The 52,947-nt window shown below is 38.4% G+C and overlaps 2 protein-coding genes across 3 annotated transcripts; one reads left to right on the top strand and one right to left on the bottom strand.

Moving 5' to 3' along the window:
• Positions 1-8,429: 8,429 nt before the first annotated feature.
• Positions 8,430-18,237, top strand: lnpk (lunapark, ER junction formation factor). 2 transcript variants are annotated; one of them, XM_067512780.1, is made up of 16 exons: positions 8,430-8,543; positions 9,607-9,678; positions 10,131-10,172; positions 10,583-10,633; positions 10,718-10,854; positions 10,972-11,030; positions 11,450-11,490; positions 11,686-11,769; positions 11,861-11,909; positions 12,053-12,169; positions 12,361-12,453; positions 12,685-12,790; positions 13,037-13,107; positions 13,270-13,440; positions 14,360-14,449; positions 15,721-18,237. In XM_067512780.1, the coding sequence occupies exons 2-16, from the start codon at positions 9,652-9,654 to the stop codon at positions 15,909-15,911; spliced, it is 1,329 nt and encodes a 442-aa protein (XP_067368881.1). In that variant the 5' UTR covers positions 8,430-8,543; positions 9,607-9,651; the 3' UTR covers positions 15,912-18,237. The 2 variants fall into 2 exon arrangements, with proteins under 2 accessions (XP_067368881.1, XP_067368890.1); XM_067512789.1 differs by lacking the exon at positions 14,360-14,449.
• Positions 18,238-18,508: 271 nt separating this feature from the next.
• LOC137131458 (acetylcholine receptor subunit alpha-like) lies at positions 18,509-31,978 on the bottom strand. The gene is made up of 10 exons (XM_067512767.1): positions 31,778-31,978; positions 26,889-27,031; positions 23,641-23,685; positions 23,180-23,289; positions 22,879-23,074; positions 22,530-22,767; positions 22,195-22,418; positions 21,963-22,077; positions 21,475-21,599; positions 18,509-20,768 (listed from the first exon to the last, which is right to left on the bottom strand). Exons 1-10 carry the CDS (start codon positions 31,827-31,829, stop codon positions 20,640-20,642), a joined length of 1,377 nt encoding a protein of 458 aa, XP_067368868.1. The 5' UTR covers positions 31,830-31,978; the 3' UTR covers positions 18,509-20,639.
• Positions 31,979-52,947: the final 20,969 nt, after the last annotated feature.

Genomic DNA, 52,947 nt, shown 5'->3' with positions numbered 1-52,947 from the left:
TTTCAAAAAGAAAGCAATGTCACTCATTCACAAAACAAAAAAAAACAAAAAACAAAACGTTGTGTATCACCTCAGATGCATTTTAAGGAACTTATATTTAAGCAAAAAAATTTTTGTGTATGGATCTCTGCTTATTCTATCAAATTTGAAAAATGTTTAATTTCAGAAAAAATTATTTAATTAATTTTTAATTTAATTGTTAGACTGAACAATACATTAAACACCACAATAGTTTGTCTGTGTTATGTAGAGTCAAGCTTTTCTATATTTATACACATTCAAAACAACTTAAATGACACATATATTAATAACATATAAATGATTATTAACTTGTTTTTAACAAACTCTAATCAGGTTGTCCAAATGTTTCAATGCATTATCCTAATTTTTAGGTAGACTTGTTTTGAGTAATGGTAAATAATATTATCCCAATTGAGTATCGTTTCAAATAAGGTTAATGTAAAAATACATACGGCAAATAAGCACAAATTATTAGCTTGTCGATAATGGTTCAGTATATTACTTTTATTCAATCAGGTGGCATTACAGTTTGATAAGACAAATGTGAAACACACCATACATTCATAAAAATGTTTAAACATTTAGTTAAAAGGAGAACTAGTCACACAATAATTGTCCAAAGACAAGCCAGAGATTAATGTACATGAACTGATTAATGAATTATTATGCAAAAGGGTTGCAATCCCAACATTACATCTTATAAATATCCTGATGGATTATGTCTGTTTGCTCAAAGTCATTATTGTTTTTTTTTCATTATGTTAAATGGAGTAAAACAAATGCTCTTGATGTTGACTGATAATGAACCTTAACAAGGCATGTCGAAAACAACAAATGAACAACAAAACCAGGCATAGCTCATTTTATCAATAAAATGATAGTTTTTAAAGAAATATACTTGTTACCAATTTCCAAAAGAAGGCCTAGGGGTTCATTTGTTCCCAGTAAGCTACATAACCTCAAAGGGAAGCAGCATTTAAATAAGGCAAAGAGAGCTTTCTCACAGTTTTCATGTTCATTGTCTCTTTTACTTCCTCTCTCTTCTTTCGCGCCATTTCTTCTTCATTCATTCCTCATTTCTGGAGCCAGATCTTCTGCTGTCTGGATTTCTTTGGGCAGTTCAAGCCAAGGCAAAGTTCTTTTAAAATTAAAATAAAAAAAGACAACTAAGTTATGATTCTGCTCCCGCGCAACACAGAACACTGCTATTTTCACAGAACAACAATGTTCATCAATGGTATTATGTTTAAAAACTTGGAAAAATCTGGATTCATGAACATCGTATGTGTGTAAAGGAGACTTGACCACATGAACTTATTTCACCAGTTATTTTCTTAATAAATCAACTGCTTAGTGTACAAAAAGTCAGAAAATAGTCAGAAATCCACTTGTACGTCTTCACATTTTAGAAGCCGGAACCAGAGGATGTTGGATGTTTTTGCAGAAAATATGACAATAATAAGGGGAAAACAGTTTTCCATTATATACATTTATAAAACAACAACAACTGAACATTATACATTTTTGCTCCTGTTTTTTATCAACACATGGATTTTGCACCAATTTCCATCAGTCAGTCAGACAGAGTACTGTTCATTTGGAAGCTAATAGATGGTTTTACATTAAATAATTCTTAATTAAGAGACTTTTACAACATGCACACATGGGTCTGTCAGTGTGGCTCCAGCTCTGCCTTACATCTTCTTCACACAGAAACCTGCTGCTGAAATGTTAAGAAGATAAAACATGAATTCATAGAAATAAAAAAAAAGAAGAAAACTGTACGTTGGCTCGTTAATTTTTAACTTTAAATTTAAAGGGAAATGTCAAGGTCTAAATCAAAACTGGGAGTTTTAGAAGTTGACCTGCTGTGGAGCTGATTAAAAGTCTTTAAAACTACTATTGATTTAGGATTAATTTAAATATTGGAGCATTAAATTTTCTAATGAACAATAAAAGCCACTATTAAAAAAAGTTCATAACCGTGATGTTGTAGTCCAAACTCCAACAGGCAAAATATAGCCGATTGTGGCGATAAATAAAAAAGTTAACTCTTTTTGAGTTTTGTAGGCAAAGCTCTGTAATTTCTTGTCCGTCGTGGTCGGTACTCCTTTGCCTCCCGATGCCACTGGATAAAATAGGGTCGGAGCTCTAAGATGATGTGTAAAATAGAGAAAAAAAAAACATACAGAGCCTATAATTTCGACTCTTAGATTAGCTTCTCTTGTGACCCTGTCTGCCCACCGTGAGACCCTCATACCGACCCCATAACCTGCCTAGGGTCCGATGGTCCTATTTAAAATTAATTCCTTTTTATGGTTTGGTTGGATTGATTTTAGAAGCCTGTAGTGTGACTCACACTGGCAGTGACTGCAGTCTGCTCTGACGGGGGCTCATCCTTCCCAGCCTGGGGCGACTCTCACCCCGCCCTCTCCTCTCTCCTCTCCCCGTTGTCACAGCTCAGCCTCTCGGTCCGATTCGTCTCTTTCTCGTATTGATTCCCAGCTGTAGTGTCCGTTTTCGGATCCGTTCTTCCTTCCTCACTCATTTCGCCTTGCTACGTCGCGGGTCTCCGAGAAACGCTTGTGTGTGCGCACGGGGATAAGATGCGCTGTGCACCGCCCCACTGCGTATAATCCATTCCGTGCTGGTGAATATCGCCTCAGATCGGGATGGTAAAGCCCGGGTATCCGTCATAACCGTCATTCCCCGGCTGGTTTAAGTTGGGGGAGGGGGACATTTTTGCCAAAGGATGATACATTGTGGTGGCTCGGTCTGCCCACTAATGCTGTTGTCAGTGGAGTGATGAGATAACACACATGCAGTTTGATAAATACCTGCATAATTAACAAATCAACACACAAAACCTCCAAACAAAAACCCACAGCTGTACAGGTTTCAGCCAAACCTTATTATAACCTTAATAACATTATAACCTGCCCTCAAATACAATTGGCATAAAAAACAAGACACAAATAAAACACCCACCTCCACATTTCTACCTCCATTACCACAATGAGACCACTGAGAAAAACATTGTCTTTGACCTTGAGCCTCCAAACTGGTTCTGCAGAACAGGAATAACTAAAGCTGCAGGTCAGTCAAATGCAAACCTGCTGGGCATACACACACTGTGATTATGTATGAAACATGAATAATTAAGTGAAACAACAACCATTTCCAATTACATGCTGATTGATTTCCTATGGGTGTGTGTGTTTTGGATAGTTTCAACACCTCTTTTACCTTTTCATAGAAGGGAAAAGTAAGGGGCACGGATAAGTCTTGTGGCTGGACTCCAAAGCCCATTTATTTGGACATTTGTGAGGGAGGCCAAGCTGGGACAAAATGTACTTGGATAAAACCCAGCAAAAGCTATTCTTTGTTTTAATTTTTTTATATTTCTGTGATCATTCATCTTGTTTGTGTCCAGATTCATGGAAAACATTTCAGCAATTCAGCTGAGCTGGAAGAATAAAAGGCGCACAAGGTTTTGTTTTTTTTTAGGCTTCTTATCTTTCAATTTGACGCATTGTGGTTTATGTTTTGCCTGTTTAGGGGAGTGGCAAATCCCAGTTTTATTTGCACTAGTGACATCATAATATACACTCCCCTCCAAAAGTATTGGAACAGTGAGGCCAATTCCTTCATTTTTGCTGTAGACTGTGGAGGTAATGTCAGTGCTTGGGCTGCAAACATAAGGTGCTCTCTTCTTACTTGTGTATCAGATCAAGATGTAAATACTTGGAAATACAAGCTCAAATGTTGATCTCTTGTCTCATATTCATCTTTTGATGTTGAACCCAAATGTTTTCATTCTACAGCAAAATTAAAGTAATTGGCCTCACTGTTCCAATACTTTCAGAAACGAGTGTATATCACATAAAGTACACCGCTTGGAAGTTTCCACCCTTTATTTTGTGTCTCATTTGGACTGTTTTGTTTTTTTTTTCTTCATGGTGTCATTTTGGGCCAGGATACCGATTCATAACCGAACCCCTTTACGAGACTTTTAAAACCCATTGGCTGAACCCGTGTTGATTTAGGCAAGTGAATACTTACTTGGACATCTTTTCTTTTGTAAATCCATGTAAAAAACAAAAGAAGCAAGTTAAATCACTCATAATTTATTGTTGTAAGAAAACAAAGAGTGGAAACTTTCACAAAAGTGAACCTATTTTAATAGTCACTGTATATCATTATAGAGATTTAAATTTATCTGCTGACTTTTACCATTACTGTGAAGAATTGTGTTAAAAAAAATCTAAATATGTAATCACATTCCAGACCAGTATTTTGCAAACAATATAACGCTTTAACTCTAAAAGTAGTGCTTATTTAGTGTTTGATCTGAGTTTTTTTTTTAATTTTTAAGTTAAGTTATAAGTCTTTTAAAGGCAAAACGCAGCATCAGGACTAGTAGTAGACACTTTTCTCTATAACTGGTGGCCATCATAGCACTAATAGATTTTGTAGAAGAGCTATTAGACATGCCGTCATCCAGCATTATCATGGTATTAGTTAAACAGTAGTCCTCAGTTACTTATTATGAAGTACAGTAAAGTAATTTTAAAAGTTGTTCTGTAGGGGGACTTCCCAATTATTGCGTTTTATAAATACATGCATCTCATGAAAGGCCTCTGTCATGGAATTACTAAAACACGGGACTGTGTTGTTGTGATGGAAAAGTCACTGACACCAAATGCCCAGAGGTTTTTTTTGTTGCTGTTGTTCTTATTGTATAAAGACTTCATACTATGTCGGACACTGTCATTGATCAGCCTGTACTGAATACAGAGAAGTGCTGTTCAATATAAAGGCATGACACACACACACACACACAAGCAATCTCAAGTAAACATCATAAATGTCGCTAAAGTTTAATATCTTATCAGTAAATAAGAGCATTAAAAAAGAGTGGCTGCTGCCATCTAAAGGAAATGATCAATAACTTCAATCAATCTAATCCTGCAACTTAACCCAAAGCAGGATACTGCAACCAGAGTGTTTCTGTCTATTCCAGTGTTTAAGCACTAAATTATAACAATGAACAAAGCAAATGTGTTACGTCTATGCTTATAAATCATCATATATCACTTTTACATTTTGGAAGTCCTTAAATGTATGCATTAGTATGTCTAATTTAAAGGCCTTTTAGCAGGAGAAAGTGGGAAGGAAACGGCACTGTCTTGGAAAAATCATTTATTTCGACCAATTTCTTAAATGTTCTCCTGTATTATTTTATAAAGGTCATATATAGTTAATTACTGAAGCACACCACTGCTGCTTATGTTTTCCACTCCAGAGAACACATGATGGCCTCCAGTAAATATGTGACTGCCTGTATGGTTTGTTTGTAGACGATCTATCGAGTAGAATAAACTTTTTAAATCGACATAGAAGTAAGCTGACAGTGAGAGCATGAGGGGAATAAATCCACGTCATTTTCACGCTGGCAGAATGAATGAATAAATGAAGGCCAGCGTCAAGCGCTGGTGTGAAAACCATTTTTGCAGCTCGCTGCATCTGAATCGATCCACAAATAGGATTTAGACCCAAGGTGCTTCTGCACACGGGTGCATGTGAACTTAGAAAACCAACGGTTTGATTATGGAATCAAATAGAGACGACACAATCTTTTTAATAAAAAACTGAACACTGATGGTTTTCCTGTAGTACAGTTTTTTTGCTTTGTTTTAGAAACATTTTAAAAGAAAAAGGACTAATAAAGCTATCATTATTAGGCCCTCTATGACTAGTATTATTTGTAGGCATACAGGGGCTAGGGAATCTTTTTCAAAAACTCCATTCACAATTAAGTCTAAAATCCTGAAATTCCTTTTCACGAAAGAACAGCAACAAATGTATTATTAAATTACCACAAACTATCCCTATGATAATGAGATTCGCATTCGTCTAAAAACTGTTCCGTTTATTTTAAAAAAGCAAATCGTTTTTATTATTTTATTTCAGCAGCCAGACATTAAAATTAAAAATTCAATTCAAATTGTTACATGTCATGGTTTAAAAAATAAAGAAAAAAGGAGGTGCGCATTTATAGAGGCGGTTTGGTGAGTGGAGGCCAAACGAAAAATAGAGACATGATGAATGGTGGAAATTTTGAATAAATGAATAGCAAAATACACTGTGCGGACCTGTTTTAATAAATCCATGAAGTCAGCACAGTAATGGAGGTTTATGTTGTTAGTCGGGTGACAGACCAAATCCTCTGGCTGTGTGTGAACATGGCTATTCCCCTGTACGTAGACTAAGTGTGTTTGTGACCGACCGACACTGACCGTCAAGTCCACTAAAAGGTCAGCCCCCCCCCCCAAGTCGAAAGTGTCTTTGAACCACGTGTCATCAATCTCGGAATGTGCAGTCAATAAAGGAGAGCAAAAGGTGACGTGCAGGCCTTCTCTGACGGGGGGAGATGTAAACCCCTTCACTATCAAACTATGGATCTGACCACAGCTACAGTGACATGGATTTATGTGTAAATTCAGACCTAATGGGCTTTGAGACTGCACAAAAAAAAAAAAAAACAGATTTGCGTCAGCTTTAGATGTGTGTACAACCAGCGGATGGATCACAAAGGTAAAGGATTTTGCACAAATTTTCCCCCATGTTTCTATTTTTCATTCATTTTTTTTTTTTTTGAGAATGTTACTGCAGAACACAGTAACATTTACTGTGGGATTTATTGTAGCCACATGTTCTAGTCTAATCTAATCTAATGTAAATCTACTCCACATGCGCAAATAAGAAGGCACATGCACATATATTTAGTTTCATGCACAGAAACTTATATTAATACTTTATAGCATTTTATTTTGTCAGACGTGATGTGATTACTGATTAGTGTTTTGCAACCATCAGTCTTTGCCAAACGCATTGTGTGTGTGTGTGTGTGTTTGTGTGTGTCCAATGTCCAAGTAGAGTAAGGAGAGCTGGGAAATTTTCATTGGTGTTTTATTTATTACAGGTTAATGAATCGGAAATGACATCAGCATCAGTATTAGTCATCAGCTATAGGCTAATATATATATATATATGTATATATATATATATATATATATAGAGAGAGAGAGAGAGAGAGAGAAGGGGGGGAGAGAGTTTTATTAGGCCCATAACTCTTCAGACTCTGGAGGAAGTTGGATGCACTAGAGCTGAAGGCCAAATCTCTGAGCACTGCATGCAGCCTAATCTGAAACAGCTCAGCTGGGAGTTAAGACGCTGCTGCTGAATATTAGAGAGATGCCACAGTTTCAGAACATTTTCTGAAGTGGAGACACCAAACATACAGTAGTACATCTGTGTGATGGCCTTAGTTTGTTGGTGTTTTTGACGCACGTGTATCATTCAGCCAGATGGGTTTTTTTTTTTCAAATAAATACCCTTTACTGGATTGTGCAAAAGGACAATTATTTGAGAGAGGACATGAAGATAGTTGGTATGAGAGAAGAGGATGAAGGAAACAGGGTTAGATGGAGGCACATAATTCGCTGTGGCGACCCCTGAAAGGGAACAGCCGAAAGGAAAAGAATTGAGAGGTTCTGCTGGGGAAAGGTACAGGCAGATTTACAGGCAACCCATGGTCTAAAAGTTATTGTCAGAATAGGCTAATAGAAATAAAATGAAATTGATAGTATGTAATTAAATTATGATCTTGATTGAAAAGTATGTAATCCAAATAAGTGGCAACACTGGAAGTAATCGCATTATGACAGAATTCTATTATGAATTGTTTTAAACGAGCGGTTTTACATTCTTCTCTGTCCTACTGATCTTAAATTAATTACAGCATATAATGATGAAGAGCACATGGGATTGCGACATCTAGTGGTCACACTTTGACTTAGAGTTTAAAATGAAAGAGCATGTTATTTACAGTGGTGCGAGAAGTAACCTATTCTATTCAAATGTTTTACTTAGCCTAAGTAAAAGTACCAATATCACTAAAAATACAGAGTTTTAAGAAACAAAACATTAAATTAAAATAAGAGAACAGAACTAGTCAGCATACCTAACTTAAGGTATCAGAAGAACTCATTGGGCAGAGTAGCATCTTGTTGTATTTTTTATCCATCCATTCATTATCTGTAACCGCTTATCTCGTTCAGGTCATTGGGGGCCTGGAGCTTAATCCAGTGTCACTGTCACTGGGTGGGCCATTGTTGTATCTTGTTTTATGATATATTTTTTAATAAATTATAAATATTTACTTCTTTTGATACTAAATTTGGTTAAAGTTAAGCTTCCTTTTACACTCACAAAAGATAAGATAATGTAAAAGAGAATGCATGTATCTATTCTAGTGTTTATTCTTAGTAAATTTCCTGAATTGACAAGAAAACCAAAAAGACTACAACGCAAAGGACTTTGGGAAATCAATCAACCTCTGCCCCGTGTTACGTCACCCATGGGTTATGTCTGTTACGTGTGCACGCCGCGCCAAACTGTCGCTTGAGCTATCAGGTGAACTGAACGGTTGGCTTCTTCGACGCTGACCTGACAAAATTGTAAGTATCGATTTGATCTAGATAATGTGAAGTTGAAATGGTCTAAAGAAAATGTTTGAATGCTGCTCAACAAACGGCAGTATTACAATTGCTTTAGCTGTTTGTTACATTAGCATTAATTTAAATATGTAAATAAATAAGTATAGAATACATTTTTTGTTACTTAGTTCAATGGCTACTGGCCTTTGTATCTGGCACCGTGATAAATAACGTTAACGTTACTGTTGCTAACGGTGTAGCGTTACAATGTCCAGTATTTACTGGACCCGCTAACAATTAACATTAGCTTCATTTGCTCTCGATGTTGTAGCGTGGAAGCAGTGGCCAAGCCTTTTACCTCCCTAGCTTGTTAAGACTGCAAATTTAGAGATGTGCACCTTTTTAAAGACTATATTAGCACGGCGTTACTTTAAGTAAATGTAAAGGACACAACTCGTAGCACAACATTTAGCCTCTGTAAATCAACAAAAGCCTAACTTCCCGTTGAATGTTATGCCATTAAGCGTTTGAGGCTATTCATGACTGCGAATAAATTATGTCTAGGTTGTGTTCTGCTGACTCATATCACGACAGAGGCTGTACAGTTCTTGGTACCTTCCTCATTGTCTCATATCAAAACCGGGATAGGATGATGGCAGTTAAATGATTGAGTCCATGTTTCGACCGGACCTATACAGTCAAAGTCTACACGTGGATGTTCGCACAGTGACCTGTAAGAGTCTGCTGTGCTTTATAACGGTTGGTTTTGGCCGAGTAGAATAAACGCAGGCTCGTGTGTGTGAGACAACGAATAATGTCGTTGCATATGAAGGAGCCTGTGTCCTGGTGGGCTCTGTTGTTGCTGTGCAGCCCCATGCTGGATTTATTATATAAGGAAAGTCTTTAAATCTTTAAGTTGTGGACATGCATGACAATCACTACTATTCGTGTGCAGTTGTAACAAAAACCTTAAGCTCAATCCTGTGTCGCTTCTATGTTATAGTGTAAAATAGAGCTCACTGTGGTGTAATCTGCATAATATGCTGAAGAGTGTTTTGTTTAACAGAAGCTTTCTGTTCCATAGTGAACCAGAAGCCTGAAAGAGGGGAGACTCCTGTAATTTACAGATATGGGGGCTCTGATATCACGATGGAAGGTAAGTGTGTCTTGTCAACATCGGATAGCTTTAAAAATACATTTCATTGTATGTCCCAAAAACGTATTTCTGAACATGGATTCATAAAAGATCTTTTTCTTCTGTTCTACTTAAATGATTGCAGTAGTTGAGAGAATTTCAGTGTGACACGCTGAGCCCTGTGCCCGAGCAAGATGAATTTCATACTCTATTTTTAGACATACTAGAAAAGTCACAGGGAAATGGCAAGAGACCCACAGAGAGTGAGGAAAAGAGAGTGAGTGATTGAAAGTGCAACCTCCGTCTTTAAACTCTCTCAGTTAGACAGAGGAGGAGGTTTAAGAGAAATGTGTGATTTTCTTTTATTTATTACTTGTTTACTGACATATCAATTTGTTTTCATCAGAGAAGGCCTGTGTAAGTTGATTTAATGAACCTGATGATTGTTTTTTTGATATCTACCCTTAACCCAGACAAAGCCAACCACAGTCGAACAGCTGGAGAACCTGGACAAGGTACTGATGAAATATTCTGTCAGCTTGTATGCACTCACACAATTCTTAAAGCATAGAAATGTGTAGCCTTATGTCCAGTTTGCCCTTCGAGGTTTCATATGAGGATTTACGGTCACCCAGAAGTTTTATAGCATTATCACTGAAAAAGGGGATGGCCACAGAAGAACATGATGGTGAAATTTTTTGATTTGTGTTGCTTTCCGTGTATCCAGCCAACAGAATTAATCTTACTTCACAAGAAAATTCAGTAGCTTTACTGAAAGTGGGATGTGGCATTTACTTCACAGACCTGAAACTAAAGCTCGATTTAAACTCCTAGCAGATGTTGAACAACAGACAGTTGGGTATCCCTAAATAAAATCAAAAAGCTACTGGAAAATAAATTGTTAATTTCCATGTTTCTTTTTAAGGAAATTAAAGAACTTGAGGAGTTCAGTGCAAAAAACCAACGTCTGCAAAAGGTAAAGTTGGCAAAACAACATTGTGGCAATATATTTTTTTTATTGTTGTGTCTTCTTAATTGGAGTGTTTTTGTGTGTCGGCAGTTATGGGTTGCCCGGTTGCTTTTGTACTCATCAGTCCTGTACCTGTTGACCTCTCTGATTGTGTACTGCCTGTACCTACCTGAAGAATGGCTCCAGAGACTAGCCATGGCCCTTCCTTTCTTTATATTCCCTGTGTTGTAAGTGTCGATGCTTTTTGTATTCATTCACAGCATTCCTCAAGATACATTAAAATTTTATTAGCTGTGGTAAAGTACATTTCTGTCTTGGACTCCATTTTTCTTTCTCTTTCAAAGGGTATGGCTCATCAGAAAGTTGCTAATTTTCCTCTTTTCCAAACGCACTGAGAGAAACAGTAAGTTTTCTCTCCAACTCCAATTTTAGGCTTTTGTTATCTTTAGTACATAAGAAATTAAATTTTAACTGTATGAGCTTACTCAACACATCGTTGTTTTATTTGCAGTAACTGACAAACTTTTTATAGAAGTAAATTCTTTTGCTATTTAATACTTGGAATAGCAACATTTAGCTCCTCACAAAGAGCTGTGATGTAATGTGCTCACATATTTGTTTGACAAGCACCAAAAATTGTAAGTGAAGATACCAATAACTGTAGTTTAATAAATTAATACAAAGTCATTAGCTGATAATATATTAGCTATACTCCATTTACATAGATTATTGATATCTTGTATTGCAGAGCATAATTGTGTGGAAATGATGTTTTGTGTAAATAAAGTTAATACTCACAAATTTTTACTGCCTCTTTTGTAGATGAAAAACTACACGATTTAAAGGCCGGCAAGAAAAAGATAGTAAGTCTCAGTTAAAATTTTATCTAAGTATTTTTGTATTGGCTGGTTTGAAGATGGTATGAATGTTGAAATGAAAATATCCACTGTAATATTTCTCATAGTAACATGTAATGTCCCTTCTAAATATTTAGGTTTTGCTCCAGGAGAATCATCCTGACCTTTTTTTTTTTTCTTTTTGTTTTTTTGTGTTTTCAGCTCGAGGAAGTGATGGAAACTGAGACGTACAAAAATGCCAAACTCATTCTGGAACGCTTTGATCCAGATGCTAAGAAGAAAGCTGTGAGTGTTAACGTCATATTTATTCAGTTTTGAATGACCCCCCCCAAACACACACACACTTTTAATCAATTTGTTTGCTGTAATGTTATAGGAGCTGGAATCAACTCCACTGCGTCAAGAGACCCCCAGACCAGGACAAGGTATGACACCTAGCAGAAAGATAAAGCATCAGTGAGTTGTACTGCTAGTACAGCTGCTAGACTAAGGCTAAAAAATGTTATATCTTGTCACAAGAGAGTAAAAATAAATGGACAGATGCAAAAGATTTTTGGCTCCTCTGCAGAGATTCGACAAAGAGGGGTTGCAATGAGACCCACGCCGATGGGCACACCAGCTGGCATGACAATGACTCCCCTACCTGCAGCAAGGGCCCCACTGGGACTGGGAGTAACACCCGTGGGTAAGGAGAGACGCAGTGATACTATGTGATAAGTATGGTTGTGGGTTTTGATGTTTCAACAAAGAATTAAATCTGTCTGTCTGAGGTGACTGGAATGAACAACTCTAGCTGCCTTTGACTTAGTTTGTGTAGATATTTGTTTGTGCCTTTATTTCATATTGCTCTCCTACAACCCCCTATCCCTGTCTCAGCTCCAGGAGGACCACCAGAGAGAGCTGGTATGTCTACCCCAGTTCACCAGGGTGCAGTACCCAGGACCCCCTACTCACCTGTACCCAGTGTAGGTAGGTTGAATTGTCATTGAGTCTTGGTACAAATGCTTGTATGTGTGTAGCTGGTCTCATTTGGGTTTTGTAACTCCCATTTACCTTACGTAGGCACCAGTAATCAAGGTGTATTGTACAGAGGCAAATAGTGCCCAGGCTGTTGAGACCTAGAAAATGTGTAAACCTTTATGAACTTGAGTCTTTTCAAAATCACACATTATAGTCTGTCTGTGTGAACTGTCTTGGTAGGCCTACACCCTACAGGTCCTCCATTAGCAAGACCGATTCTGCCCAAAGACCGGGGAGCTATGGACCGAGTCATTGAGTACCTGGTTGGAGATGGACCACAGAACAGGTGAAAACCTCCTTTTAGATAAAACACCTTTCAAAAAAGTAGCTTGTAACTTGCTCTTAAGCTCAGATTTTACACAAGCAAGTGTTGTTTAGTCAGCCATTGGTGTCTGTACCATTAATAGGAATGGAATGCCGCAGCAGTAATTCATACCTGTAGCCATTGAAAAATGTTTGAGACTAGACTAAACATCCTATTATTCTTGTGTCAAACAGTGTTTTTTCCTCCATTGTGTCATCCTACCTGTAGATATGCTCTGATCTGCCAGCAGTGTTTTTCACATAATGGCATGGCCCTAAAAGAAGAGTATGAATATCTAGGTAAGACAAGAAGGACATTGCTGCCTAAATGAAGATGAACTTAAGTGGCTTTTAAACATTCCTGAAACTCAGTAATGCATATTGGCTTTATTACCCAGATACAACAGAACTTTCCCAACCTTTTTCACTTCTTCTCTTATTTTTTCTCTCTCTGCCTTTTAGCATTTCGTTGTGCATATTGCTACTTCCTGAATCCAGCCAGAAAGACGCGCCCTCAAGCTCCCAGGCTTCCAGAGTTCAGCTACGAAAGGAGGCTGAGAGCAGAATCCCGTTCACCTGCAATGACACCACGTTCTGGAACAGACACAGAGGAGAGTGCGCCCCCTTCTGGAGGTACTGAAATGCATAGATACACAGCATAACGCACACAACCAGGAACACCAATAAAGACCATAGGGACTTCTTAATATGCTTTTCTCTGTACTTGTGTTCTTGCAGACTTGTGAAATGGCATTAGTGAAAGCTTGTTGGGTTTGAAGTCAGAAAACAGTCAAAGACTAATGCCAAAGAGTGGGTATAAAACCACATCTGTCCGGGCAGACATTGTAGAAATGTATATTAAAGGTTAGTTAGGCCTGGACGTGTGAATAAAAGTAATAATGACAACTAAGGCTAAAGGCCCACACACTAAACCAAGCATCTCAATGAAACGAATAAATCTTAGAACATTTAGTTGGGTTTAGTTAGCTATATCTCTGAAGACCTGCATATGGACACACAGTCATACTCCAACTGATCTGTGCATCTTAATGTTACTCACACCTAACCACTCATATTAGATGTTTCTTAGTACAATGCTCCAGTTGACCATCTCCATTTGTTTTTTGTTTGATTCCTTTCCTGTCTTTTTATTGATGCCAACTTCTAATCCTTTTTTTAAGTTGTTAGGGAGAAAGAGCTGGCAGATGTGAGACACCGCCAACTTCAAATATCACCATCCTCTTTGCGACTGGAAGCGATAAATTTCAGTTACTTTTAAGTTGCCAATCCTCTCATTGACTATTTTACTAGAGGAAATCATAAAAAAACTGAATCCTGTTGCAGATCTGGTTTTTGTCTCGAGCAGAGAAATTCTTATCATGGCGATGCAGTATGATCTAACCAGTAACCAAACCAGTTAGAGAAATTCAACCATATTTCTGTCACAGACTCATATTTCAGTTTAGTCTCTCCTTTTCCCGAAGTTCCACAGCACATATGTAGTGTAGCATTACAGCCACCAGTGGGTTTAACAGTGTGATCTTGCCTCTAGCCAAGGGTACAACACCATGGAATTTGGTCCACAGTTTCAAGATCCAGCTGAGTCCAAAGAACCCACAGAACCATCCTCTGCAGAGTCCAGGTTCCCTAGCCCCTCCTCTCCCTGCACTGTCTCATCTGGCTTATTTTAAACTGATTTTGTAGATTTAATTACCCAAGAATGGGCCAGTTGTCTTGGCTGCAGAATCCATAGCAATGTAGAATGCAGCCCATTGCCTCTTCCTGAATTAAATGCTCTAATCAAACTAAACTCATGATGGGTTTTAGTAGTTACTGGATATCATATACCAGACTTGGGTCAAAGAGTGTTTGTAAATACATTTGGAGGATTAAGATTCATCCTGAAATGTTTAGAACTTAACAGAGAACTCTTAAAATGTTATTCTTCCATTGGCAACCGGTCTATTATCCTCTGAATTGTTTAAATTTGACTTGCTTGACCCAGATCTGGTCTGCACTCAGTGTACAGAATATTTAGACCACCTCCCTGATTGGTTTGATGATTTACTCTCCATTATACATAGCTGATGTCTAATTTATCCTACCAAACTTAACATATTTTAAAAATGTCTTATTCTGTTCTAATTAATCAATTTGTTTCTGTTCAGATCATTTAATGTAAAATCATAAGCACGTCCAATATTTTGTGCACAATGTGTTTTTTTTTTTTGTTTTGTTTTTTTGTTCATTTAACACCCCCATTTGTATTGGATATATATTTTAGGGGAGCCTAGGTGAGGTTAATATAAAATTACAGATGGTAATCCCACCGATGGCACATATTCAGGTATGATTAGTGCCTAATCCCTTTCACCTTGTAATTAAACCTCTAAAGTCCATCTCTATAAGCCCCTTGTATTTTCTAAGCGTATTTCTGAACTTTTGAGCACAGAGACCTGCAGATTTAGATATTTAGTCAGTACGTAAGTAAGAAAGTGATGTTTGTTGTAAGAATATTTAAGTAGAACTCTCCTGGAATATTTATCTTATCCTAATGGGTTTCCATTCTTCTTTTATGCCACAGCCTGGGCTTAAGTTATTTTCTTTGTAATGGAAACATCTTAGTGTGCAACAAAATGCATGTGGATTATAAATTAAATTTCATTTGGCTTAATGGACTTTGCTTTTGTTGAACAGCTTTCAGTTGTAATTGCATGGGAGGAGGGAGATTTAAAGGGATGTCAGTAAAACAACTTTCTTCGATCTTTCACTGATTTTAACTCCCAACAAAAAATTGTTTCTTGTACAATTCACATTATTTCAGATTCTCCCTCTTTCTATCACACAAGCCTAGATTTTTACCTCCTTGTTTATTGATTATGTGCACATCTTACTTACATGTCTTCTCCTCAGATGAAAAAGAAATGGGAGAGGAGGAAGGACCCATTAAAGAAACAGAGAGTGAGAGCAAATCAGAGGAGCAGTTGCCACCACAGCAGCTGCAGCAGCAGGAGGAAGAGACAGAATTGGTTCAGGAGCAGGAGACAGAGATGGAACCAAAGCAAAGTGACACTCCCTGTGAAACAGAATCTCAGTCATTGTAATTGCAGGGAGGCCAGAAGAGGACCAAGGACTTCTGATGACTGTGCAGACAAAGCACTTGTACTTGCCATGACAGACAGGTGGCATTTTAAAGCAATATGGGCAGACAAGGATTGCCAGCAACATTAATTTAATATCCTTCTTCCTGCACCCATAAAATCAATGCAACATTGATATCAAAATGTTACACTCATCATGTTAAAAAGAAAGCTTGTCCAACAATATTGCCTAAAATTATGCCAGTATGTCTTGGCCTTTACAGATTGCTGGTTGACCTGAAATGTGTCAGATTGACGATTGTAGTTCTAATCCAGAGGCTGTGTCCCGCTAGAGTAGTTGGCTAGTGATACTGCTCCAAATGTAACTGACTTTATGTAATTGTTTATGATTTAGATTTTTTTTTTTTTATTATTTTTTTAATAAGCAGTTGGCTGCTGGTTTGTTTTTTTTTTTTTTAGATACAACTGCAGGGTCACAAATTGTTAGCCCTAATCTAAATTCCTGACCCTAAATTCATTGTTTGTTTTGTTTTTTTATTCAGTCCTGTGTCTGTATATTTTGATGTATCAGATTTATCATGATACAAATTTAAGTATATTACATACTTATTTAAATTCGTTATTTATAGTTTTTTGGGGTAAAAAGTTCACTCTGGTCTGTGAGAAAGCAACAGTAACAAACTTCTTAACAAACTTGTGTGTTTACAATATATGAAAAGAAGCATATTATTCATTTTCAGGGTTTTACTTTTTTCTTTCCCCTCTGGTTTTGATCCGCAAAACAGGCTTCTAGCCTTATACCAAAAACCTAGTAAAACTTTATTATACTCACATTTGGTCAAACACTGATGCATGTAAACGTTTTATCATGCTGCTTAATTTCAAAATGTTTTAACAGTTTTCTCTGGCAGGTGGTTTATGGGATATGAGCAGATGTCCAGAAAACTACAGCTTTCATATGTAAACACAGCTAATGATTTCCTTGCTGGTTGAACAAAGAGTTTCTACGAACAAAGATGCTGAAGTTGAAGGCTAAAATAGAGGAATAGGCCTGTACTTGTATATCCAGTTGAGGTCAACTGGGATGACACTGACCAGAGAAACCAATTACTGACAGTTTTGTTTACCATTTAAGCTAAGAATTATCTGACTTTTCTGATGTTAAATATCCAACTTTGTAGTTGGAAATTGGCAGAATGGAGCTAAATCTGCTAATTTATTTCTATATATCTCTATTAGGTAATTGCCCATCGTTGTTTGTTGTTTGGCCAATGCACTTGCTTTATCTGAATCTGCTGACTTCATTTGCACTGAGATTGTCTTTGTATTTATTTGGCCATATTGTGTTCTTAATCCATAGCCCAGGTATTGCTGCACAATCGCCATTGTACTGTCTCAGCCACTGAAAAGTATAGTCTGGCTTGGTTCTGCCTAGCCTCTAGATTTCAGAAGATTCTGAAGTGTTTTGTTCTTTGAGCTTATGTAAATTTCAAGTGTTTTAAATGTGTACACCTGCAGTAGATGCCTGGTGCCATCACAATGTGTGCCTTAGTTGCTGTATAGTTTTTAGTTTACAGTGTTATCTGAACCATGAATAGCTAATGTAACATTAAAATTAAGAAAGATCCTTTGATTAGGACTAGCACATAATGTTTACAATCTATTCTATTAGAATGGAACCAGAAGAAAGAGTGTCTATGCAAATGTAAATGTGTAACCTGTGTTAGAAGTGGGCAAAATGTTGTGAGGCTGAGATGACATTTGATTATATTTTATGTGTTTAGTTTCTGATTATTACACTCGGTTCCTGTGTATGTGTTTCCAGTTAATTGTTGACCTTTTTAGAACCATGCACCAATCCCTAATTGTTTGGCCAAACCTTTTGCCATATGTCTGGGAGAGACCACTCTTTGAATTGAAAGACATCTGACTCCACACCTTGATCACAGCTTGACTTTTCGATTTTGTCCCATTATTTCCTTAAACCAGGCACCTGTGTCCAACATTTGCAGAATGTTGCATCATGGTACCTGTACTCCAACTTGTTGATTTCTAATTAGCTGAAGGCTACCACTACTAACAAGCTTTTTATCCACAGTTAAATGTGGTAGTGATCAAAGAGTGGTAAAAATTTAATAAGAGAAGCTGTCACCTGAATATTTTAAAACCTTTTCAGAACATCAAGTTGTCCCTGACACTGATGTGTGTAACACCTGCTGACTTTGTAAGGTTTTTTGTTTTGTGTTCTGCTAGATTTATAAGGTACATTTTGCCAATGCTGGTTAGGTATCTGCATGACACGCCTATTAAAGTTTTTCACCAAAAATGGAAGGCAATTGTGCTAATGTTCTTAAATGCTATCCTCTGCATAGTTTCATTTAGTTCAAAAACATATAATCCAGGTGTGTCACCCCCTAACTTAATAAGAATGTAAAAATTCTTTCCTTTAACAAATGCGGTAGATTGTCAGATAAATGTGAACTATAAAGTGTACCGTTGACTATAGAACTGCTGCCCAAAATAACGAATTGGGTAGTGGTTCACAAAAGCTGATTCAACAATGTGTCTGTGAAGTCTGAGCTATATATAGCAATACAAGAAACAATCCAAACAGTTTACTTTTATTTTTCACTCAGTTTCACATCTTTGTAACTGCATATAAGAACAAAATGGGTCACTGTAATGTGACTTTACAAAACTTACTGTATCATTAAACTGAATCAGATGGTCTTTATTTTAAAAGACAGCAGCTGCAAAAAAATTAAATAAGTTGCCTTAAGCTGGTTGTTGTAAACAGCAACACTGAAGCAACTAGTTGGAATTGGGACTGTCCTGGTAGTGGTTGCAGTGCATGCCGCAAAAAAGCAATATCTTGCCCACTCTCCCAATGTTTAATGCTTGTCTTCAATGACAAAGTAAAGGCAAAAATGTGTATAACATTGTTCATTTTCATTGTTTGCTAAACAGCCTTTGTTTGCCATGTCAGAACAAAGGTGAACAAAATGCTCCATTGTCATCAACTTTAATGCCACCATCCCTGCCATATTCAAATTATGATTTTGATATGTTGTATGGGCATCACTATGAAGTCTTCCTGGACAACAAGTAAAACATCCAAACTTAATGTTAACAGCAGACAGGCCACCTAAGCTGCTATTTATAGAAGCAGTACATCCGCCTTGAAAATGCGTACCTTTATTACCTCTGCATTAACATGTAAGCTCTGTTATGTCCCCAGTCCCCAGGGCTAAGGGAAGCTGCATAAAAGACCAGATGTAGGTGGTTATTCTTCCAGACATCAGTAATTAACTAAGGCGTAACACATGACTTAGGGTGTAGGAGAAAGGGAGGAGACAATAAACATAAGGGGGTCTATACCAGAAACTCAAAACTGTCAGTTTATGATAGTAACACAGTAGAGCTCACTCTTCACAACTAAACCAAAAGACTTCAATGGTGACAGCACCCAAAACTTAAACACAAGCTTACAAAGTTCACTACAGGAGGGCATGGTTCTTCAGTGCCAACTTGAGTGGTGGAAGGGCAAGGTAAGGACAGTGGAGCACTAGTTCAATGGTTCTCTGGATTAAGTGTCAGACCAATCAGGATGGATATGGGCGGGCGCAACAAGCCTCAGCCTCCAACCCTCTACGAGGCTTAGACGGGTCTAATTTGCACACACAAGGGCACTAGGCAGGTGGGATAGAGTCCAGGCCCTTAAGACCATAACACCTCACCTGCCACAGACTTTAGGTCAACTGATTTTATATTTTATAGACGTCCATTTGAAACGTTCAACCACTCCTGAACAGTTCTTAACCGTTGTTAAAATCAACCCATTTCATAATATTTATCAAAAAATATATTTTAAAATGAGCCCTAAACAAACCAACAGAGTTAAGAGGATTATGCTTGTCAGTGATGTCACTAACTCACGATATTTCAGAACAGATATCTACATATGTTCTAAATTATACACAACTCACAACCTTCACTAATAAATTCAGTAAAACATAAAAAAATAAGTCAATTGAATGTCAGGTAGAACAAAACAATAAAACTCCCATCAAGGAAAATATCTTACCTGCACTCTACAACACTATAACTGGCAATAAAGTTGGATTGAAATACAAAAAATGTGTTTTGAACACATCAAAAACGTCTTCCACTCAAGTTTGCTGAAAACTTAGATTTGCTCTAGGCTGAAGCCCCAGCTGTTTCCTACAGTAAGGAGATAAAGAGGGGGTTAAACACATTTAAATACTACACAGTACATTAGCTAATTACAGCAGTTTGTCCTCAGCACAGTGGACATGAAAACCTCATGTAAAAAAATCAGTTTAACATTTAAGAAAATAAAGCTGCCAAACCCCCCCCCCCCAAAAAAAACAGGCAAACCAATTATCCACCAGAGTGATGACAGAAATAAAACACTGTAGAAAAATAACGAAAACAATACAAAAACTTATTGACGAGAAAAACTTCAAGTATGATCCATCTGGATCATGAGACCCTTTACAATTCCTCTCCTTTGCTTCAGTGAATACACAAACTCACACATTTGAGTGGCAGCTCTTTACAGCTTTAAAAACAAAATCAACTCAAACAGTGTGTGTGTGAAAGAAAAGAAGAGCAAACAAAACCTGAACTGCTTTATCCACAGTTTTCAGATGCATCTCCAAGTCTGACGTCTCTTTTGACGTTGTACATAGCTGCTTTATGGGTCCGCCTCTACAGCATGTTGAGCTCAATGAGTCTCCCAGCGAAGACGGCAAGCGTCCCAATGATGCACACAGCCATGAACACACAGAGCAGGATGTGGTCCAAAACCATGGCAACAAACTTCCACTCCTCTGCTGCCTGGAACAAGATGATACAAGATAAAGAGGAGGGAAAGTTTCGCTTAGTATACTTTTTGAATGATTCTAAACATATGTAGCTTAAATGGTAAATGGCCACTTATAAAGCGCTTTTATCCGCTTAAAATTCACCCAGTCTCACACACACACACACACACACACAGACACACGGCGGTGGCTGCCATGCAAGGTGCTCACATGACCCACCGGGAGCAACTTGGGATCCAGTGTCTTGACCAAGGACACTTCGACACATAGTCAGGAAGGACCGGGGATCGACTGCCTTACCAACTGAATTACAGCCGCCCAGTAATTTAGGTTTTACATTATACATCAATCAGTGACTGATATTTTTTACAGTGTCTATTAATTTCTAACTTTTGCTGCTGCATCCCTTGTTTTAGCTTTACAGAGCAAAAAAAATATGGCAGATGTCAATTAACTTTTTAGGAAATATATACTTTTTCTTCCTTTTAGATGTATTAGTCCTGTTATGATTACTGTAACATTTCAGTTCAGATCAGTTGTGCATTTTGATGCAAATACAAATCTAAAATTAACATTTTCTAATGTACAGGTTTGGATAAGAAGATAAAAAAACGCTACAAGTTCAGTATTCTTTTTGAACAGCTGCATCTCAGGCTGTTTTCTTAACATTTGAGAAATTGATTTTAAAATTTTTTTTTTTCATGTGCTGGTTGTCTTACATGGTTAGATTCCTCGTCTGATTTCATGGTCTCAGCGATGTACTTCACCCCTTCAATAGCGCTGCGGACATCAGGGTTTTTAACGATGGGGGACTGGTAGGTGACACTGGTTGGGGTGGGGTTACCTGTGAAGAAGAGAGCAGAGACAGGCTGTAGATGATGAGCAACTCAGAAAGTTGCTGCATCCTGGACCATTTAAGGGTGTGGTCTTTACTAATAAGTCTTATAATACTTACCTATTTAATGCATTTTGCAAATCCAATCATAAAACATTTACGGTAAGCACAAAAAATATTACAAAGTGTAATGTTTTCATCAGTGTTTCTTCACATCAGTAGTGCCATTATCCCTCTATGAAACATCGCCACTGACACCTGGACCTACATTAACATACCCCCAGTATAGAAATCTGTCCTCTCCAGAATATGTGCTGCTTGTCCTATGTCAATATATATTTTGTGGGATCTGTCATAAAGCTGCAGCCTTGCCTGAGATGTCAGAGATGTCCATGTCAGTAGGAAACAACCTTTTCTGTCGGATCTCCTGACTGGGACGCTTCATTGTAGAGAAAAACATCATGTTGGGAATGGTTTCGATGAATACCTGAGAGACAGACAGATGCAAGCATTGCTTAATTTCTTTCAAACCTTTTTTTTTCATGAACAATGGTGCTTCTAAAATGATCAAAGGTCTATGATTAATAAAAAAAAACAACCAAACCTTGCGAATCCATGGGGGCATGGTGTGCGTGCTGGGGGAGCGGTGATGTGTGTTGATAACGATGACAGTGATGATGATGGAGGCAATGACAAATACCATTGTGAAGAGCATGTATTTCCCTATGAGAGGAACGGCACTTGAGGTGGAGGGGATGAGCTCCACAATAACCAGCAGGAAGACAGTGAGAGAAAGCAGAACAGAGATGGAGAGAGTCATCTTCTCACCTGGAGGCAAAGACAGGCATTCAGACTACTTTTACATTGCAGGTATTGATGCCCAGCTTCAAATTTCTGTGAGTTATAAAAATATATTTTATCTAAACAGGATAAACGTACCAGAGTCAGTAGGCAGGTAGAAGACTAGTCCGGTGAGGAAAGAGAACAGCATGCAGGGAATGATGACGTTGACGATGAAATACAGAGGCAGCCGTAGCATCAGGAAATGATAAGTGATGTCCAGGTAAGGCGTGTCAGGACAGCAGGTGTAGTAAACCCAGTGTTTCCAACTCCTGTAGTCTTTTAGCACCCATTCACCCGACTCCATAAAGTTACTCAGGTCTGGTCGATCGCTGTCCTAAAGGACAGAGGAGGAGAAAACAATGTACAACGGTGGAGGACAGTGTTTGGGAGTTGCATGTCTTAAAATGTGATTTTACTGCTGGTAAATTAACAAAATCTATCTCACTGGGTTGATGGCAACCAGTAGTCCATCATATGTCCAGGTTCCCAGCTTCATGCTACAGTTCTGTAGGTCAAACGGGAAATGGAGGACAATAATCTCACAGTAACTCTTAAAGATGGCTGGAGGATTCCACGTTATCTTCCCGGTGTACTCCAGCAGGACTTTAGTTTCGTGGATGATGGCAAAATCACCATCGGCGCTGCAGGAAATGAATGAAAGGGACACAGAGACATTTCAAACAAGGAGGGCTAGGTGTAGGTGTGTGTTAAGTATATACAAAACGAGACAGAGTTTGTGTATTTACTTGTTGTACAGGACCAGGTCAGGTTTCCATATGTCAGTTGAAGGGATTCGGATCTTTCTGATGCCACCGTAATCATCTGGATTCCACTTCAGGTTCACATCTTCCCATTGCTAGAATGAAAATTGGAAAACATTTTAGATAATTTGGTTTGTTAAACATCTTGTTTCCTCCAGTTATCTTTTTTATTTGCAGTTTCCTGGTTTTCTGCATAAGTTGATCATGAAATGTGATCTGATCCACACTAAAGTCACAAATATCAACTGAAACAATATTTCTAAGCTGTTTAATGTGCAATAAATATTATAATAACAGTAATGACAGTAATTTACTTTTTTACTTTTTTTGTCATTTCCAAATGAGGATGCAAACTTTTACTTTGCACCCAACTGCACAGTAAATATTTTTGTGCAGGTGTATTAATTTTACTGTGATATTACTTCATTCTTACACCTGGTTCATACCTGTTTAAGTCGAACATTGCTGGTCACAATCTGGTTAACTTCATCCTGATTAGGCAGGAAAGGACAGAAAACACAATTAAAAAAATAAAATAAAAACTTAGTTTTCAAGGACTTGATGTCTTCTGTGTTATTTTAACAGTTAAAAAAATAAAAATAAAACCAACAACCCTAACCCAACTGTGGCTCCAGAGATAGCAACGAACAACTTTCCCTCCATTTTTACTTAAAGCACGTGCAGTTGCGCGTGCGCTTGCGTCCTTGTGGCGTAATTTCTGTATTACCGGTCGATTCACTGCGTCTCCTCGATATTTTATTTTATTTTTTATTTATTCGTGTTGCTGATACAGAGGGCAATCTGATGGTGGCTGTGAATTTAAGTTAAATTCACACAGAGGCCAAAGTTTCTGGAGTTGGACACAAAGTTAAAGGTTTGTGTAGTGTTAAGGCTTATAGAGGCTAGCTAGCTACCGGGACTTCGGGAATAAATCCCGGTTCTGTTGGGTTTGCCATCACCCGTACGTTTTCTGTCGCTGACATACTTTCATAATTTGTTTTCCTACTTGTGACAGTTCATTGGGAAAGCTGAACACTGCCATCCGAAGAGAGAGGAAGGGGACGCGTCTTCAGTCCGTATTAAAGACCCAGCCACAGTATGTAGTGTCAGCGAACCTCAGCCTTGGTCGCCGCCTGTAGAGATCGGTGATGCTACTGTGGCCAAACAAACGCAGAAGGAGAGCGACGAGCAGTAGGAGCACTTTTGACTTTTTAATTCTGCTTTCTTCGGTTGTTTTGCGGCCGCCGTGCCGTCGCCGAGGCTGCACGCTTGTTGTGACCCTGGTGCTATGGGTGCGCGGCAAACCCAGCGGCCCAAACGGCAAAGGAACAAGCGGATGGTGGAATGCAAGCTAACCGTAGTTATTGTAGGCGCCCCTGTCTGTTTTAGTGTTACGGTCCCCTAAACTCATGGATAAGGTGTGAAAACTAAACTTGTTGTTAACAAGCCTAAAGTTTTTACTTCTGTCTGCAGCCGTTTTATTGTATGCTGTGGATGCTTTTGACTTTCTGTCAGTTTGTGACTAGTTTATGTAAGATAACCTGGTTTCTTGAGCTAATAATTAGCTGGTTTTCAGTTAATGTCACTAAATGTTACAGTCCTAGATTAGAAGCATAGCATTGACTTTTTCTGTTACATCAATCGCTGTGACTTTTTTTCACTAGTGTTGACACTAGACTCCTTATGCATCATGTGTTTTGTGGTCATTTGTGTTATCACTGAGCTTTGCATACAATTTATGGTTGCTGTGACCTTTGTTATGCTTGGGTCGGATACATTGTAAGGGAATTCTTGGACACTGAGCCTATTAATTTGGAGCATAACGTTGAATTGACAAGCTGTTCTTGTTTGCATCACTTTACCTTGGTACGTTTTGTTCTCATTTGTCGGACTGTGGCTGGGGACAAATGAGAAATAGACTTGGTCCTCACTGATTTGCAATTTGCCTTATGTTTGATTATTTTGGCTACTTTGCCAACACATCATGCTTCAGATTTTTCTTCTGGTTGTATGTGACTGATCAACGGCATTGAAAGTTGTTTGTTGTGTTTATTGGAAATTAGGTTATTTGGATTAAATGCTAATGTTGTTTTAGGATAATCCCTTTTTGTATTTCATATTGTTTGGCTAGTGTGTGAATGTTGGCCTTTCTGGCAGTGTGGTCTGCCTTGTTTATTGCAGTACCAAGGACAGCTGCATAGCTTCTTTGTGATCTACACTCTTACATCTACTCTACTGATCTATTCTTACTCTCATCATCTTTATAAACTGGTGAATCCCGAGAAGGAAAGCTGCAAAAGGTAAGAACAACTAACTTTTATGTACATTTTGCTTGTGTTGTGAAGCTGACGGTTTGTGGCTGCCGTGCCATTACTAAACCTGTTGAGAGCCTGGTTAGGCTTTGTGTTGTGTGCACTGCAAAACACATGGCTGCTGAGACTTTTAAGTTATTGTATAACCTAAAGGTGTCAGCCTCTTACCGTTTAAGTCATTGTCACCTTGCTGCAATGTAGTGTGTTTTACAGTGTGTAGTTGGATTTATGTGAAAGTTGTTTTTGTGTGCCAAAATCAGCCAAATTCCTTGCTTTTCACACAACTTTTGCATTATTCTGGCTGCAGTGCCATCACCTGGTGTAGGTGCATGTGACATTGTTTGTGGCAATTAATAGAAATATTTTTTTGAGGATAATGTAGGTAAGGCAATGGAAAAAGCGATGATAAAGGTGTTACACATTGCTTTCTGGTATTTCCTGACATTTCATCCTTTCTTTACTGTCTGACAAGCTTATTAGATTTGCTTAGGCTATTTCAGTACCAAGGAACATGGCTAGGCTCTGTCTGTGATCTGTTGATGATGTAGCATTTTTTGGAACGAATGGGACAGTTTACATATATTTTTGTAAATGTTTTTGCCATAAAACAAAATTCCAAGATATGGAGGCCCATTTTTGCACTTGATCAGTGACAACATATCAAGTGAACATTTGTTCAATGCACCTGTCTCAAGTATTCAAAGTACTGCAACATTTTACTTGAAAACAATAGTTTACAGTTTTGCTCAACGAAGTAGTATAGATTTTACAAATCTGCTTTGGAAATACTGAAATTAGAGGAAAATGATAGAGCTGTTGAGTTATAATATCATGTAATTTGTTTCTTCATGTGAAAGCCTGTTTTTATTTTTAGGTTTTTCCAAAGAGAATGTAAACATACATAATGCTGTGTTATCTGTTTGGGGACATAAACACCATTTTTTGATCTATCTAGTATGTTTACTTGTGCTTGCTGTTAGAATGGGTTGCTTTTATACGTTTTTGAAAGTTGTTTAAATTTAAATTGAGATGGGATGAGAAAGAAACTGGACCCAACCTGCAGAAAATTAATAACAATAGCATGGATGGAATTTAAAAAAACGAATGATAAATACTTTCATAGTTTTTCAGTGGCTCTAATTTCAGTACGGTCATACTTGCAAAGGTATAGCTGTAGTTCTCTACTGACCTGCTGTGGCTGCAGTACTAGCCTACTGGGGCAGTGCTTTTCACAATCATGAAGGGAAGTCTGAACACAGCCTCCAATTCACAAACAGAAAGGCAGGGCAAATCTCACAAGGTGGCCTTAGTGTCCCCAAATAGTTGACAAGGCATGACATCAATTTCACTTTCTCTATACAAGTTGTCTATCTCTGCCTTACCACACTGATGAGCTGTATCAGCTGCAGTCCCACGGTGACTACTACGGCTTCACTGAAGTGGTTAACGGGACGAACCACCTTGTTGTAACCACTAAACAGGTTTGTCACTAGACGAGTCTCATCCTCCGAGCAAAATACTGGACCTAGAGTATACGGACACACACAGAAGTCAGACTGTCAGAATTTGGCATATTCCACAGGAAGTCTGAGATCAGTGGCACAGAGTGATTCATAAAGAGAGGAAAATACATAGTTGAGCTATGGCGGTAGTAATGTGGAGGAAACACTTTCAAAAATTTTACTAACTAATGTCATGACTATATGATTTATTTTGTATGAAACTCTAGGTTACACATTATCTATTTTACTTTGTCATCAATTATGCACAGAATTATTGTGAGCATGATGCCATTGCCATACTCCGCTAACACAAATGTTTTTACACCAGAACTAAAATGACAGCTGAAGTAAGAGGTAAGCCAGCAGTGTGTATTCAACCGTGATTTACCCAACAAACATTTAGCTGGTTTACAGCCATCATCCTTAAAGCCTTCAATGTGGCAGAGAGAGCGAGAGGACGAGAAAAGGATTATCAGATGAGAGAGTGGCAGGAACAGACTGATGTAGACGGATAAACAGCAACAGCAGTCAGGTGACTGGCATTCCATAACGGTGAAAAGCCTTCACACGTGTGCTGTCTAAGCACTGTAATCAAGTCTTTGTTTTTAGTAAAAGATTTTATTGTCAATCTAATCTGAGTGAAGATGACTGGGAAAACCAGCTCTGACCAGTCAATTTGATAGGCAATTTCAAGCCTGGGTTGTTGGTTCAAATCAATTGACCTGTATTTAATCCATCTAATAAACAAATGTTTGTTTGTTTTTTCAGATATTTTCCAAACATTGCCTTATTGATACCATAAATGATGTTATGCACATGAGCTAAACTACTGATAAATACTGTAGATGTAGATTTTTGCATTGACTGAATAATACAGAAAATTAATTAAAATATTATTTAACATATCTTAGTCAGACTGCTTGACTCTACAGGGTATTAGGAGGCATTGCACTTACAGTTCTGTCAGTACCATTGACCGATCTGGGGAACAATCATTGAAACTTTTCATTTATTTAGGATAATTTGTAAAGTACGTAATTTTTTATCATTAGTTAGATTTAGATTTTTGCCGTGTTAGAAATTTTGTTTATACTGCTTTAATTAGTGTTACATGTGGATAAGAAGTTATTGCAATAGCACACAAGGCATCAATCAAATGTTGCCATATAATTCAAATTTTTCATTCCAGGCTGTATTAAATTCAACAGCTGCACTATTATCAACATTATTAAAAACCGAGCAGACCAAGTTATGACCGTAGTTGGAACATCAATCAGCTTTATCAACAAAATCTTTTTTTTGCAACCAGTCAGATTTTTCATCCTGTTGAGCTTTCTTTTTTTTTGTTGTCCTCTTGAACATGGGAACAGAAACAGGGCCTGACTGATACTTAATACTAATTCCTATGTATATTTAGACTGTATAGGCTGCATCTTCCCAGATGATAAAAAATATAGTTTCAAATGTGGTTATATTATTATTATACTGTTTATTTATTTATTTATTTTACTTACAATTTCAAATGTAATCATCATCTGTATCAGCTGATGATATTGGGGCATCTAAATTTGGAGACAGTTTTATTACAGCCATGTATTTTGTGAAATTATCTCACATACTTTCTATGTGTCCATTAAATTAGTCAAAACACAACAGTTCTTGCTTGAATTGACTTGATTTAATTATATATATACATATACATATACATATAATTTTATTATATGACCTAGCCCATTAGCACAGTACTGCTAGCAAGGTTGTGACAGACATTACATCCTCTGTATGTTATTTCTGGCATTTGCTGGTGATCCAGACTCCTGAACTCAGCAAGCTAGGATCTGGTGTCATTTAAACCAGCAAGAGAAGATCACTATTTCTCTATCTCTATATCGCTCTGTTTATTTAATTATCTCTCTATCCATCTATCTTTATCTATTGCCCACTTTCACTTGCTCTTTAACACACATATTTACATACACTCACTATCACATATGGGAAGTTTGTTGTTTTTTAGTTTACTCCTGACTTATTTTCGAATATTTCTAGATCTGGGTAAGAAGTCTGCTATGTGCAGTGCATATGTTTGTTTCCCTGGCCATCTGACATTGTCTCTGCCTGTTACTGGCTGCTTTCTCTCTGTTTGTTGTCCTGCCAGTACACTTTGATCTGGCCACATACAAAAATAGAAGGGGGGTGGACTGAAGAGCCACTTGGAGCTGTCAGTCATTGCAACTCTCCTTTCCTGTTTCTACATGAAACTGAACTCCCACCGCAAAATAAAACAATAACCTAATAACCTAATAATACCTCACATGATCACATACTGGCTATAAGGCAAACTTCTGGCAAAATGTCTTTTGATTGAGTTGTATGACAGAAGAGGAAAATTATGTTGTAGGTGAATGAGTGTGGCTATGAGTAGTATGATAGTAGCGGACATATTTTGGGTTTAAAGGGCTGTCCTTATTCATAGGGGGATATTTAAACAACTTCCCTTATAACTATTTTGAGAGGAAACTCAAACACCAGATTGACACCAGAACCCGAAATTTCATGATCTTGTAAATTGGCCATAAGATAAGAAGTAATGGTGAGGTAAGCTTGAAGCAAATTGGTCACATTATCAATAGACCTGGTATCTTTAAAGTTAAATTATTTATTTATAAATTACTAGCCATGAGAGAATCGTAAGGAGACATAAATCAATCACAATATATGGTGCATTTGCAGTAATGCAAATAATGTAATAATAAAGGAGACACACCACTTTTTCAGGTCCTCAAATTGATTTGTCATTTTCATACATTTTACCATATAGAATACTTAGGTAGTATAAATAATAATAAACTAATAATTCTTATTAATATTTTTGATTCACTTGAGAAATCTGATAAGCAGCAATTAATTGCATGAGATTTAAACCAGGTAAAATAACAGATTGTGGCATGATCAATACACCATTTAAATGAAAAGATGAATCTGCAGCTAGGCTATAAAAAACATTTTTTTTGTAGGATGGGATAAACTAAATAGTTTCTAAACACATTTTATTGACTTGATCAAAACTAGCTGTTTTAAGTTAAAGTGCAAGTTTGAAATACGAGGTTTGTATGGGTGCTTGACATCCTTGAAAATGCTTGAATTTTAATGTTGTGTTTTGAAGGTCCAAAATGTGCTTGGAATTTGGTTAAAATGCTTGAGATGCTTGTAACAGTAACTGTATGTCTTTCACAATAAATAGCAGTGTAAGTAATTAGTTCGTTTAGTAGGTGGAGAAATCTAGTCTAATATTAAAACTGTTACAGCTGGGTCTGCGTGTGAGTTATCGGCCAGTCTGTTTTTATGTGTGACACTCCCCAGAGCCGGATATGACTGTGCCAACATGCGGGCAGGTTGTTGTTTTGTCAAAAGCAAAATATACCAAGCATGGATAAAAAAAGAGTAGCAAATGCAAGCGAAGCCCTACACCTACAGCTTTACACCATCTGAGAGTCTGCGCTTTCGAGTGACATCAAAGGTGTGTTGTAGTGTAGAATCTTCCAGTAATGTTAGACCAACATTACACATAAATGTTAATGTGTTTATGCTAACCGCTAGATGGCATATCCGCATGCTAAATGATTGAGAGGTACTGTGTGTTAGTGCTAGTATTTCATGTCAATAATGGCAGTTTTATAATATAATATATATTTATGAAATATGCAGTGAATGTACCCAACTTTACTTAACGCTAAATGTAACATTAGTAACTTTCTGCAACTGAAAAATTTAGCAAACATTTTCTCTCAAGAAATTCTAACCTTAAAATGTAGAATTCATGGCAGAGCTGCTGCATTAAATTGTACAGGTGGTCATAATGTTATGCTTTATCAGTGTATAATGTAACATTTTACTTTAGTTGACACTAGTTTGTGTTGTTAATGCTGCTTTGTTTGTCAAATCAAGTTTTGTTTTGATTTGGATAATACAAAGACAAATATTCTTACTTTGTATCTTGTCATGTCATCTGCTATTAAGATTAATTTTAGCTTATAACATAATGCCATCTTTTTTAATATAATTATATAAGTCATAATCATTTTCAGTATTTATCTGTTTGCACAAATTTGCTTAAATTTTAACTTGAAAGCTGATTGAAACCTGGAAATGGCAAACATTAAAAAGCAGAAAATCACAAAATCTACTCTTTTTCAGCAGTTTGAGAGCTGTTATTTTTGTTTAGAACAGCTCATAGTACACACAATACTTGATACAGTAAAATCTATCATTATCAGTGTAGGCTAGAGAGATCCAAAAAGTATTTAACATCTGAATTGCACTGGGAATAAAGTTGTGAGACTGCCCAGTATTTGAAAGGTCGTAGGTGTAATTCACCTAAAAGACAGTGTGTGTATCAACAAGCATCCATTCCTTTCAAGTGTCCTTGAAGAAAGACAGTAATCAATATATTCTCACTGATAATAAATCACTCTGAAAAAGGACATCACCCGCAGTAAATGCTTTAAATATTAATGCAGTTAGAATGCTAACAATGCAGGGCTACATATTTTAGGCTAGCTGAAGGACAAATGCAAACACTTTTTTGGAGCTGATTTGCACAACACGCTATTTTACATTAAAACATTCAGATGTAAACAGTTACAATGGTACTTGAGATAAATATGTGGCAGTGTTTCAGAGCATCAGCATTACTTAATCCACATACAGAAGAACAATTTAAAGAACAAACAAAGTACTATGACGCACACATGCACACTAGGCAGACTTACCAAGTACACCAATTATCCATGCCAGCAAGATCTGGCCCTTCAGAAGGTTCATATTGTCACCAGACCTACAAGAGCTACAGCATCTATTTAACAATGTGTTGTTAAACAGTTAGCTGGTTGCAGGTTTACCTATTACCCAAATTTGCTCACAAACAGACTTGCTCTGAAGCTGCAACAGTCACGTTGGAGTCAAAGTTAGTAGTGGGAAGGTGGATTGGCCTGCATATGAACTTAGGGCTCTGGTTTCTCATGGCAAGCTCCATTCAACCTCCCCCACCTAGCAACCTCCCACCCTCCCAGTACACTTCTAGGCATGCGAGACAGCTGGTCTGTGTGTGTGTGTGTGTGTGTGTTGAAGTTACGCAAATCGACAGTGGCATCATGTCGCATGTGGCATGTTTTCTTACAGGACTGATTTCAGTAAAGCATCTTGTATCATTAGTTCAGGAGAAGTAAGAGAACTATAGATAGAGAGCATATGAGAAGAAGGAAGATGTAGACAGTAGGTGCAGGAAGAGAGAAAGAAACAGGGAGGCAGACAGGAAGACAGCTGACAGCTGTCACTGTTGGTATGAAAAGCATGTACACATGCTGCTTCCCCAAAACACACACACACACACACAAAGAGGACCCACCTTGCATGCACGCCAGGACAGGAAACTCACCAGTGTGTGTCAGACTGAAAAGCTAATTAGGTATAATGGTAAGTGTCTTACGATGCTTTTTTATCCAAACTTTGCTAAACAGTTCTTATCAATGTTGTGAAAATGCTAATATTTGGGGATGTTTTAGCTTGTTTTTCTTTAGCAGTTTTGATGGGGGAAAACTACAGCTTTTATTATGTTTTATTTAAAAAAAAACCTAATATCAACATAATATTTATTGCAGGCAATTGAAGGTTTGTCACGTTGTTAGGTTGTAGTAAGTCACTCATTTAATGCAGATCAAATTCATTAAACAATACAATTTAAATACAATAAACACAAATCTGTATGAACCAACTGCTATCACCATCAGATGGCAGTACAAGACTGAGAAACCACAGCACAGTGTACAGGACTTAATGACATTGTCTACACTATAGGGTATTGTAGATGTGTGTAAATGTAAGTGTGTGCGTGCAGACATGCTCAGTTTAGTCTGCTTCCCGGTTTGTCTGTTTGTGTTCAAATCAAAGACATATTTTTCTCTGTTAATGTGTACATTTCCCAATTCTCTGTCTGTCTCTTCCTCTGTTTTTGTCTCAATCTCCTAATCTCCCTAAAGCTTGTATTTCTTTCTTTGTGTCTCCTTCTGTGTTTGCTTTCTGAAGACCTACACAGACTAGATTTTACCATTTTCTCACTTGTATATGGAGTGAAAATTGAGAATAAATTTTTAGTGGAATATAAAAGAGCACTTTGAGATGAGTAATGTGATTTGTCAGAAATTAAATGGCATTTAACTTTTTATGTTACAATTAAATAAATACATTTTGGTCTAGACACTCCCAAAGTTTATCTGTATATCTTAAATTTGTAAAGGTAATCCAGTGGACCAATACTTTGCATCACTAAATACTATTTCAAAATTTCAAATTCATACATTAGTGAATTTCTTCACAGTTATACTCACTTATTTCAACTAGCAGAATTGGAAATTTCCTTTCTGATGAAAAGATTATTTGTTTGTTTTTTTTGCAGATCGTTAATGGTTTCAGACATTTTTTATTTAAACGTTAGACTTACGTTAACTAATGTAAACTAATGCTGTGACTGAAGAAAATGGCAAGTAATGACTTTCTATTCATATTTGGTTGTTACTGTGTGCTGTCTTGAAGTATTACACCACACATTTATATTTCTTTTCAGAAATGTGAATATCATCAAATAAATCTACATTTTTATAGTTTAAACACCTGTTTGATGCAATCAGGTGAAATGTAGCTCTTTGTAGAGAAGAATATGTCAGCATGTACATTCTCTAACCAATGTAGTCCGATGTAAATACAGCAAATTTTAAAGGAAAAAAACACGGACTTAATCAAAATGCGATTAATGTAAATTAATCGCATTTTGATTAAAGTTCATACACAAACATGTAATGCCTCTTATCTCACAATTGTAATCAGACAACTCAGCAGTTTGAAACAATTGACAGAAGTTGAGAGGATATTTCAAGCAGCTTTTAGTTATGTCACTTGTGGTTGTGGAGTGTTCTGGCAGTGTTTTACATATGAAGTTATAATATATTGCATAGACACAAGCGAAGCCATAGATGTTTTCATGATTCAAAAACTGGAGGTAGTGTAGATGTAATATTTCACTTGGGGAAGATGCTCAGAGACTCTGAGTGCTTTCCGTTAAGAAAAAGCAGAATTCTCCAGCTGGCTGAAAGATGTCTTGGAAAGAATTCACATTCCAGTGGTTGAAATGTCAAAAGAACAAATGGAAATTCTGTTTAGTCATGACAGTTTAAGGTGCTTGATGGTAAGTTCCATCTACACAGTTTATTATGTGCAGGTATATACAGTTTTTGTTTTGTAATTTGTTTTTAGTCATATATTTAGTCATTATTTAGTCATATTTCTAAACTTTTTGATTTTTCTATACAAACAAATTGTTTATTTAATGGAAATGTTTAATTAATAACAAATACAAAAAAGTGGGTTAGAACCCATTAAAGGACTGACGCTGTTTATCTTCAACCAGAATAAGGGTAGGTGGATGTCTTCATTAGTTTTGGATATTTTTTTAAAACAATTTGCTATGTTTCATGGTTCTGCCTCAACTTCAATTGACAACATAGCAGTATCTGTCAAGCCAACAGAAATTTAAGGCAGTGTCTTGCTAAAGGACTCTTCAGCAGGGCGTTCTTATGCTTTCAGGAAGGAATTTTTGGCAGCAGAAAGAGAAATGATAATTGGATACCATTTAACATCTTTACATGGACTTAAGTAACCAGGTTACATTTGGCTTTCATGGGAAAGCTTATTTCTTAACTGTCATGCATATGGAAAGCTGAAATTGGGGTAGGGGATTAGGAAAACCCGATTTCCCAATTTATATTTCTCCTAATGCCATAACCAGGTTTCTAATCAACTATGTCTATTTCTGTGCCCAGAAATGAACAGCTTATGTCAATTACAAAAGGCTGCAGACAGGGCAGTGTAAGGCTGATTGAAAGGAGAGATCATTAATGGGCAATACCACCTTGTTCCTAAATCAAAGTCCAACAGAATATTTAACTTGTGCAAAGTGCCTTGTGCAAGTCTAAATAAGTCTCTTTCCACCGCGGTTTTTTAATTATATATAGACAGCTCATGCTGTGGATCAACTATGTCTCATCCCTCTTTTTTCCTCATTCATCCTGCAGCTATCCACCTGCAGCAAAATAAACACAGCAAAAAACAATAAAACAAAAAAAAAAAGTCTGACATCAGTGTTTTCTGTAACTATACAATGTAAGCCATGCTTCCAAACTCATTTTGAGGTGAAGGAGCAAATGCCGTGTGTACACGGATTTCCTGAGTAACCTCGCTGAGGTACCTGGTTACTTACTGCAAGTGCATGGAAGCAGTCATTGTCATCAAAAGCAGCGCATATGCAGCTGCGACATTGAAGAGGGCCAATAATTCTTGCCCCTATAAAGTTTTGTATGTGTATTATATCTCATGTTTTCCCTATCAGCATCAGTAAATTATTACATTTATGACTACAACCTTTAGATCCCCAGAAATGTTCCCAGAAATTATTTATTGAAATCTGATTTATATCTGGCATGAAAATATTGTCTTTATCATTGCATTTATTCTCAAGTGTTAATACTTAGTAATTTGTCTGAACTGCGTCCAAATGTTTCCTGCTTAGTTTATTGGGTGAGGCACAAACCGAACCACATGTTCTTGGCTTTGAATTGTCCTAGGGTACTCCTTTTATCCCCTTCATCATGAGAACACATTTTTAAGTCAGCTCTGACTAGCATGGTGATAAATCTGAAAATGATCTGCAACTTCTTGCACGACAAGCTATCTCCTGACTGTCATCTGACATGTCAGGTAAGGCTTTCACATAGTGGATATCTGTCCTGATGTAATATTGTCAAAGGGGCTTGATCTAAATGAATTTGTGCATGTCTTTGTCGTTTTGAATATATACTCCAGGACAGTGAACCCCATTGACTTTGTTAGATGCATCTTCAGTTACTCAACTCTTCCGCAGATTCCACAGAATGGACTGCTGACTGCAGCACAGTTTGTACATACAGAAACAGACAGGAAGCAATAATTAATTTGTTTTTGTGAGAGTTTCCCCCATATCCTTGACTTCCCCTGTGTGAGTTCTGTAGAGAGGATTCTGTGATATGGCAAAAACTCTGACCTGTGTTTTTGTTTAAAAGAAAGTGTCTTAGGGATGGAAGTTCAACCCACAAATGTCCCCTCGAACCAAGTGATGATTACTTAGTCTAAGTCCCCAAATGATAAGTGCCCTAGTGTATTTTAATTAGCCTGGATTCTTCTTTAAGATACTATATTTACTCACATTAAAATGAGCACGCTGCATTTTTAATTTGCCTACATTTATTAGGTTGTGGGCCTTGATGGAAAACAGGTAATATGACTGGGTTGAAGGCACAGAAGGCAAGTTTTACTCCTACTACTTTTTGAGATGTCTGCATGTGAGCATGCTGTAAAGGACTGTATCAGTTACTATCTTGCTACAATCCTATATAGAAATGTCAGCCAAATGTTTATGGTTTCAGTCTGTCTTGCTGTCATCATGCTCATGCTAACAAAACAACGTATTATTGAAATCATATACGTACTATTATTGTTGTTTTCCTGTTGTGAAAATCATTCTTCAGCCAAATAACCCTTGGGGGAAGAATAATAAGAGCAAAACATTGACTATAATTGAATCAGATAAACCAGTGACTATTAAGGGACCGAAGGGACAACCTAATATCTTGCAAAATCTAGCAAAGACTAACACTTATTAAGCATTCTGTGGTTCGGACCACATGAGCTCATTATTTGTCTGACATAATATGGTTTGCAACAATTTATCAGACTTTTCAAAAAGAGTTACAACTGACCCTCATACTGTATAGTCAGCCCCACTCATGGGGTAAGTAACACTCTGCCTCCTGTCATTATTGGTGAAATCTTAAATATTTAAAAAAATAATTTCAGAAAAACCAATTTGTGTTAGGTATATTATTCTCATATTATTACCTACCATGTTTAAAGTGAATGAAACTTGTCAGTCAATGACAGCACCAGCAACTCTTTGTAGTGACAGCAGTAATATCAATTTTCTTAGTTTACTTTGAGACATCTGCAGGTGTTGCCAGTCATCATGCTGGATATCCATACTGATATGGACTTGGTCATTTGTTAGGAACCAAAGGCTGCCACATTGATTGATGGTAATGAAAATTATCAACCTGCAGAGGACTGAATTCAAAGACCCTGAAATACAAAGTGAAAAAAATTATGCGGCAGATTCGTCCATTTGCGGAAACGTTGTTGCAGCAACTCAAAAAATTTCCTTCATCCTCGAGGAACTGCCTGCATACTGTCGCCACAAGAGGCCGGGCATTGTCATGCACCAGGAAGAGCTCAAGACCCACTGCACCAGCCTAGGGTCTGATAATGGGTCCAATCCCCGACTCCTCCGGTCACATGTGTCCTTGAGCGAGACAGTGAGCCCCAACTTAGTTGCTACTGGTGAGTGTATGCCAGCTGCATAGCAGCTCCCCCATCAGTGTGTGTGTGATTGTGAGTGCAAGTAATGGGTAAATGAGAAGCAGTGTAGGGCTCTGGGTAACCATAGCTAGAAAAGTGCTACATAAGTGCAGACCGTTTACTGTTTATTTTGAAGAAAGTATACACATGTACAAAACCTTTGACTATGAGTGATCACATCCTCTTATACTGGTTAACACTGGACGGTGGATGGAAGACTGTGGGTAAGGCTGAAATCATAGTTTATGCTGCAAGTTTATGATCCTTTTAATGATTCTTTTGCTAATTTAAACACTCACTGATACTGTTCAATCAAGTTTAGGAGTAAGTTTGACTTTACCTGAGCTGTCTTGTCTCTTTTTGTTATAGCCATAGACGCTTGCCTGAGCTCTGCCCTCACTCATGCACGCAAAGAAAAGCTCCAGAAATCTATTTTTATATTCAGTAATCTTATTTGTATTTTGAAGAATTTATATCCAGTCAGAACACAAATTCCCAATTATATTTGCATGCTCTTGTTGACTTTTTATGTAAAAATGTATGCAAGGTCATTGTCTTTCTTGTCCAAAACTTTGTGTCCCAGGTACCATTTTTACTGTCCCCAGGACAGAAGACCATTTATTTCAAGCACCCCCCCGCACTATTCTCATTTTCCATAACTTATTTTCAAGACAAGTCTGCCTTCACATTTTCTCTCTTTTTTTGGAACATTACACCCCCACTTCAGGACAGGTGCACCCTGTTCAAAATAGAGCAAATATTAATTCACCACCCACTTGTGCTAAGCAGGAATAAAAAAAAGACACATCCATAGTCATATTCTGCTAACGTTAGCAGGTAAAAGTAGAAGCTAAGGCTAGCGGACTGCAGACACGACAAGGACCACTGTAATAGACTGGAGAGTGAATTGAGAGGACACATATGATAAAAAGGAAGAGTGAACTGTTAAATGAATGATCATAATGTAAAAGGTTATGGGCCCTTTTAAAATTTAAATGTGCATTTTTACTGTTCAGTTTGTCACTCTGCTGCTTTATAGTTTGATTAGCTTGGAAGTAACTCTACAGGTTCTAATCTATACCCACCCTGCCCTGTTTGAGTGCAGATTGATACACTGTCGGTTTTAAAAATGTTGGTATTTTATGTTTGAGAATGAATAAAGGGTCGAGAAGACACAGGGAGTTGAAAGAATGTAATTCTATTTCAAGAGGCAGCCCTTATTTACATTACAACAATTACATGCAAAAATAAATAGTTTGTTTCAAAATGACACATTCAGTGTTTAACGTGTCTGCTAACAAGAAAACTAGACCAACTCAGCAAAGGCATAAGAAATGAACACATAACCACACACATACAGAGAGACTGGATTTGGTTCATTTACCAGCAGCCCTTTGAAAATAAGATTCTGTGTGTGCACATGGTTGTGACTCCAGGCACTCCAGACTTCCTCATACAATACCACAGCTCCTCTCTTGGCACCCTATCATATGCTTTCTCTAAAACAATGAAGACACAATGCAACTCCCTCTGACCTTCTCTGTACTTCTCCATCAGCATCCTCAAAGCAAATACTGCAACTGTTGTACTCTTTCTAGGCATGAAACCATACTGCTGCTAACAAATGTTCACCTCTGCCCTTAGCCGAGCTTCCACTACTCTTTCCCACAACTTCATTGTATGGCTCATCAACTTTATTCCTCTGTAGTTGCAACAGCTTTGCACATCTCCCTGTTCTTAAAAATGGGCACCAGTACACTTTTCCGATCCTCTGGCATCCTCTCACTGTCCAAGATCTTGTTGAACAAACTAGTCAGAAACTCTACTGCCACCTCTTCTAGAAACTTCAATAGCTCCACAGGTTTGTCATCAGGACCAACTGCCTTTTCACTCTTCATCCTCTTCAACGCCCTCCTCACTTCACTCTTACTAATCTTTGCTACTTCATGCGTCACATCAGTCACCTCTTCTCCTCTTTGTTCCCTTTCATTTTCCTCATTCATCAACTCTTCAAAGTACTTCTTTCATCTTCCCATCACACTCCTGGCACCAATATTTTCCATTCTTATCTTTAATCACTGTAACCTACTGCACATCCTTCCCATCTCTATCTCTCTTCCTTGCCAACCGGTACAAATCCACCTCTGCCTCCTAACTGTCCAACCTAGCATACAAGTCCTCAAATGCTATTTGTTTGACCTTTGCCACCTCTACCTTGTATCCTGCATCTCCTCAGTCATAATTTGCACGTTTGACTTGGCTTTTGTTTTACGTCCGATGGTCTTATTTGTAAATGATTTGGTAAATGTTCTGCACTAATATAGCGCTTTTCTACCTATTGGCACTCAAAGCGCTTTACACTGCTTGTTATTTACCCATTCACACTCACAATCACACACACATTCATACAGCGATGGGGGAGCTGCTATGCAGCTGGCCAACACTCACCGGGAGCAACTAAGTTGGGGTTCAGTGTCTTGCTCAAGGACACTTCGACATGTGACCGAACGAGCCGGGGTTTGAACCAACAACTGTGAGGTTGGTGGACAACCGCTCTACCTTCCTGCGCCACAGTCGCCCGATAATTTGCAAACTAGAGGCTCTTCTACTTCAGAATATATAAAAAAGAAGCACTTGCTTTTTGCAGAATAACTTTTGAGAGAAATAAGACAAGAGTTGTTGTAGAAATGTTCATTATGGTTTATTTGGATATCTTGTGAAGATTGTAGTGTCTAAGTGAGGTTTTACATCTCCCTGCGGCTTCACATGTCTGCTCCCCTCTGTTGGTGTGTTGATCTATTTCTGTTCATTTGACAGTCTTCTAGTCTGTCTTTCTGTTATGTCTGAAAGGCAAGGTTTACAAAGTCTCAGTATGTGACCAAAGCATTACCTGATTTATTGGCATTTATTGGTAACCTCATCAAACCTTGTAGTTTTCTACCATAAAATTCTATTACTGATAAAGGTCTGTTGTTACGTAATGTATTACTAACTCATACTTTAAAGAAAAATAGTGTACAAATCAATATTTTATTGTATTATATAAAAACTGTATTATATAATATAGTTTATAAAAAGTAAAGGATAGAAAAGCGTTGTTTAAAAATGTACATTGTGACTTGTTCTTAAACCAAACTTTACAGAGTTAAAAACCCTGAGGTGTGTCAAAAAAAAAAAATACTCATAACAGTGAAGTTTCAATTAGTGTAAAGTGTGTTCTTTTAATATGGCTCAGGTCGGGTCAAAGTTTTGAAATCACTTTTTAAGGTCCATGGCAATGTACTTTAGCAATATGAAAAAGCTGTCATCTTGTATCTTTCCTGAGACCTCTGGAGGCCAATGTAGGCCAGCAAGTGTGATGTTCATCCTCAGTCAGCCAGTAGGACAAGTGCATGTCGCTTTGGCAAAACATGTCTCTGTTCTGTAAACAGCTGGAGGCTGTAGGGCTAAATGCTGCATAACCTTGAGGAGTTTGATTCCAGTATTATGTATGCCTTCATCCCTGCAGTGAGAATAATTTAAGTGATCCCCTGGAGCACATTAGCAATGCGCAGTGGGTCAGTTCGTTTGACCCAAGCCGTCAGAATAGCAGCATGTGGAGAGAACCAGAGGAAAAACTCTCAGAGCGAAGACAACAAATGGCAGACAAGTGATCTTTTCATCTTAGCACATAAAAAAAGAAAGAGTGAGGGTGAGAACACAGACGGCACAAAATGCACTGAAAAGCCTTTAAAGCTAAAAGAAAAGAAAGACATTCATGCGAGGAACATAGAAACAAACAACATATCCTCTTATGTCTTGAAAAAAATGTTAAAGGTAAAGCGTGATGAGAGGAAACTGGGAAGTAGAGAGACATGGGAGTACTAAAGAGTGAAAAACAATTGGACAGACACAAACTGAGGCAATGAAGGCAACACCTGACACAATTTCATCTGAGCCTCGAAAGTAAAAACAAGTGGAGAGAAAACAGTGGGAAAATGGAGAAATACAGTGACAAATCACTGCAGGTGCATGACAAAAAAAACAAAACAGTAAAACAACAAACTTTGCGTCTCATCTGCAATTCACTGCGGTTTTCTGCAAAGGAGGTTAGGGTAGATGGGCAGCAGACAAAAGAAAAGAGGAGGAAAGCAATTGAGAAAAGAGGTAAAGAAGATGGCATTATGAGGTAGAGAGGAAATTCAGATATGTTCCAAATACTAGATAAAAACTAGATTATTTTCTGTGTTTGGCTTTGTAAGGGTTGTTAAATTGGCAGAACCAATCCTGCTTACCCAGAAGATGATGGTCAGCCTGAGTATGATCGTGTTTACTTTAAAATTTCTGAAATCCAAGCCTTTGTAAAAGGAACATTTCATCTGAAAGCAACCGATTTTTATTTCCTTGTACATTGTACAACTCCTCCTAGCTGTTGTTTCCTTTGTTGCGGGAAGGAAAGCAATCAAGCCCCAATCATGGTTACAAGAGACTTACCCATTTCAACCCATGTAGTGTGACATACTGTAATGCGTATTCCATCTGTTGCCTTCAAATGATGTCCGAGCAATAATAGTGTTTGCCCCAGTTGCTCACTGAATCTGTCCCCATTTTGTCAGGGGAATATTAGCTATGAGGGATGCTCTGTTATATTATGGGAACTAAAATCAATTATAAACTTTATTTAAGCACAAAGGACAACATGCATGATTGCAACATTTCAGTTTTATTATTAGTAATTCATTGGTACCAGTAACCAGAACCACAGAAGGCTGAAAGTGTTTTTTCCTATCATGTTTTTCCATCATATCTTGTGGTGTTGAAGTGGTTTTTAGAAGATCAGTGCCACATAGGAGCGTAGAATTCAAACAGGGCTCATAAATTACTTTTAATATTATCTACAGTACAGAACCATGTATAGAAAATGGAGGGCATTCACTTAAACCCTTCAACCAAAAGTCGGTTAAAAATTAGAATAATATATATATAGTGCATTGCGCCGGCTGCAGCTCAGTTGGTAAAGGCAGTCGTCCACGGACCACAGGGTGAGTGGTTCAATCCCCTGGCTATATGTTATGTCGCTGTGGCGACCCTGAACTCACGGGATAAGCCGAAAGGACCAAAAAAAAAAAAAAAAAAAAAAAAAAAAAATCTATATATCTATAGATATATCTATAGATATATATCTATAGATATATCATATATATATATATAGTGCATTGAAACCTACTGAGCAGTTAGGGTGGCTGGAGCTCAGTTAGTAGAGAGGTCGTCCATGAACCACAGGGTAAGTTGTTGGAATCCTGTCAAAGTGTCCCTGGACAAGACTCTGAACCCAAAGGTAAGGGGCTTTGGATAAAAGGGTCTGCTAAATGAGCAATTGTAATCTTTTATAATTTCCGTCATCAAGAGAAAATGTTAAATATACACCAATCAACTACAATTTTAAAACCACCTGGTGGATTTATTAATAAAGTGGACAGGGGTCAGAATCAGAAATATTTATATTTGAAGTGACTGACTGGTACCAGAAGACAAAGTGCCCATGCTGACCAGGTGCTGGGTGATCAGTGTGGTCTGCACTGTGTGAAAATGTGAGAAAAATGTTTATTTTGGGTCGTTTCATGTTGACTTCTTCTCCATGCAAAGGATTTAATGTTGTTAAATAATGCCAGTGTGTTAATAGCCTTCACCTTCAGAGGATGAGGAAAACTGTCTGGCATTTAGCTTCTCAGGGACTGTCAGCAAAGATATTAAAAAGGAAAAAAAAATCATGTTTGCATAAAGCCTCTTAAAAGGAGCAATGACTGCAAGCTCCAAACAAGGGTCTTATTAGGGTGGAGAGAAAATGGGCTATACTGATGCTTATTTTAAAGGTTATTTAAATTTATACAATAAACAACTAATTGTAAACTAAATGTTTCTGTTTCAGTGGCAAGTAATGACATCACCTCGTTCCCAAATTTATACCTGATTCTTTACTAGATAAGAATACTGTCAGAATAGTTTAATCTCCTGTTTTCCTTTTTATTGCTGTTTTCTCTCTTTCTATGCCACTTATATTCTGTGTTTGCATACCTTTTCCCATCCTCTGTCTGTCTGTGCTCTAATCTAGCTGTCAGTCATCTTGTCACAGTGGTTCCAAAGTCTCATTTCCTGGGTAGGAATCCATTAGCAAAGGTCTGCTCTGCTATTACCTTCTGAATTACCAGGCTGTCCATGACAATTAGTTGGGAGACAGGGGACCCCAGGCTGCACTGGACACAGCTATCCTGACAATTGGCACCTAGCAAAAACACCTACACAGAGGTCCTAGATATACAGGGAGTTTCCGTGACCATGCATCATGTCTCTTTAATCAAGATTATTAGGTCAAGTTTGATATGACCTATAACTTTAGTTCTTTGGATCAGCCATATCAGCCAGTTCGTTTATCCAGCGTTTGTTTCAGTAGAGCTTCATATTTACTGATCCGAGTTAAGTGAAATTTGGTATAGAAATTCTTAGTCCTCCATAGATTACCAGTGATGTCTGTTATGTCCCACCTAGTGGTGTCTACCTACCCAGAATACTGATTTGCAATAACTTCTTCTTTTCCTTTCAGCTGTTCCTTTTCAGGAGTCGCCACAGCGTATCATCTGCCTCCATCTAACCTTATTCTCTGCATCCTCTTCTTTCACAACAACTAACTTCATGTCCTCTCTCACTACATCCTTAAATCTCCTCTTTGGTCTTCCTCTGGACCTCCTGCCTGGCAGCTCCAACCTCAGCATCCTTATATCAATGTATTCACAATTTATCCTCTGAACATGTCCAAACAATCTCAATCTGGCCTCTCTGACTTTATATCCCTGTCTGTCTGATGGACTCATTCCTGATTCTGTCCATCCTCGTTACTCCATAAAGAGAACCTCAACATCTTAAGCTCTGCTACTTCCAGCTTCGCCTCCTGTCTTTTCTTCAGTACCACTGTCTCTAAACCGAACAACATCACTGGTTTCACTGATTTGCAATAACTGTTGTGTTAATTTAATAATTGTTAAATGTTAGATAGAGCAGACAATAGACCTCAGGGTGGGCAAAGGCTAAAATAACATAAACAAATGAAATAATAATGAAGTCATGAATAAATCTAACCAAAAGGAAAGAAACCTAGTTACATCAACTTACCTCCCTAACTAACAAGCAGCAGAAAACAGAATCAGCAGCCACTCGTACTAAGTCCTATGGACAAACACCATTACCATGGTTAAGATCCAAGGAATTACACCATAGAGTTCAACTAATGGGAAGAAGAGGGAGAGAAATGCCCCATGGAGCACTGCCATTATCTTGATTCTTTAGCAGTCATCTCAAAAGAGGCAATCAATGGTGCACTAGTCATCTGTCTGACCTGGCATGGACCTATTTACATATGTGTCGCATTACATAGTTATTCACAATTTGGCCAGTGTAAAGTGATTTGGGTACCGATAAGGTAGCTTGTCTTGTTAATCTAAATAAATCTATGATCCACATTTGACCATTAGAAATTAATGCATTTATTTAGGGGACCATGTGTAGTACAAGCATGTTCTTTTTTCCCACTTTATTTCTCTCCTTTGGTATTTAATGATCTTATAGCCTTCGTAACCTTGGTTTTACATTCTTATGTTTTGTTTTTAAGCTGTGATTTTCTAACTTCTGTACAGGGAGTATAGATGAAAAATGGCATTTTAATTAACTGGTGCATTTACAGCATTGGGCCTGCCAAATAAACTAATAAACTGAACGATATGTACTCAATAAACCTCTGCCAATGTATGTATACAGACATTTTATTTACAACATTTTGGCCTTAATTGGCACTCTGACTGAAAAATCTGTTACTGTCCCATCTGCGATCTGCACCTACAATATAAAGAACAAGGAATCATCCATACACAGTCATGCTTTCAATTTGATTTCACAGTTCCATTCTTGATAAAATGTGGTTGCCTGCAGATAATTTTTCTACTATTAACAAGTTTGCATTGACTTTTTGCTGAAGGTATTGTGCAGTATTGTCATCCTTTAATATCTGATTAACATTCTTACCAAACCTTGTTCTGTCAACATGTGACTGTTTGAAGCTGAATCAGACAAAGAGAGCAGGGTGGACATCACACCTTTGATCTGATTGCCGTGTGTGTGTGTGTGTGTGTGTGTGTGTGTGTGTGTGTGTGTGTTTTCTGTACTGGCTATTCCACATTAAAGAGACACACTTGAGAGAGAAAAAGGACAGGTAGAAACTGGTCTTTTGATCCTTGCCTTGAATGAAGCAAGAATGTGTATGTAGTCTATAGCTTACCACGTGAAGACAGCATTGACACTCGATCTTCGAGTCTTTTTAAGTGGGAGAAGTGCAAATGAAATAAAACAAGATTGGCAGTTGAAGAATGAGACCACCACAATGAGGATAAGTAAGACATAAATTGCACTTACTTACAGTATATTACCCGTGATTACATTACCTCAAACTAGAAATCCACAGCCTTGTGTCAAAAGGAAAAATTTGAATCTTTTTATTTATTTATTTATTTTTTTGAAGGCACAGAATAGAGACAACTGCAGGCCAATATTATAAATCTGCTCAGAGAGACAAAGTGGTGGTCATTTTAACACAGCCATATTCAATACTCAGTTGATCTGAATCTATTCCTTTAGCATCGGATTGACAATACATCACAGTGTATACACACGCACATTGACTTCATTTTCATTGGAAACCTTGTCATTGGGTGTGCGTGGGTGAAACGTGTGTGTGTGTGTGTGTAGTGGGGGGGATACCATTTGTACTGGTTTTGTTGTCAGGAAGTGTAATAAGCATTTTCATCATGTTGTTGTCTCATTTTGTTTTAAAATGATATCAGGATGTCATTAAGGGCCAACCCCTTCTATTTCGTTCTGTTGCATTCAATCCCCAGACATCAGAGAGATTGATAATACAAACATTCCATCCCGGCTCTACCAAATCCAAATTACACTTCAGGTAAAGCAAAGGCAATGGGGTCAGCTTGTAATCTGCTAAAGTATAATCATTCTCATGCATAATAGAACAGTTCTGTGGTGTAGTAATAATGCAGACATGGAGATAGGTAGTTCCCTGGGCAATCAGTTATTTGCTGCAGACATTTCCATTTGACATTCTAGGTGTTTAAATGAGGCTCTCATCTAGAGCTACAGTAAAGATACGAGTCAACCTTTTCCAACATGATCAGTAATTTCCTTATGCTTTTATTTTCCTATTTTTTTTTTTTTTTGCATTTCTTGCAACTGTGACTGTTTAACTATTTTAAAGAAGCATTGGCTCAGGAAGTGTACAGCCACAGAAAGCTTAAATAGACATCAGGTTTCCCCCTAATTGCATATTATTAAAAGTCTTTCAGACTAGTTTCTGAGCATAGCACCTGCACCCAACTGATTGGGGAACTTTACCTTTGGATAAAATGTCATGAACCGTAGTGGTTCGTTTAGGTCAGGCATGCGAATAGTGATGTTCCGATGCAATACAAGTATTAAAAATGTGGCTCTTCTGTAGTCTACGTGCATTTTATAAAAATTGTCAGATACTGTACAGAATACTTAACCTCAGCAGGAAGGCAAAGGTGAAGACAAGGTGTCTGGTTTAAAGCTGTTTTTAAAAACAAAAAACAAATTAAAGCTGAGTGCAAGCTATATTCAGCTAAAGTTGTAAGATCCACTTATTAATAATCAATCTCATGATTCTCAAGACATTTCAAATGTTTAATATTTGTGACTGATATCAGTGACAACCAAGTTGTTGCTAATTTTTTATTTTCAGCAAAAATATTGCTGCTCACTACCATAAAGAAAATAAGATTTTTTGTTCTTGGGTTTGTGTTCAACACTGTCCAGTTGTGGTGTTTGTCTCTATATTGTCTTTTGGTTTAGGTTAGCTTTAATACAAACATCTAGTTCAGACTCACTGTTGGCCTGCTATTTTAACGTCAGTCTGTGGTTAGTTCAGATCTGATTTGTCCTGCTGTGGGGGAGTGTATATGTGTGCATTCACTGCCAAACGCTGGTGCACTTTTCCTTAGAGCCATTTCAGTCTCATAATTGCAAACCTCAGACTGATTTCCACTTGTCTGCCTGAATTTCAATATAGCTGCTCTTCAACGTCAAGGGCCTGCATATGACTAAGGGAAAGAGCGACCAGAAGGGCAGAAAGATAGTTACGGTGAAGCTGTCAACTTTATTCTGTGTCTGTCCTCTTTCAGCCCCAGTCCCTCTATTGTCAGAATGGACAGCAACTTATCTGTTACTTTTAATAAGGAATTAGTGGGGGGGATTTACCAGAGTTTGTTGTTATTGAGTTCTAACCAAACACATTGGAGTAGCTGATTAACTGATTATGATGGGTTGAAGGTGTTTTTAGCTCTATGATCTTTTCAGTTTTAATTTCAAAATTTCTCAAATTGTTGCTTAGGGTTTTGCTTGGGCAAGATAAGAGTACTGTAATTTGAAGGATAAAACACTGATACAGTTTTGAAAGTAAAGAGCCACAGAAATCCTTTCAAGGAGCAAATGTAAAGGTCTGAGTGTAAACATCTGTGGTTATCATGTAGCATTATTTTGTTCTATGCACCAAGTAAACTCAGTTGATGGTTGCATGTAACCCTACTGTGCACTACCGCGGGTGGCTGCCAAAAAAATCACTCAGGTGGGTGGTGGTGGCAGGGTCAGGAGTGGGCCAGACCACGGCCGACCCAGAGCCAGGAACAGAAGCAGGGTCAGGAGCAGGCCGGACCACAGCCGACCCAGAGCCAGGAACAGGAGCAGGATCAGGAGCGGGCCGGACCTCAGCCGACCCAGGGGCAGGAACAGGAACAGAGCCAGGCCGGACCAGAGTCGAGGCTGGGCGAGGCGGCGAGCGACCCGGAGGCAGGTGCCGTAGCAGGACTTGAGTCGAGGCTGGATGAGGTATCGAGTGACCTGGAGGCAGGTGCTGTAGCAGGATCGGCATCGGGGCCCGGCGGAGCACTGATCGGTCGAAAGGCAGGTTCCCGACTAGGATGAGAGTCGGGAGCTGGACCTGGGCACATAGAAACAGGACAAACAGAGACGGGAGAAACGATCGCTAATCGCTGGAGGTGGAGGCGCCCTGCGCAGAGATAGGAACAGGGGAAGGGGGAGTATTACCCGACGCAGGAATGAGGGCAGGCCCCGAGGGACCCATAACATGGACAGGTGAGGGGATTGGGCCCCCAGCATGGCCTGAAAGTCCCTTAGATTGGCCAGATGCCTGACAGCAGCCCCCATTTCCCATAGTCAAGGCCTGGACAGAATAAGATCCTCCATTCGCTGAACAATAGCTCCGCTGGTAGCAGGGTCATGGAGGGAGGCCTTCAGCTTGGCCTGGAGTGCAGTCAGTAGCTCGTCAATTACTTTGAACTCCGCCCTCTCCCTAGCTTCCTGGGCTGACATAGCCGGAGTGCTAGATTCTGAGGTGGTGCTAGAGAGAGGTTCCTGGCTGGGGGGTTTGGAGGGGCTGGCTTGCCGGGCCCGTTGACGTCCCGCAGAGCGTCTTTTACGCAGAGAGGGTCCGACTATCAGTGGCTCTGTGGGAAACTGGTCAGACTTGCTTGGGACAGGGTGGGGGAGAATGTCGACTGGACATGAAGCCAGCTCTGAAATAAGAGCTGACCCCTCAGGTCTTGGTAGAGTCGGCTCTACCGGAGACAGAACTGGAACAGGTGTGGAGCAGGCCGGCCTAAGGGCAGGGGGTGCTGTGACAGACTCAGGGGTAGAGTCAGGGACAGAATGAGCGTCAGCCGGCCCAGAAATACCCTCAGGAATAGGGGCAGACTGAGGGGAGTCAGGGACAAGTGATTTGGGCTGAGGTTTGGTGAGCCTCCTATGCCTGAGGCCCTTGAAATAATAAGGATCAATGTACCTAACCGAATAACGAGGACTGGGGTCTTCAAAGAAGTAATCTTGAGAGTCTGATTGCTCCCTAACCTGAAGCCATAACTCCCTTGCCTCAGACACATTCATGGTTTGCCCCTTACACATCTCAGGGTCCAATTTCTGGCCAGATCCTACTTTCACGGTTTTGTTTAAGGGAGGACCCAAGTGAAGAGACTGAGGGATTGCGAATAACGAGGGGCTTTATTGACAGAAGTAAATAGTGAACAGAAGTCGCTCCTAACAGGAGGGTACTAGGAACCGGATACAGAACAAGAAGACTCAGAGAAACTAACCAAAGGGACCAGAACATGAGAGGGATTAACTTAATAGAAAGTGAGATGGTAACATGATTTACATAACTAAGGACAACAAAGGCTCAGGAAATAATAAGGCTCGGATAAACATAAAATCTAATAACAGGTAAGTACACGGAGGGGGGACTAAGGAATACTGATAAACAGAGGAAAACCAGATAAATAAGGCACGGACAAAAGTCACTATACAGGTAAAGACACGAGGAAGTCTAAGGAAACTAACAAACAGATAACCTAAATTAACAAGAAACGGAAAAACAAAACTGCAAACAGCAACATCACCAAACCTCAGCCCAAGGGGGAAAGCTGCACGGGGTCCAAAATACAGTCCAGGAGAAACAAGAGTCCCGAATGCAAGAGTCCATGAAATACACAAACAGCTTTTACCTAGAGTCCAGAGTCTGAGGGGTTGGTGAGGGTAATAATGACGACAGGAACAACAACAGCAGTGACCACGTTAACAACGACAAGGATCTGGCAGGGGAGTGAAGGGAAGACTGAACTTAAATAGAGGGGGGAACAGGTGCAAACAATGAGGGACAACGAGGGTAAAGCTGGGCAAAAAGAACCAGGGACAGGAAGTAAGGAGAAGGGGCCACAAAATAAAAGTCCAAAACCAGGAAGTATGGTGTCACCATGACATTTTTAACATTCAGCTGGCTGAGCTGCAAGTTCCTTTCCCTTCTCTCCCCCCTGCGCTACCACTCTGTTACATACACAAACATAAACACAAGCAGAGAGAGGCAGAAGTCAAAAAGCAGGGTTTTTGTCATTACACAGTTTAAACCTCTGCGCCAGGCTTCTAAAATAACTCAGAAGTGGAGGAGAAATTGTGTTACCTTTGTGTTGCATGTACACGCAGATTTGTAGTAACCGGGCAGATTTCTCTGAGTACCCTGGCTACTTTGGTGCATGTAAACGCAGTCATTGTCTGAATCAGCAGGGACTGCTCTGTCACCATTGTCAGCAAGAAGAACTCGCCCCCTTTCTGCGTGCATGGCACAGAGAGCGGGAGAGCTAGGCAATGCCAAGTTCAACTTCAGGAAACATAACATTGTTTGATCAACTTTGACACGGCTGTGTACATTTGACACTGCATTCAGTGATTTATTTCAGCTTGCATTTTGTCAGTGCACATCTGTTTAGCGTAGTCTCCTGTATGTATCTTGTGACTTCTTGGAACAGCAGGAACAACAATCACAGCACATTGAAAATAAAACACTGTTTCTGAAGGATGGAGGAAGATCAGAAACAATAATTAAAATCAGTTACTGATTTATATTAACCAAAGTAGCCTTGGGGCTCTTTTTTGAATGTGTATCATGTTCAAAACAGCACAGCCAGTCTGTTTCAAAAATTGTCTCTGAACTGGTTTACTTTCTTGTTTTCCTCAGCTGTTTGTTTCATGCATGTGTTAGAAGGAATCAAAGCAGAGTGCTGTGCTTCCAACAAAGTGATCTGTGTTTTCATGGAGAACCTCTTTGATGCTTTAATGAGCCCAGTATGGTAGGTTATTATGAAACGGTGAGCATAGAAAAGATGAATGAAGAGACATAGAAGGGTGGCGAGAGGAGGAAGAGGGAAAAAGCAAGTCAATGGGTGACATGTTTAGAACACTTTGTCTGAACTCTCAAGCACTTAGTTTGTCGCATGTGAATGATGTACAAAATGCAATTTTAAAGTGCGATCATTACACAGAAACTGCATGAAAGTCAGTCCTGTTTCAACCAAATTCCTCCAAAATAGCCAATGTTTATATTCAGCGATAAAAGACCATGAAACATAATGGCAAGTCAATGTCAAAACTAAGCAGAATTATGTTACCATAAATCTGTCTAGAGGAACAAATATTGTGTCCATGTTTATTTTGACTTTAAATCATAGTTTGGTTTGTATTGGTCAGTGGGAACCAGTAAAACTTCAGACAAAGGTAAACACACTTTAGGGGTGAGAATCTTGTAGCACCAGTGGAACATGATGACCCCAGTCAGCATTAAGAAGTAAAATACGGGACAGAGAGAAACTGCACAAGAGACAGAGGGAGAGAAAGCTGACACGAGAGAGAAAGAAACTGTGATGCAGAGAGACGCATAGGAAAAGCAAAAAACTGTCTCCAATGCAGTCCCCAGCAGCTCAGTGATAAATAGCTCTGCACTTGAAAAGATCGAAGCATAGCGTCTTTAGTGTTCATGAAGCAGTGCAGGGCAACCATTGAAAGACTACCGCTGCTACTGTTAATGCACAATTACTTTTAATTTTCACTTAGGGGAGAAACCATGTCAGAGGAGTGTTCGTGTTAAAACAGTGACATAGATTTCTGGCTTTGCAGAAGGTCTGCAGTCCTTTGCAGAAGTTTGCACATGCTTGCTGCCCTTTAGAGACACTTGCATTTAAATTGCCATAATCTTGCAACTGAAATTTTGTTCAGCTGTCACTTTCATTATGATTTATTCATTGGAATATTAAAGAAGTAGAACCAAATCTACCAAAACTTTTGTCTCTTAAGGATATATAAATAAGGTTTTGACAAAATCAGTTTGTACTGAGTGAGATCTTTTTGAAAAATGTCAAATTAGGAAATATATAGAATCAAAACTGACATGATCAACAATGCAACCTTTAATTTACACTGGGGAAGGATTGCATTACAAGTAAATAAGAATTTAGATTCATCCACACAACTGTTGTAAGTCAAGAGATACTCAGTGTGAGAATAGTCAAAGTAAGTAGTTTGCCCTTTTTCTCGCACTGCAAGGTTGCGGTAATTAGGGGTGTTTTTCACCAAAAAGCAGGCGGCGTTATTATTCCAATTGGAGTGCTGAAAAATCACAAAGTTATGCAGAGTAGGAAAAGGACAGGGAGCGAGAGAGGCTTATCTGAATAAAAGCTCTTATCATGTTGTTTCCACCTCTCTAAGCCTTTGCAGTATCCCCAAGGTCAACAGCTAAATAAATGTCTTTTGGGGGGATGTTTGCCAGTTTTCTGTAGAAATCTTGTCAAATTATGCCCTTTTTAACTTTGTAAAGTGTCATGCCACCCTTATCGCCAACAGCTACACACACACACACACACACACCCACCCACTCAATGTGTGTTTCTGAATCATACACTTAGATTTCATAGATCAATTTAGATGTCATTTTAATACATTTGAACACAGATCTTAGGACTAGCTGTTTGTCATGAAACAAGAAGATTTGCAG

Source organism: Channa argus, chromosome 1 (genome assembly GCF_033026475.1).
Source record: "Channa argus isolate prfri chromosome 1, Channa argus male v1.0, whole genome shotgun sequence".
Classification (NCBI taxonomy): Eukaryota; Metazoa; Chordata; class Actinopteri; order Anabantiformes; family Channidae; genus Channa; species Channa argus.
This window is presented reverse-complemented; position numbering and strand designations above follow the sequence as displayed.

What these genes read in the sequence shown, in the direction of transcription:
- lnpk (XM_067512780.1), top strand. Translation starts at nt 9,652, where the DNA reads ATGGGGGCTCTGATATCACGATGGAAG. An exon ending in AGGCCGGCAAGAAAAAGATA is followed by an intron (nt 11,491 to 11,685) that starts GTAAGTCTCAGT and finishes TTGTGTTTTCAG; the next exon opens with CTCGAGGAAGTGATGGAAAC. An exon ending in GAGTGCGCCCCCTTCTGGAG is followed by an intron (nt 13,441 to 14,359) that starts GTACTGAAATGC and finishes TCTTGCCTCTAG; the next exon opens with CCAAGGGTACAACACCATGG.
- LOC137131458 (XM_067512767.1), bottom strand. Translation starts at nt 31,829, where the DNA reads ATGAACCTTCTGAAGGGCCAGATCTTGCTGGCATGGATAATTGGTGTA. An exon ending in GCAATGTTCGACTTAAACAG is followed by an intron (nt 23,290 to 23,640) that starts GTATGAACCAGG and finishes TTTTCATTCTAG; the next exon opens with CAATGGGAAGATGTGAACCT. An exon ending in CAGACGAGGAATCTAACCAT is followed by an intron (nt 20,769 to 21,474) that starts GTAAGACAACCA and finishes ATCTTGTTCCAG; the next exon opens with GCAGCAGAGGAGTGGAAGTT.